Source organism: Sus scrofa, chromosome 4 (genome assembly GCF_054392235.1).
Source record: "Sus scrofa isolate SSC_HxYL_T2T_F1_AM1 chromosome 4, Sscrofa_HxYL_maternal_Yorkshire_Landrace_v2.0, whole genome shotgun sequence".
In the NCBI taxonomy this organism is placed as follows: domain Eukaryota; kingdom Metazoa; phylum Chordata; class Mammalia; order Artiodactyla; family Suidae; genus Sus; species Sus scrofa.
In genome coordinates, this window is record NC_139386.1 from 59,160,603 (window position 1) to 59,230,032 (window position 69,430).

Sequence of the window (69,430 nt, forward strand, 5' to 3'; positions counted from 1 at the left end):
TTATTTTCTCTTAATTCCAATTTCTTGCCTATTTAAGTTCTTCACCTAGAACATATTTTTTGTTCTGATAAAGTCTCTTGAATGATATTTTAGACTGCATTAGGTAAGAACGTGCATAGCCCATACTAACACAGTTATTGCACAACTAAGTGATGCCAGTAATTCTACAAATTAAGAGATAGCCCTTGGTATCAGAATCAGATTTAGAAATGATGTCTAGTGGTAAGTTATGGGTAGGTTCTTGGCCAGAGCACAATATTAATAAACTCAAATTATGCTTTTAACCATCGCCTCAAATTAGAAAGACCTCGCTTGCCACTTCTAATATTTATCATTGGCAGGAAAGTAGAACACTATTATCATCTCCACACATAACAAACAACAATAGAAAACATATAGCCATTATAGTTCAACAGATGAAAGGTTGAGTTTCAGTTACAGGTAAGACTAAGTAGAGACTTCAGATGCCCTCATGAAATGTCTGCAGCGGAGCTAATTGTAATCAAAAAGGTATTAGTATTAGTCAGGCGGTGCCTAAAGTCCTTTGCTACAGTGTGAAGTGGAAAACCCACCTCAGGGTGATTAAGCTCATAATCAGAAAACTCTTCTAGAATGAACTAATCTGCCCATCTAGTCTTCAGCTCCCCATACAGCAAACACCCTTCATTGGCTAACTGGACAGATATTTGCATTTCTCTTCTCCTTTGCCACTTCCAAAGTAGGTATTGGAGAAACAATGTTTTCTCAGCTTCCCTTGCTGCTGGGTTTGAGGCTGTGACTCATGGCCAGTGGGACAGCTGAAAGTCTGCTGGTAGCTTCTGGCAAATTTCTTGCTTTTTTCCTATAAGAAGGTACTACTGACCCAGCCTCTCCCCCTATCTCTTGTTTTAAGCTCAGGTGGTATCCAGAGGTATTATGAAAACCACCCTGCAAACATTCGATGTGACAAGAGTAAGGGAAGAGTAAGGGAAGCCCAGAGACTCCAGTCACTTGTTAAACCACTCCAAATTGTAATTTTTTTCATTGTACCAAGATACAAGCTATCTTAAATTTGGGTTTTCGGTTGTAAGCTTAAGGAGGAAAAAAGTTTTTTTTTCCTGGGATGATGTCATACATATTGCTGGCAAGGAAAAAAAAATTAAAGGAGAAAAAAAATCTCTTAAAAGGGGAAAGAAGCATCTCTGAGATATGTCAAAGGTCACTTTACATCTGAGTCTCCTTTGGAGAAATCAGATATGAAAGAGAAAATCTATTGTTCTTCATGTAAGTATTAGTCTGGTTGGGCTGCTCTAACACAATACCACAGACTGCATGGCTTAAACAATAAATTTACTTTCTCACAGTTCTGGAGGCTGGATGCTAAGATCAAGGCACCGGCAGGGTTGGTGTTTGGTGAATACTTGGTGGGGTCGGAGAAAGCCACCTTCTCGCTCACATGGCCTTGCCTCAGTGCACGTGAATGTGGAGGGCTTGCTCTCTGGTGTCTCTCGTAAGGACAGTAGTCCTACTGGCTTATGGTGCCACACTTGTGACCTCATCTAACCTATTACTTCCCCAGAGGCTCTGTTTCCAAATTTAGCCACACTCAGGAGTTTAGGGCTTCAACATGTGAATTGGGAGGAGAGGGGACAGGAACATTCAGTCCATGACACTATAGAATGAATGTGGCATCATTAAATGTTTACAAAGATTTTGTGAAGTTCAAAAGGTGAAAGTAGATGGCTTCTTCTTTCATTTGTTCATTCAACAAACACTGAGTATCTGCTGTGTGTCAGCTCTGGGTTATAAAAATGCACATGATCCCTTCAAGGAGCTCAGTGTGAATATGCTTTTTTTATGATCTGTACGTAGTGTGGCCTTGAAGGAAATGTGGTAATAGAGGTATTCGAGATGAATTATGAAAATGAGGGGACCAGAAAGGGGAACAAAAACTGACACGTAGTAGAAGTTTCGTGTTATGGCTGCTGCTTAAAGTGGAAGGGAAGGCACCCCAAGCAGAAGAGTCGGCTCCAGACCATGCAAGTAACAAGCATTATCCCTAATTTTTTCCCGTCATCCAGTGCACACACCACAACATACACCTTAAATGTGTTACTATTTTAACTGGATATAATTAGATGTATATTCCTTTACCAATGTTCTAGTAAAGGTTCAAGTTCAAGGCTTTGGTATGGTCCACTAATGAGAGTTTCTGTATTTTTCTCTTGCTAAGGCATTTTTCTGAATCTTAGACTTGGTTTCTGTAAAACGAACACATGAGAGATGCATGAAGGAATCTGGCAGGAAGCACAATTTTTAGTTTTTTTTTTTTCAATTCTGTATTGCTAACTTTTTATCTTTTTTTTTTTTTTTTTTGCTGCACTCACAGCATGCAAAAGTTTCAGGGCCACAGCAGCGACAATGCTGGATCCTTAACGGCTAAGCCATCAGGGACCTCTCCTCATCATGGTTAGGATCATAAGATTCAAACTATTTTATTATGGCCTCCAGACCTGATTTCACTCTGTCAGTGCCTTTCCCCAATGCCAGCCCACATGGCCACCTTAATGTGCTTTGAATTTGTTGAAGTCTCCTGCCACCTAACCTTTCCATATCCCCGGTCTAGAAAGCTATATCCAGAATCCTAACTGCCTGGCTCTTCTCCAAGTTTTAGATTAAATGTTAGCTCTGCAGGCAACTGAAAATGTCCTCAAAACAATCATCTCACTCTTTTTTTTTTATTTTGTCTTTTTAGTGCCTCACCCATGGCATACGGAAGTTCCCAGGCTAGCTTCGAATCAGAGCTGAAGCTGCCGGCCACAGCCACAGCCACAGCAAGGTGGGATCTGAGCCGTGTCTGTGATGTACACTACAGCTCATGGCAATGCCAGATCCTTAACCCACTGAACGAGGCCAGGGATTGAACCCGCATCCTCACAGATACTAGTCGGGTTTGTTACCACTAAGCCCACCACGGAACTCCTTCAGATTTCTTTTTTTTTTTTTTTGTCTTTTTGCTATTTCTTGGGCCACTCCCACGGCATATGGAGGTTCCCAGGCTAGGGGTGGAATCGGAGCTGTAGCCTCTGACGTACACCAGAGCCACAGCAACACGGGATCCGAGCTGTGTCTGCAACCTACACCACAGCTCACAGCAACGCTGGATCCCTAACCCACTGAGCAAGGCCAGGGATCGAACCCGCAACCTCATGGCTCCTAGTCAGATTCGTTAACCACTGCACCACGACAGGAACTCCTCCTTCAGATTTCTTACTCTCTTATTGTCTGTTTCACACGCCCACCTCCCCAGTGTTTTCCCCCAAAATCAAAGTTTTGTCTAGTTGCCTCTAATCCCTGCCTGCCGCGGCTACTACCAAACTTAGAAAGAAGATATGACCTATAGTAGGTGCTCAAAAATATTTATTGAATAAGATTGTAAAGACCTAAATGAGGGAAATATTAGAGAAAATAGAGGTATTTGGAAAAAAAATTTTAATCTTGGCGATGGATAAGCTGTGTGGCTTTTTGTGCTACCAACTGAAGATGAGAATGATGGAGGGAGGGGGCATTTAGGAGGGCAGGGGGTTGGCTCAGTTTGGAACATGCTGGATTTGAAACACTATAGACCGAGTTCCCATTGTGGCTCAGCAGTTAACGAACCCTACTAGTATCCTTGAGGACGCAGGTTCAATCCCTGGCCTCACTCAGTGGGTTAAGGATCCAGCGTTACCGTGAGCTGTGGTGTAGGTGAAAAACGAGGCTCAGATCCTGCGTTGCTGTGGCTGTGGTATAGCCAGTGGCTTCAGCTCTGGTGCTTTCAAGTCAGATTCAACCCCTAGCCTAGAAACCTCCATATGCCCATATACCGAGGGTGCAGCCCTAAAAAGACAAAAAGCAGGGGAAAAAAAAAAAAAAAAAAAAGAAAGAAAGAAACACTGTAGACAGTCCAAGAGGAGCTCTCTAGCAGACCCTTGGGTATAGTCATTCAAAATTCAGCAAAGAGATCTGCTGTCTAGAACTTCAGTTAATTAGAATTAATTGTCCTTTATATTCCTTGCCCATCAGATGTTGGTCTAAATCCTATCAGGGACTCATATGTTAGCAGCACTAAAATGAGGACCAGAAACAGGTGACTCCATGTGTCCTCTGGTGACAAGCGTCATGGGCCCAGGTGTCTCATCCAGTTAATTTGTTTTTCATTCCTTAAATAATATGTCATCAGAGAAGATCATATTTTTCTTCTTCCTTTATAGGAGATGTAATAACAGCACAACATCCCAAAGTTTTATCTTGTTTGGGGCTTATTTTAATATTTAGTATTAAAGCAAAGTTTAAGAAAAAGGAGAAATCCAAATATACAATAAAATAAAAAATGACTTCACTAGTTATCTAGTAACCCTACATGGTATATAGTATATATTAATATAGCAAAATAGTATAGTATATTGTATATATAATATATTTACTATATATTAATATTATACATATATTTAATGGTACTTTCACTACAGTATAGATTATGGAAAAATGAAGCCTGTGCATTGCTGGTGGGAGTGTGAATTGACTTAAGTATAATATTCCTGGAATATTCCTGTATACAGCAAAACTATTTAAAATATTCATAGCCCTCAACCTAGCAATTACACTTCTAGGAACTTAAACCAAGAAAATATATGTAATGTTGAAAGAATTTGCTCAAAGAATATGCATCACATTTATCACAGACACTTCACTCAAAACTTTCCAGTGTTAAGGAAATTTATTAAATATTTTATAGTAGATAAAGAAAGTGGACTCTTTTGTACCATATAAACTGATGTTCCAGAAAAAGACTTAAAGATGTTCATGACTACCACTAACTGAAAAAAAGCAAATTTCAAGACAGTATGAGCTCACTTTTATAAGTAAAAATGTATGCATTTGTGAACTGGTACACAGAAAGAATAAATACGGTAAAACCAGAGCCACGATTATCTACTTGAGGGAATTCTGAAGGAATTTTATTTCTTTTTCTTGAGTCTGTATCCTCTCACCTTTCTACAATAAGCATGTATTGCTTTGTAATGTTAAAAAATTACTTGTGTGTTACCCCCCCATCTACTGTGTGTTTGACTCATGGCATATTCCTCAAACCTGCCTGTCTCCTGTAAAAGATAGTGCCTTCCCAAGTACAGCATTGTTGTGGCCTAAATGCAGTGCGAAAATCTTAAGCTCCTTCTATCACATAATGGGCACTTGTGGATAAACAGACTGTGACATTCAGCCCCCTGCACTGAATACCATCATCACCGGCCATTCAGGAAGTCACCTGTAAACCTGAAATGCAGTGGAAAGCCTTTGTTCAGCTGATATTGGTGGACAAACCAAATGTCATTGATTGACCATATCATTTCATCATTTACCCTATATTTAAATTTTGAAAGCTTGAATAGGCTCTATCCAGTTCACAAATGGGTTTTGGTCTAACCACATTTCTAAGAGATACATTTGGTAAACAAGGGTTTATCAAATAATTTAAAATGCTTTTTTTTTTTTTGGGGGGGGGGGCACTCACAGCATGTGAAATTTCCTGGACCAGAGATTGAACCCTCTCCACAACAGTGACCCAAGCCACTACAGCGACAATGCCAGATCCTTAACCCTTTGCACAAGGAAAATCTCTAAAATGTCTTTTTATTTGTTTGTTTGTTTTGTCTTTTTTTTTTTTTTGCCTTTTCTAGGGCCGCTCCCGTGGCATATGGAGGTTCCCAGGCTAGGGCTCAAATCGGAGCTGTAGCCGCCAGCCTACACCACAGCCTCAGCAATGCGGGATCCGAGCCACGTCTGCAACCTACACCACAGCTCACGGCAATGCCAGATCCTTAACCCACTGAGCGATGCCAGGGATTGAACCCGCAATCTCATGGTTCCTGGTCGGATTCGTTAACCACTGCACCACAATGGGAACTCCAAATGCCTTTTTAATCTATAAGATAATGAAAATCTGTACAGTGTCTGTAATGGGAAATAATAGTTTTGAACTGGTAATTAAAAGAATAATTTAATAACAACTATTTATGTGGACATACAGGGCTTGAGAGAAGCAATTTAATTAGAGATGAAAGATAAGTAGATTTTTTTTTTTTTTTGGTCTTTTTGTCTTTTTGTTGTTGTTGTTGTTGCTATTTCTTGGGCCGCTCCCAAGGCATATGGAGGTTCCCAGGCTAGGGGTCGAATCAGAGCTGTAGCCGCCAGAGCCACAGCAACGCGGGATCCGAGCCGCGTCTGCAACCTACACCACAGCTCACGGCAATGCCGGATCTTTAGCCCACTGAGCAAGGGCAGGCATCGAACCTGCAACCTCATGGTTCCTAGTCGGATTCGTTAACCACTGCGCCATGACGGGAACTCCCGATAAGTAGATATTTTTGTAAAGAATCTAATGGGATTATATGTGAAATCTAAAATATGGCACAAATGAACCTATCAGACAAATCAAACAGACTCACAGACATAGAGAAGAGACTTGTGGTTGTCAAGGGGGAGGGAGGGAGGAGTGGGATGGACTGGAAGTTTGAGATTAGTAGATGCAAACTTACATTTAGGATAGATAAGCAGTGAGGCCCTGCATTATATAGCACAGAGAACTGTATCCAATCTCCTGGGATAGAACTTGAGGGAAGATAATATAAGAAAAGGAATGTATTTTGCTGTACAGCAGAAATTGACACAGCATTGTAAATCAACTATAATTTTTAAAAATACAGAGGGGAAAAGAAGACCCTAATGGGAGATTTCAAATTGAGCCAATCCAAACACAAGATGACACAGATTTGTAGTCTGCTAAAAAAAAAAAAATGACAACTCTGGACCCCCTCAACTAGACAGGCTGATGAGCAAAAGATTTGCCATAGGATATAAGATAGCTCTCCAATTTCTCACTGGTTCCTCATGGAGGCCAGCCTCCAGTTTGGTAGCTTATGCAGCACACATAGAGCATAAGTGCATGAGGTCATGGAGGCAAAGAAACCACTGGCTCCCTCCCTGCCTTCCATACATTACCTGGAGTGGAGTCATGTCAGCTCAAAAACCCACCTGTAGCCATATAAGGGAATTCCTTGCTGTGCCACAATTACTTGACAATCAGTTCTATTTTTTAGTGTCTTCATGCCTTCAAGTTTGGCAAAAGACTGTCAGTCACCAGGTCTAATTGTCCGCTCATTAATCAAAATAAAGGCTGTGTTTTTGCTTAAAGTGGATTGATGATATTTTTGTGATAAATGGACAGGAATTGGAAGACAGAGGAAGAAGCAAGAGGTTGCCCGCAGTTGAACAAAATAAAGTATGCCTGATAAAAGAGGAAAAGTTACAACAACATTTGGGCTCACGCCTTGGAAATGAAGGAAAGATGACCAGACAAACACAGTGGATAAAGCTGAGATAGAAAAAAGCAGAGGGGGCATTCCTTGTGGGAGGCTGAAAATTCACTGTATCTGACCTCTAGTCTTCAGATACTCAGTCAACAGTTTATTTGGTAGGGTCTTAGAGATACTGGCTTTATAATATGTGAACAACTTTATGTTCAAAATAAGATTTTATTGTATATGCTGAAAGTCATAAATAAGTTGAAAATGTGATACAGGCACCCCAGTATTCATTGCAGCTCTATTTACAATAGCCAAGACATAGAAGCAACCTAAATGTCCATCAACAGAGGAATAAATAAAGAAGATGTAGTACAGGAGTTCCCATCGTGGCTCAGTGGTTAACGAATCCAACTAGGAACCATGAGGTTGTGGGTTCAATCCCTGGCGTCGCTCAGTGGGTTAAGGATCTGGCATTGCCATGAGCTGTGGTGTAGGTCGCAGATGCAGCTCGGATCCCGTGTTGCTGTGGCTCTGGCATAGGCCGGCAGCTGCAGCTCCAATTCGACTCCTAGCCTGGAAACCTCCATATGCCACGGGTGCGGCCCTAGAAAATTAAAAAAAAAAAAAAAAAAGAAGAAGATGTAGTACATATATACAATAGAATATTACTCAGCCATTAAAAAAATGAAATAATGCTATTGCAGCAACAAGGATGGACTTAGAGATTATCCTACTAAGTGAAGTAAATTAGAGAAGGACAAATATCCTATGATACCACTTATACCTGGAATTTAATTTAAAAATGATACCAAAGAACTCATTTATAAAACAAAAATGAACTCATAGATTTTGAAATCAAACTTATGGTTAACAAAGGGGAAACCGTGGGGGGGGGGGATAAATTGGGAGAATGGGTTTAACCCATACGCACTACTATATATAACACACATAATTAACAAGAACCTACTGTATAGCACAGGGACGTCTACTCAATGTTCTGTAATAACCTATATGGAAAAAAGAATGGATATATGTATATGTACAACTACTTCACTTTGCTGTAGACCGGAAACTAATACCACATTGTCAATCAACTATACTCTAAGAAAATTATTTTAAATGTCATTCATTTTCTAACTAGGTCATGCATTAATTCCTCGATAAAGATTGAACAAGCCTACATGGATATATTTACAATGCCTTCCTCAAAAACATTTTGTCAAAACCTATTGGGTTTACTCTTCTGAACATCTGATAGCTACAAAATATTTCCTAATTCTTCCAAGTGCTTGGAGCCCCAGAACCTTAACCAAGTCCACTTACCTCTTAATCCAATGCTAGTTAAGAATATACTTTAGGAGTTCCTGTCGTGGCTCAGTGCGAATCTGACTAGGAACCATGAGGTTGCAGGTTCAATCCCTGGCCTTGCTCAGTGGGTTAGGGATCCGGAGTTACCATGAGCTGTGGTGTAGGCTGCAGATGCAGCTCGGATCCCTGCATTGCTGTGGCTGTGGCATAGACTGGCAGCTACAGCTCCGATTAAACCCCTAGCCTGTGGACCTCCATATGCCGTGGGTACAGCCCTAAAAAGACAAAAAATATATATATAAAAATTTTTAAAAATAAAATGGAGATAATGATAGTGTTCCCCATCTGGTTTGCTGAAAGGAGTACATGTGAAAGGGTGTGTCAAGTGCACAGCTATGGACCCCCATCTCCTGTGGTCTGGAAAGAACACGGTAGCCCCTGGCAGCACAGGGGTGGGGTGGGGTTCGGGGTTGCACAGGTGCGGGTGTTGTTCTCTGTGTACGTGTAAAGCTGTGTGCCAGGCACACTTCTGCTCACCCACTGCCCACCAAGCTGTGCTATAACAAGGGCACAACTCATCCACAGTCTGTGGACTTAAGAGGAGAAGAGAAAGCTACCTGCAATGCTGAACCATCCATATTCCTGCCTTTCCTAGTTTTATTTGGTGATGGTGGGGTCTCTGTTGGAATAGATATTTTCATGGAAAAACATGTTTAATGCACCCGAGCTGACAATCACTTGGAGCTCACCTCTTCCAGTTTATCCATCTCGCTGCTTCTCATTTACTAGTCACCCTAGTTTTTTTCAGTTCCTTGAATGTGCTACTTATACCCTAAAACTTTCCCACACAACATTACCTCTGCTTTTTCTTTAAATAGAAGAATAAAGCCAAAGCTTAGGGAAATCACAACTTCCTGTTTCTGCAGTTTTTCCACTAAGTCCTGTTTCGTTAGTGATGCTTATAAACTGCTCTATAAACACTGCAAGTTGAAATGAAAAGTCCAGAGTAAATGCATAAAGCAAATAGGCCTATTACTTAAGGACAAAAAGAAATAGGGAAATTGGAGTTCCCATTGTGGCACAGCAACAATGAATCTGGCTAGTATCTGTAAGGATTCAGGTTTGATCCCTGGCCTGGCTCAGTGGGTCAGGGATCTGGCGTTGCTGTGAGCTGTAGTGTAGGCTGGCAGCTGTGGCTCTGATTCAGCCCCTACCCTGGGAACTTCCATGTGCCTCAGGTGTGGCCCTGAAAGGAAAAAAAAAGAGAAAGAAATAGGGAAATTAAAGACATTCATATATTTCTTAGTCAGATATCAAATTCCCTCAAACTTATTCTTAGAAACATTTTTTTTCTTGGCCTAGTCTCACCTTTCAGATATGTCCAAGGAATAATATTGATCTAGTGTGCTGTCAAGGCATAAGAAACTGGTATGGTAATAACTTCCTAAATTTAGTTTCAAGGTACAGAATGGTCATATTGACTAAACAGACAATATGCCTCATGCCTTCGCTGGTTCCTCATTCAATTACATAGGGAGTTTTTTTGTTTTTGTTTTATTTTTTAGCTGCTCCCTAGTATATGGAGTTCCCAGGCCAGGGATCAAATCTGAGCCTCATTTGCTACAGAAGCTGCAGCTGCAGGAATGCACTGTGCCAGTCTCGGGATCGAACCTGCGTCCCAACGCTCCCAAGATGCAACTGATCCCATTGCACCACAGCAGGAACTACCATAGAGAATTTTAACTTCAAAATGTACTAAAGTAAATATTATTTGAGTAACTTTATTCCATTCTTTTTTCCACAAGCTTCTGCTAAAGTGGAAGGAGAGAGACATACTCTTAAAAAATTGTCTTTTGAGGTATGGAAATAAGAATTTTCTGGAGATCCCTGGTGGCTCAGCAGGTTAAGGATCTGATATTGCCACTACCATGGCTCATGTTGCTCTGTGGCGCTGGTTTGATCCCTAGCCTGGGATCGTCCTCATGCCTTGGGTTCGGGGGTAAAAAAAATAAATGCATTTCCTTAAATTCAAACAAATTTGAGATTCCTGCCCATATGTCCACAGAGTTTCTGACAAAAATGATGGCAACAAAAACACAATCCCTACTGGCCATGAATTCTGTTTACAGAAATATCCCAGAAATGCTGTAGACATGGCTCTCAGTTACCCAACACTTTGTAATCTATATGCATCCGGACATTCAACCAGCAAACAGTATGGGCCACTTGCCTGATGGGCTTGCGCTTGACATTTGCTGCAAAGAACAAGCCTCTTCCAGACCCAGCTACTCCTCCAGGCCCCAACCCCAAACATGCCATCTTTCATGGCACATTCCCACTGGGATGCTATATGGTCAGGCCACTCAAGGTGGCTGTTCTTTTGCTCTTTGTACATCCCTTGCTTGACCAGTGCCTACTTCACCTACATCCTACTCACTTGACATTCCTACATCCTTGCCCCCAGGCCCCAGGTAGTGATGGTGCTTATCAAATGGGCAGTGTTGGGGAGGGGGGTGCCCTCTGCTAGTGTCCCTGGTAACCAATGAGCCAACCTGACATTGGTTCCCCTCTAAGGTGGAATCTCCCCTTCCCCTACCCCACTTCAGGGAAAACTGCCACCCTGTCCAGTCTGCTCTCCACTTCACACAGTGGGGTGTCACTCCAGGACCTAACTTCAGATGTAGAGGTCTTCCCATCCATTAAACCACTGATGTCCCTGTTGCTGACTCCAGGTTCTTTCTTTGGTGGTCTCAAACCTGGGCAAGGGCAGACCTTGCAAGCCTGTGGGGTGCAGCTCAAGAGATACCCAGCAAATTGGACCCATAGCACCTTGCACATTCCTCTGGTAGAGTATGTTGGGCTTTGGGCTGTACTCGCTCACCACACAGACTCTAAGCAGCCTGTCTCTCCTTGTGCCTTAGTGCTGGCATATGCACACCAGAGGCTCTCTAGGTATTGGTTGCATATGAATGGATTGTGACCAATCTTGGAAATAACACTTAAAAATAAGGTATTTGGAGTTCCCATTGTGGCTCAGTGAGTTAAGAACACAACTAGTGCCCATGAGGATGTGGGTTCTCTCCCTTACCTCACTCAGTGGGTCAAGGATCCAGCGTTGTGGCATAGATCGCAAATACAGCTCAAATTTGGCGTTACTGTGGTTGTGGTGTAGGCCAGCAGCTGCAGCCCCAATTTGACCCCTAGCCTGGGAACTTTATGCTGCAGGTATGGCCCTAAAAAGAAAAACTACATATATACATAAATAAAAAAATAAAAAGATGTTTGGACCTCTAAGCCCCTGGTTAATTAATACTCTATAAACTCTTCTCAAGTAATATGGACTTAGAGGGTCTATTATAACTAGAAATAATTTAGAAATTAGCTGGTTTAAACCAATCTCGGGCACAAATCCTGTAGGTAACAAATCTGCCATTTCCCCAGAAGCAACTACAATTTGGAAAGCTCTCCTGCAGCAGTTATAGGCTGGAAGTTTGCAGACAGAGCTTACTTTTCTAGACTTGAATCCTAGAAGGTTTGTACCTGAAGGAGACTTTTGAGTCTTCTGCTCCAAACCCCTCATCTTACAGATGAAACCTCAGGCTAGAAAGTTTACACAAACACAGTGAATGAGGGGAAGAACATCATGGGAAGCAGCCTCTCTGGCTCCCAATCCAGTGCTGCTTCATTTCATACAAAACCCCTCATTGGTTTCGTTATATCCAAACCAGGGTATAACCTGGTTAGCCATCCATCCATCCATCCATCCATCCATGATGGATCATAGCCTTTATTTATGTGTTAACTTGTCCACAGTCAATGGAGGGGGAGTTCTCAATTCTGTCCCAGGTTCCAGATTCCAGTTCTACCTTTTAGGTTTATGTTGACAAAAGAGGTTGGTGAAGAAGGGTCATGAGTCACATTTTACCTTTTCGTTTTGTTTTGTTTTTCTTTTTAGGGCCACACCTGCAGTATATGGAAGTTCCCAGGCTAGGGGTCAAATTGGAGCTTCAGCTTCGGACCTACACCACGACCACAGCAACAATGAATCTAAGCAGCATGTGTGACCTACGCCACGGCGTTCTTGCAGCAAAGCAACACCAGATCCTTAATCCACTGAGCAAGGGCAGGGATCAAACCCACATCCTCATGGATACCAGATGGGCTCTTAACCCACAGAGCCACAATGGGTACTCCCTGAGTTAATAGCAACAAGCAGAGGTCAATAACTTTCAGCCTGAGCCTGGCTGCATGCATCCTACCCTCCTCCCTGAAGTCTTTGAAAATTGCTGTGCATTCCAGTGCCCAGAACCCCTTAGGTAAGGGGAGCTGTTTCTCTGAATTAACTACAATGTTGAGTTCCTAGTCACCGCTGCAGTCAGGCAGTCCTGCTTCCTCTCTGCCGGTGAGCAGTGAAAACCTTGCCCCTCTGAACTGCTTGCTAGAGAAATTACTTCTGTTGTGTGCCTGCTGGAGCAAGATTGGTGACTCCTATCAATTCCTTGAGAAGCAGTCAACCATTGCATCATCCATTTAGCACAGTCTCAGACCACCTATACTCGAGGAAGATAGGGCCACCCCAGGCATCATTGCAAACTTGATACCATCACTGGCAAGCCTCACCTTACTGGTCCCCAAGAAGCACGGGAGTGTGAGATGAGGCAGAAAGAAGGATTCCAAAGACGACTCACTTTCAGGCTCGGTTAAACCATACAGCCTTCCTTGCGGCCTAGCTTATAAAGAACCATTTATCACTTCTAAAGTTTCAATGAACACAATCCACACTGTTAGCAATTTCCCACAAACTGAACTGCCTAGGGCAGATTTTAGCCTGCAGCGAATCTTCGCCTTGACGATGAGCTTGGAGCGCCGCCTCGTGAGCGCGATGAGTGGTAGCACTTGATAGCACCACATTCTGCTGAGGGAAAAACAACCAGAGACGTCAGGAAGGCTACAAATTGAACATTCCAAGGTCTCTGTATCTGCTGCTATTTTTATGGGTTTGTCAGACCTAAAGGAGATATATCCCAAGGAGATTCATCTTGAGTGACTCTCTCATCTAAGAATGTGCATTACCTCTATGAGTGAACCCATCCCATCTAGAGCCTGAAATAGCCAAAAGAGGAGAATTTCTCATTTACTGTAAAATTTTTGGTGATTTTTTTTCCTTTACCTTTATAAAGTAGAAAGTTAAAATTGCCCCTTTCCTTATGCATTTTTATATCTGAAGATGCTAAGTCATTATCAACAGTTTTTTATTGTAATAAAATTTGAGATATATCCATTTCTAGTATTTTACCTATTTTTCATTCAGACTGCCAGTTACACAATGCTGAAGGGTATCTGTTTCTAAAAGTTTTTGTTAATTCTTCCCACTATATTACCCTTTCATTTTTGTTCACATTCTCTTTATTCCTTTATCAAAACTTTTCTTGTTCTTTAGCTCCTTTTTACTTAAGTTGTTTTTCTAAAAATGGAATGTTTGATAACTTTTTGTCACCTTATTTTGAAAAAAAAATTCTTCCTTTTTATTCTATATCTTCCTTTTGAGGGAAACATTGATATTCAGAGAGAAGCGACTTTGCTCAAGTAATTAAAGATGGAAAGCTGCTTTTTTTTTTTTTCCGCCCCCTCACAGGGTGCAGGAGCTTGATGTAGTATTTCAGTTCCCAGACCAGGGGTTGAACCTAGGCTATGGCCGCAAAAGTGCCAGCTCCTAGTTACTAAACTGCCAGGGAACTCCCTGGAAAGCTGCTTCTTGACTGGATGGAAATAGGGCATTTTTCCTTACTGTCAAAATATGTCATACAAGCTAGAAAACCTCCTGGGTTGGCTATGTTTCCCACTCGTTGCTCAGTTGCAATTTCCACTAACTTGATGTTAACCAGTCCTTTTCCACCCCACCCTCCTTTCTCTACAGCAGCAATATGCCCACTCCAAACTCTGACTCTTCTAGCAGATGGCCTCAGCACTCCAGCCCTGAGAGCATCAACTGACGTGAATCATCTCAGCTTTGATGTCCCAAACTAGTAAACTACTCCCCTTCTTCTCACCCAGGTCTGCTCCTCCTCCCAACATCCCTATTTCATAGAAAATGGCACCACCATCTACTGAGCCACTCAAACCAGAAATCGGGGCTATCTATGACCCCCTCAGTCCCTGTTGACCTCCCACCACTTCCAAACCCACTGCCACACTCAGTTCAGGACAGTGCCTCGGTGGGGCTCCCTGTGTTCGCTTTGCCCCTCTCTAATCCATTCTCTATTTTTTGATAGATTGGACTTGTAAAATGCAAATTGAGGAGTTCCTGCTATGGTGCAATGGGATTGGTCACATCTCTGCAGTGCCAGGATGCAGGTTCAAGAAAGAAATCAGAGGGAAAACAATTCAAATTCCTTTGAACTTTAGTTTTTTTGTTTTCTTTTTGTTTTTTTCTTTTTGTTTTTTTCAGGGTGCACTAGCGACATATGGAAATTCCAGGGCTAGGGGTCTAATTGGAGCTGTAGCTGCCAGCCTACACCACAGCCACAGTAATGCCAGATCCAAGCCGCATCTATGTCCTACACCACAGCTCATGGCAACCTGGGATCCTTAACCCACTGAACAAGGCCAGGAATCAAACTCGCCACCTCATGGATACTATTTGGATTCATTTCTGCTATGCCACATGGGGAACTCCCTGAACCTTAGTTTTAAAACATGATCTTGAATTCATCAATCTTGACTAAAAACTACAGAAGGGCTAATTTTTAAAATAAGGACCGAGGGGAATCAATGTTTGAACTGTTATTGGCTCCATCTTTTTGGCTCAAGTTTGCTTTCTCTCTCTGTGAAAAGCATGAATGCTCTTTAAAATAAAAAATAAAATCTCTGTCAGAGAAATAATTAATTAATCAATTAGAAATGCAATCAATCCAGCCCAGTTTCCCAGGAGCTTATTAAACTGTCTTAAGCATATGTAATTTTTCATTGTTCCAAGTAAAATAGTTTTCTAGGAGAAATGCCACTGGAAAAGCTAAGGTCTAATTTCACCCTGTGAGGCGCTCAGCCATGTTACAGCCTAGATCTCTGCTGCCCTCTACAGCCAAGGAAAGGTAATGAATCATCCTTTCTTAGGATGTACTAGTCAGGAACTTTTTTTTTTTTTTTTTTTGTCTTTTTAGGGCCGCACCCGTGGCATATAGAGGTTCCCTGGCTAGGGGTCCAATCGGAGCTGTAGCTGCCGGCCTATGACACAGCCACAGCAACACCAGATTCGAGCCAAGTCTGCATACCTACACCACAGATCCGGGCAACGCTGAATCCTTAATCTACTGAGCAAGGCCAGGGATCAAACCCTCAACCTCATGGTTCCTAGTCGGATTTGCTAACCACTGAGCCACAACGGGAACTCCTATTTTCTTAAGGATTTTCTACCTATGTCATCTTGTGAGGGATGCACTGATATCAGCAGAGATTCAGGGAGGTAGGTATTGAACTAAAGGGGACCTGAAGTCAAATTCTTAATTTTGCAATTATGTGGCTTCAGGAAGTTGCTTAGTCTCTTTGAGCCATTTTCAAAATTACTTATTTATTCACTTATTCATTTATTTATTTATATTTTTCTATATATAAAAAGGGCCGCACCTGTGGCATATAGAATTTCACAAGTTAGCAGTTTAATTGGAGCTGTGGCTGCCAGCCTATGCTACAGCCACATCAATGCCAAACCCAAACTGCATTCTCAACCTACGCCACAGGACTTGTGGCAAAACTGGATACTTAACCCACTGTGCAAGGCCAGGGATTGAACCCACATCTTCATGGATACTACATTGGGTTCTTAACCCACTGAGCCACAACGGGAAGTCCCCAAATTTATTATTAATGTTTTCTTCTACTCATTAATACTTATTTTATAGCCATGTTTTACAAATTGAATAAAATATTGAATAAGACCCCCTGCACTCAATTGGCATATAGATAGTACACGACAGAAGGCGATAATTGTTCCCTAAAGTGCCTCTGTTGCTTTGAGAATTGACAAGAGGGGGAAGAAAGTATTTAATAAGCAGTAATTTTGTACTAGGTATTGTACTGGTTTTACATGCATATTCTCATTTAATTCTCATGATAATCCAATGATATCAAGGGTAGTGTTCCTATTATATCATAGAAGAAGTTCAGCACCAGAGAGATGAAGAAACTTTCCCAAGGTCACACAGCTAGACTGCAACCTACCTAAGAGCAGGATCTGTGTTTTGCTTAAATTCAAAACATCTATCATCAAGTAGTCTTGATGAACAACTGAATAAATTGGGTAAGGTATAAATTAAACATAAGCCTTATTTCCATGTCGTGGAGACTGTGCATATGTCACAGTCAAGGAAACAAGAGCCTTACTGAGGAGTTCCCCCTGTAGTACAGTGGGTAAGGAATCTGACTTCAGTGGCTTGGGTCAATGTGGAGGTGTGGGTTCAATCCCTGGACTGGCACAGTGTGTTAAACACCCGAGTTGCTGCAGCTGAGGCATATGTTGCAGCTGTAGCTCAGATTCAATCCTTGGCCCAGGAACTTCCATATACTGCAGGTGCAGCCATTAAAAAAAAAAAAAAAGCCTACTGAAATGTTAAGAAAGCATGTATACAGTTATTGCGCACTCATAAAAGATGGAGAAAGTGTAATGACCACTCTATGGAGAATATTTTGTTTTATACAATATATTTTGGTTTCAAGTGCTTAAGGAAATCTGTGTCCAATCATTAGCTGAGCACTAATGGAATGAAGACTTCAATGGACACACACAACAAAGAATACAGAGTTTACAAAATTAGTTTAGAAAAGTAACTGAACAAGCAAGTACAAAGAGCAACAAACCCTAAAGAATGGATTATAATATTCAAATATGTAATGTCCAAGATGTCCTATTTCCAAACAAAAAATTATGAGACACACAAACAAGAAATTACAGTCCACACACAGGGAAAAAAAAAAAAAGCAATCAATAGAAACTATTCCTTTGAAAAAGCCCAAATGTCGAACTTATTAGACAACTTTAAATCAGCTATTTTAAATATGTTCAAATAACAAAAACAAGCAATTTCTCGAGAACTAAAGGAAAACATGAGAAAAATTTCTCACCAAATGGGAAATATCAAAACAGAATTTCTCTAAAAAGGGACTAAATAGAAATTTTGGAGTTAAAAAAATATAGTAATTGAGAAGAAAATTCACCAGAGAAATTCAGCAGCAAACTTTAGGCAGGTAAAAAATCAGTAGGCAGGTAAAGAATCAGTAGGCTTGAAAGTAGATCAATTAAGATTATCTAGTCTGAAAGGCAAAAAAAAAAAAAAAAAAGAAAAAAGATGAAAAAATGAGCAGAGTCTAAAATACTTGTGTGACTAAAAGTGGAGTTTTTTTAATAAAATTAATTTTCTGGAAGAAAATAAAATGCCTGTGTGTATCACCAAGCAAACTAACATATTTGATTGGACCCCCAAAGGAAGAGAGAAAGAGAAAAGTGGGCATAAAGAATATTTGAGGAAGTAATGACAAATACTTCACAAATTTGATGAAAGATATGAACCAACAGATCCAAGAAGCTCAATGAACCCCAAACTGGAAAAACTCAAAAGGATCTACATTTAGACACATTACAAACTGCCAAAAGACAAAAATCTTGAAAGCAGTAAGAGAGACTCATTACGTACAAAGGATCCTCAATAAGATTAAGAGCTGATATCTCATCAAAAACAATGGAGACCAGAAGGCAGTAGCATATTCAAAGCATTGAAAGAAAAAAAAAAAAAACTGTTATCCAAAACTGTATAAACAGCAAAGCTATTCTTCAAAAAATGAAGGAGAAATTAAGACATTCCCAGATGAACAAAAACTAAAAGAATTCATTGCTAGTAGATCCTCCTTATAAGGTATGTAAAAGTAGTCCTTCGAGCAGAAATAAAAGGTCACTAGACAGTAACTTGAATCAACACAAAAGAATACCAGTAAAAGTAACTATGTAGGTAAATATAAGACAGCATTAATATGTTTTTGTTTGTAACTTTTCCCATTTATTTACAAGTACATAACACAATAATTATAAATCCGTATTGACGGGCACATGTGCATAAAGATGTGATTTATACAATGTAAAAGGGGGATGGAAATACATAGAAGCATAATTTTTATATACTATTAAAGTTAAATTTTTATTAATCTGAACTGGTTTACTACAAATTAAGGTGTTATTTGTAATTCCCAAGGAAATCACTAAGAAAATAACTTTAAATTACATAGTAAAAGAAACTGAGAATGAATTAAAATAGTACACTAGAATTTATTTAACATTTATTTATTAACTTTTATAAAGAGATATAAAGGAACTGAAGGGAAAAAAAACAGACAAAAGATATATAGAAAACAAGCAGCTAAGTGACAGATACAGTAACTATATTCCACGTAAGTGATTAAACTCTCCAGTTAAAAAGCAGAGATTGGTGAATGGATAAAAAAGGAATATCAAGTTATACACTGTCTATAAAAGACTCATTTTATTTATTTATTTATTTTTTATTTTCCCACTGTATAGCAAGGGGGTCAGGTTATCCTTACATGTATACATTACATTTTTCCCCCAGCCTTTCTTCTGTTGCAACATGAGTATCTAGACAAAGTTCTCAACGCTATTCAGCAGGATCTCCTTGTAAATCTATTCTAAGTTGTGTCTGATAAGCCCAAGCTCCCGATCCCTCCCACTCCCTCCCCCTCCCATCAGGCAGCCACAAGTCTCTTCTCCAAGTCCATGATTTTCTTTTCTGAGGAGATGTTCATTTGTGCTGGATATTAGATTCCAGTTATAAGTGATATCATATGGTATTTGTCTTTGTCTTTCTGGCTCATTTCACTCAGTATGAGATTCTCTAGCTCCATCCATGTTGCTGCAAATGGCATTATGTCATTCTTTGTTATGGCTGAGTAGTATTCCATTGTGTATATATACCACCTCTTCCGAATCCAATCCTCTGTCGATGGACATTTGGGTTGTTTCCATGTCCTGGCTATTGTGAATAGTGCTGCAATGAACATGCGGGTGCACGTTTCTCTTTTAAGTAGAGTTTTGTCTGGATATATGCCCAAGAGTGGGATTGTGGGGTCAAATGGAAGTTCTATGTATAGATTTCTAAGGTATCTCCAAACTGTTCTCCATAGTGGCTGTAACAGTTTACATTCCCAAAAAGACTCATTTTAGATTCAAGTATATATATATACATTGAGAGTAAAAAGGTAGAAAAGATATTCCATGCATGCCTTTGGAATGCATAAGCAATGGGATCCTGCTGTATACCACTAGGAACTGTGTCTGGTCACTTATGATGGAGCATGATAATGTGAGAAAAAAGAATGTATACATGTATGTGAGACTGGGTCACTTTGCTGTGCAGTAAAAAATTGACACAACACCGTAAGTCAGCTATAATGGAAAAAATAAAAATCATTATTTTAAAAAAAGTTGGCAAGAAATACAAAAAAATTTTTTGGATTAAAAAAAAAAAGATACTCCATGCAAACTATAACCAAAAAGAGATGGAGTGGCTATACTAACACGAAAAACAGACTTTAAAACCAGGATGTTGACATCAAAGAGACGGCAGGAAAACTAGAGTAAACCTCTAACCTTTAGTTGACTGGAGCTTGGGTCATGGCTAGAAATATATATGATGACAAGACTATGTTATGTTCAACTTTATTTAATTCCCATACTAGATCAGAGCTCAGGGTATACTATATAGAAAGTATTGCTTGACTGAGTGAAAAAATGTATATGTGAAATCGAAGTCATTTTCATAGAAGAGATAGTTGAAGTTATAATTTAAAATGAGATTTATGAATTACATAGAAGAAAGGGAGACAAATAACTAAATTATAGAAAATCTGGGAAAGGTTCACATTTATAAATTAGGAAGAAGGCTGAGTCCTCCAAAGAGAATGAAATGCAAGAGTTGAGACTGAGAAAATACAGGAAAGCTGTGGAAAGCAAGAAGGAGCAGACTTCTAATAGAATACAGAACACACACACATAGTGTATTAATATTAAACGAATGTATAACTTGTGAGCATATATATTCTACATACACAAATTTTATATATTTATAGATATATACAATCAACATAATAAGCCACATACATGTCACCCTTTCAGTGCTTCACAGAAAATTCTGAATTGGAGTTTTTTCCTGGATGCTAAAAAAGAACACTTAAGCCTCCTGATATCATAAATAACAGTACTTATTACCTTCAATAGCCTGTGAATACCAGAAATGTTCAGGAGAATTCATAATCAGAGGCACTGCCTACTTGCTCAGTGTTTGAACATTTCTCTCTCTCTCTTTTTTTTTTTTTTTTTTTTTCTTTTAGGGCACCCTCAGCATATGGAAGTTCCTAAGCTGCTGACCTACACTACAGCCATAGCAACATAGGATCCAAGCCCCATACCACAGCCCTCGGCATCGCAGGATCCTGAACCCACCGAGCTAGGCCAGGGATCGAACCCGCACCCTCAGGGATTGTAGTTGAATTCGTTTCCACTGCGCCACAATGGAAACTCCCTCTTTTAAATAACATTTTGCCCTGTCTATACTCCCTCAGTGTGTGTTAAGTCTTCTTCGTCTGAAAAGTAGCTCCCAAGTCTTGTATAAAGTGCAATAAAAGTTCTGGTCAGCCAAGAAATAAATGATACAAAGTAAATCTGCAGCTGGAGGAGGATTTTGAACTATTTAAAGAAACACTTTCTCCACCAAAAACATCTGTCACAAATTAAGGAGATGAAAAGAAGTAGAGAGATGAAATAGACACTAACATTTCATCAATGCATTCCCTTGAGCTGTAATGTAATGCTACAAAGATATCCTTACTGGACCTAGCTCTTCTGGATTTTTCCTTCTTTCTTCTTGTTTGGATCGCTAACTTTGACACATTATCCTGCTTTTGTTTTTGTTTTTGTTTTTTTTAGTAAGACATATACCATCATGGTGCATAAACTATTTGCTACTCCAGTTTCTATTAAACAGATCAGTGCTCAGACTCAGATTTCACTATTCTCAGTTGCTGAGTAGACATGTTTGAGGTGGTGTTTTAGGCGGCCAACATTCATTCTCTCTTCTTTAGGTAGGAACTCCTTGATTATGCTTTAGCAAACCGCCTTCCTCCTTCTCAGTTCATGAGTGTCCAGGTGGATACTCCAGAGTAAGTTACATGAACCAAGCTTGGCCAATCAAATATTCTGGCTCTGAAATTTGACTCTTGAGCAGAACAACAAGCTTGTTCAAAATGGTATTAGCTTACTTTTTCTTATGGTTGGCTACTCTGAAGAAGGAGTCCCTTAGATCTGGCTACTGTGGGTTCCAGAGCCTCTGGCTTCTAATCGTCCTCTGAATTGCACTTTAAGCATTTTCTTTGATTATGGCAACTATCCAAATCACTTCCCAAAAATCCAAGTTTGTCTCAAGTTATATTGAATGTATTTCGTAATAACCAAAAAGAATCCCAGGTTTAGTGTTCTTTCCACCACACTGTGTTGCTAAGCAAATGTTGGGAATTACGAGAACATTTTATATAATGACATTTGTCATTTTATGGTCCATGACATATTATGGGCAATACATAATTTTGTAATTTACTCTCATTTAAAAATCATTATGGCCAAAATTCAAGATATACTCTTAATTGCCTATATTTTTTATGTATTTACAAGGAATATGATGTAAAGGGTAAACAAATGTACAAGAGGGCACAAAACAGAAAAGAATGAACACTCACACATTAGCACGCTGAAGCCATAACAGCATCATAATGGCCTGGGAATGTTAACGCAGCTCCCTAAGTGGCTAAATTACACCCAGGAGGTTCTCGCTCAGCAGTGTAAGCTGTTAGTGCTTTCAGACATTTTGGGAAATGCATCCATTGCCCCATTCCAAGCTTAATTGGCATAATAAGTGTCAATTAAACCTCCTTTAAGATTTTAAACTGCAAAATTTAAGTGAAACTATTTATGTATAGACTCACATAAGACTTCTCTACAGGAAGTCTCTCCTGTAAGAAATACGTCTCTTTTACATCTACCATGAAGTACATAGCTTCAACTACGGATGCACATGGCAAACCTGCATTCTCATAGGAAAGAAAATTATTAGGAGTTCCCGTTGTGGCTCAGCAGGTTAAGAACCCAACTAGTATCCATGAGGATACAGGTTCGATTCCTGGACTCGCTCGGAAGGTTAAGGATGCAGCGTTGCCGCAAGATTCAGTGTAGGTTGCATATGTGGTTTGGATCTGGCCTTGCTGTGGCTGTAGCAGCTCCTTTTCTACTCCTAACCTGGGAACTTCCAAATGCTACAGGTGCAGCCTTGAAAGAAAAAAAAAAGAAAAGGAAGGAAAATTATTTTCCTCAGCTATCCTAAACATATCACTCTTCTATGGCTTATAAACTGTTAAATGTTTTACATGTCGATAGAATTCAGTTTTCTTTCTTTCTTTCTTCTTTTTTTTTTTTTTTTTTTTTTTTTTTTTGTCTTTTGTGCTATTTAGGGCCGCACCCGCAGCATACGGATGTTCCCAGGTCTAATCAGAGCTACAGCTGCTGGCCTACACCACAGCCACAGCAACACCAGATCTGAGCCGAATCTGCAACCTACACCACAGCTCATGGCAATGCCGGATCCTCAATCCATTGAGCAAGGCCAGGGATTGAACCCGCAACCTCATGGTTCCTAGTCGGATTCGTTTCTGCTGCATCATGATGGGAACTCCCAGAATTCAGTTGTCTTTTAACAAATTATTGAAAGTAGCAACCATGTTCCAGGACTGGAAATACAGTAGTGAACAAGGTAGAACACACCCCCTCCCACCAGTATGGAGAGAGCCTCCAAAATGCTGCAGAGAAGTCCCTTTCCATCCCATAGGCCTAAATCTACACAGGACTCCTTTTTAAACTTTTACTTACAAGGCTTAAAAGGCAATTATCCACCCAGTATAAATATAAAACAGGGTCTTTGTTAACTTCCATATTTAGCCAAAGCATTTTTTGTGTCTTATGTACAGCTCATTAAGTTAGGCGTCAAAAAATTCTGTTTTAATTTAAGTAGCCCAAGCTGCCAGTTGTTTGATATCATCTTCCTCTTCTTCTGCCCTCCTGGAAGATGCTGGAATAACAACAAAAAAAAGGGGGGGGGGAATTAGTTCCTGGTGACATGCACATTTTCAGCACAGAAAACAGATATGAATTATGCATGAACAGGTGTATATTTACGAAATGAAATATAAAAGCTAAAAGGAATAAGCCTGGCTGTTATTTTGGGTAATGATGTGACCGCAGGTGGTTAAGGTGGGGAACAGACCTGCTCGGGTTCGAGGTGTAGAGGAGGGCATGTTGGCCATTCTACCTGGCACTCTCTCTGGTGGGGCTGGAAGGGAGGAGGAAGGCACATTTGGAAGTCGAATATTTGTCATCTTCTTATTTAATTCTTCCTGCTCCAATTCCTCAAGCTCTGCCATCAACTCATCCTGAACATAGGAGAAAAGCAAGAATTATGGAGTTAACGTTTCAAGAAGTGGGTTTCTTCCAACACAATAACAAGAACATCTGCTACCCAATTGATATGTGAGAACCCAGTGAAATGGAATATTTATTTTAAGGCTAAGTCTTTTTTGCAACACTGAGCAATAATTAAAATATGAATATGTGGGGTTGTGCAAATTTGTTGCAGTTAATCTTATAATACTTCAGTCAACAGTTTTTCAAGTAAGTTGTGCTAGCTGAATATGTAACCTCCACAGTTTCTAGGAAATTGACATCATGCTTGCCATTTTTCCAATATATCTTTTATTTTCTATGATTAAGAATTAATCTGGGAAACTTTAGAGAAAATAAATATTTTCATTTGGCTAATGCTATTGAAAATCAAACAATAGATATAGCAAAAACCACAACATATGGGAAGTAAAAAGAATCAAAGATACTAAGGTTTTTTTGTTAAATTACCAAAACCAATAAAAACTCATGCTGTATGTTTGAGTTATGAAAGTTTCAACTCAAGAGTTCTTGTTGTGGCGCAGTGGAAACAAATCCAACTAATATCCATGAGGATGCGAATTCAATCTCTGGCCTCGCTCAGTGGGTTGGGGATCTGGCCTTCCCGTAAGCTGTGATGTAGCTTGCAGACACAGCTCAGATATGGCATTGCTGTGGCTGTGGTGTAGGCCAGCAGCTGTAGCTCTGATTCAACCCCTAGCCTGGGAACTACCATATGCCACAGGTGCGGCCCTAAAAAAAAGCAAAAAAAAAAAAAAAATTTTAATGGTTTCAACTCAAGGTAAGTACACTGTATTTCTTTCTTTTAGCAATAGACCCAGAGAGTCAGGTTTAATCCTAAACTATCTCTGTTCCAAGAACCTTAGGGAAGTAATACTAGTTTGAGACTTTAAGGGTAAAAGTCAACTATGACAGATATGAGATGACTTGTGCTAGTTCTGGTCTAACTGGCTCCGTGGGCCCACAGGTGGAGTCCAAATCACACACACACACACACACACACACACACACACACACACACACACACCCCCGTCCCCGCCACCGCCCCAGAGGATGGGAGTCAAAACTGAATTTGTCATCATTAGAATTCTGAGGTTGTCATCATTAGAAATGACTTAAGACACTCTTATATTCGACCTAGGAGATTCTTCATGTATTCATTCATTCGTCACTGAACACATTTACAAAGAGCTCACTCCTAGGCAGGTACTGAGTTCAGAGCTCAGGAGACAATGTTGAATCAACAGTCCCTACACTTAAGTGGCTTATTGAATGTAGGAGAAAGGTGCTTAAAGAAATAATTATTCCATATTAAACAACAGTCCCTACACTTAAGTGGCTTATTGAATGTAGGAGAAAGGTGCTTAAAGAAATAATTATTCCATATTAAAATGAGAGCAACAATACTAGGGGCCAAGAGTGGAGATCCTTAAGCCGACCAGAACAGTCGATCAAGTCAACATGTATCAGACACACAGCACAGCCGAATGATTGTCTGACCACTGTTACATCTACCTCATAGAGAGGAAATAAACATGAAAAATGTATCACATGAGACCACGTGGATTAGTGTGATCAGTGTAGTTGAGGGCTTTATGGTTCTCCACATCCATATGAATAAAGTGGCTTCAGAATGAACACTCTGATATCCTAGTTCTGCTCACAAAACAACCAGGAACAAACGCAGTAAATACAGAAATAGCAGAACACACTATCCTACAATGAATATATGCCCAGAATTGCCAATAGTGCTTGAAAGTTATCATAACCCTAAAAAGATGTTGATATATTCTTTTGCAAATATGTGATGACAGAATACTCACCTCCATCACTTTCAGATTTCAGGTACCAAACACTTCTTCATTAATAAAAGAATTTTAGAATTTAAGGAACTTTATTTTTTCACTTTTTAAAGATTTTTATTTTTTGGCCACACCTGCATCATATGGAAGTTCCTGGACCAAATCCAAGTTGCAGCTACGACCTATGCCTCAACTGCAGCCCTGGATCCTTAACCCACTGCACTGGGCCAGGGTCGAACCTGTGCCTCTGCAGCAACCCAAACTGCTGCAGTCAAATCACAGTGGGAACTCCTAGAATTTAAGAAACTTTAAAGATAATCTAGTCATCCAGTAATTTTCATTTTATAAATGAGAAAATTAAGGGTCAGAAAAGTGGACTTACATAGTTTAGTAATAAATGGGAGAAGCCATATGAACACATGAGCCCAGAGCCCTTTCCATCATAATGCACTCATTAGATGTTGTTAGTCTAACCAGGGGTAGGCAAACTTTTTTTCTGTCAAGAGCCAGAGCAGTAGTTTAGGCTTTGTTGACCATATATGGTGTTCTTTGTTGCCATTTTCTTTTTCTTTGTTTCTTGGGGCTTTACCGCTGCATATGGAAGATCCCAGGCTAGGGGTCATATCAGAGCTATAACTGCTGGCCTACACCACAGCCACAGCAATGCAAGATGCAAGCCACAGCTCATGGCAACACCAGATCCCCGACCCACTGAGCAAGGCTCTGGATAGAACCCGCATCCTCATGAATGCGTTTCCACCGCATCACAGTGGGAACTCCCTTTGTTGCCATTTTCATTGCTGTTGTTGTTTTCGGCAATCCTTTAAAAATATATACATATTATGTAAAAAAAAAAAAAAAAAAAAAAAAAAAACGATCTAGCTCAAGAGGCCATACAAAAGCAGAACTCGGGAAGGATTTGGGCTTGAAAGCCGCATTTTTCAAAGCCCTGGTCTACGGCATTTCGAAAAGCTAATTCTACTCCTAATTCTCACTTTTGGGGATTCTGTGGAACTACCCCTTCCTTATCAGGTATCATTTTTAGTACCACGTGGTTGTAGGAAGTCAGATCCTCTGCTATGCTAATCTGAGAACTGGACACATTTCCAAATACATACTACTCCTACTTGTGTGTGCTTTGAGTAGGACAATTGAAATTCACAGTGCAGACATCACCATTATAATTATAGTCTGTATTACCAGACTGATTAATCTAAACGGAATGTGTGTGTTACTAATGCCATTCCACATTTATTTTGTTTCACAGCCTGAGTAATAAACAGAGGCAGCCTAACCTCTCATTTAACATGATACGTCTGTTCCTTGCAGTGACACAGTCTGCTTTGTTTTGCCCAGATGTGCAGGAGCACTCAATTTCTCGTAATGAGGCTATTTAGGCTTCAACCATTAAAAGTCACTAACTTTACATAAGCACATGCTGCTTTTCCTTAATAGCTGGAAACTTAATTAGGGGGCTATTTGCCAAACTATATTAATCTTTCCTTTAAATCAGAGCTCCCAACACTTCATTTGCCTTCTAAGACAGGTACCTTTCTAACAAATATCATTTCTTCTTTAATGAGGTTGAAGGGAATGTGTAAGGAAACCTGTTTGCTCCATATGGTGGGAAGCTGTCCTTTTTGGCAGTCGTAATACTCCGTCCTTTATACTGTGTTACTCACCTCATCAAAGTCAGCGCCAAATCCAACCCGCTGAGAAAACGCTTCTGAGATTTCTTGGGCAATATCCTGTTGCTCTGTGATCTCTTGCATCAAATCATCTATTTTGTTCAGATCCCTGGGAAATAAGATTTTGTTGAAATATTTTAGAATCTGACTTTACAATTGTGAATTCAGATACAATCCCTATGAAAAATGAGTCAATTAAATATAAAATTTTAGTTACTTCAGTAGGATAACAAACATTCCTGGTGATAAGATTTATCAACTTTTTTTTTCTTATGGCCACACCCATGGCAAATGGAAGTTCCCTGGCCAAGGATTGAAGCCAAGCCAGAGCTATGGCAATGCTGGGTCCTTTAACCCACTGAGCCGGGCTGACAATTGAACCCATGCCTCAGCAACAAAGTCAGCTGCTGCATTAGGATTCTTAACCCACTGCACCACAGCAGAAACTCCAAGGTTTTTCTTTTATAAGAATTTGCATTTCAAAAAAAATATTAATAATTCTGTATATGCACATATATTTTATTTTATTTTTTATTTTTTTATTTTTTGTCTTTTTGCCATTTCTTGGGCCGCTCCCACGGCATATGGAGGTTCCCAGGCTAGGGGTCTAATCAGAGCTGTAGCCGCCGACCTACACCGCAGCCTCAGCAACGTAGGATCCGAGCCATGCCTGCAACCTACACCACAGCTCACGGCAAGGCTGAATCCTTAACCCACTGAGCAAGGGCAGGGATCAAACCCACAAACTCATGGTTCCTAGTTGGATTCATCAACCACTGAGCCACGATGGGAACTTCATGTATATGCACATATATTTTAAATTATATAAATTAACTTAATAATTGGGAGCCACTAGAGGGTGAATTATTTGATCACTAACAATATCTGTAGATCCATTTTCAAATTTTGCCTGATGGGGCCTATGGAAAATTTAAATACATGCTGCCATTTATCAACTCTGCATGAAGTGGTGCCAGGGGCCACTAAGGATACCATGAATAAGATAAATAAACTGGGGCAGCTCTTAGCAGCCTCTGAGAGCAGCTTTTTGTAGAAGCTGAACTCTGGACCTGGAACTCTATTTTCCAGAATACCTAAATATTCTGAGATCCTGGGAGTTCCCATTGTGGCTGAGCAGGCTAAGAACCCGACTAGTATCCATGAGGATGCTGGTTTGATCCCAGCCCTCGCTCAGTGGGTTAAGGATCCTGTATTGCAGGCTTGAATCCAGCATTGATGTGGCTGTGATATAAGCCTGCAGCTGCAGCTCTGATTTAACCCCCAGCCTGAGAACTTCTGTATGCCACAGGTACGGCCCTAAAAAAAAAAGAAAAAAACCCTGAGATCCTGACTCCCTAAGAATTTTCCCACAGCTGTTAATGTGCTGAGAAATGACTGGCAAGAGCAGAATCAGGCCTTTGTGTTCCTCAGAAGAATACCAACTCAAGCCAAGAAATCTGGGTGCCAAAGGCCCAGGACCAACAGCTGTCAAGATTGTTTCTAGCACCATGGAGTTCCTGCCATGGCTCAGTGGAAACAAATCTGACCAGTATCCATGAGGACACAGGTTTGATCCCTGGCCTCACTCAGCGGGTTAAGGATCTGATGTTGCCATGAGCTGTAGTGTAGGTCACAGACATGGCTCAGTTCTGGCCTTACTGTGGCTGTGGAGTAAGCCAGTAGCTAGAGCTCTGATATAACCCCTATCCTGGGCACCTTCATATGCTACAGGTGCGGCCCTAAAAAGATTAAAAAAAAAAAAAAAAAAAGATTTTTTTTTTTCTAGCACCTGAATCCCACGGGCCCTAACCACCCACCTAAACTGCCAGTGTCTGAATGCCAGTGTCCAGACTGCTGCTCTGGTACCTTGTCTCTGAATCATTCCTCCAACCCTGAAGCTAGGCCAAAGTAATAGGATACCAGAGAAGGGACAGTTTTCCTCAATTTTTTTAACTGATGAATTTCTACTTTCTTTTTTACTTTTTTTGTTTGTTTGTTTGTTTGTCTTTTTAGGGCTGCATGTCGGCATATGGAAGTTCCCAGGCTGGGGTCGAATTGGAGCTGTAGCTGCTGGCCTACACCACAGCCACAGCAACACCAGATCCTTAACCCACTGAGTAAGGCCAAGGATTGAACTCATGTCCTCAGGGATAATGGTCAGGTTCATTATTCACTGAGTCATGACAGGAACTCCATACTTTATTCCTTATTTTTTTAATTTCTAATTTTTTATTAAAGTATAGTTGATATACAATGTTGTGCCAAGTTCTGTTGTAAGTTTTCCTCATTTTTAAGCAATTAACAGAAATGTTGGTTCCCAGTGGGATAGTTCTTTTGCTAGTTTCCCAGACTTTATATATGGGAAAAGCTGTGTATTTTGACATAATTTCATATACTAATCAAAAAGAAAACTTTTACCATCTTCCTACCACCCCTTATTTCCAATTCTTATGTTTATAAAAAATGCACAAGGATTAATTATAAAGAATCATATGAGAAAGGTTCAGATAAATTTGGGCCTGGGAGTGAATTTTTCTCAAAAAGAACACCCAGAGAAACTCCTGCCAAACTACCCAGAGGGAAAGGCTCTGATTTTATAATCCATTTTGGCCCCCAGCTTGCAGCACTGATAGATCATGACTCTGATAATCAATGGAATGATTTCTCTGAAGCTGCCAAAATAATGGCTGGTTGTCAATTCATTATCAAGGCAAGAGGATGTTACCAAAAAATGTCATCACTAAGCCCAGCCTCTCCCTCAACCACCTTTTCCCATCCATGAAACCTCTGCATCCCTCAGACAACCACTGATCTTGTGCATCTTTGGCCCAATCTTCACTATCATATTTAAGCTAAAGAAAGGATTAGGTTCCAGGCATTGATCTTCAGTGTAACTATAAAGCAAATTATCACAGCCCTACTACTGCCATGACTGTTGATTACTGAGTGCTTACTTTTGTACCAGGGACTGTGATAAGTGCATATATATATCTCAAATCTCGAATCTCACAATAAACACAGGAGGTAAGTACTATTATTACCTCCAGTTTACGGACAAGGAAATTGATTCAGGGAGAGGCGAAGTAATTTGCCCAAAGACAGTTGGCAGGTTCTGAGATTATAACTCAGAAAGTCTGACCCCAAATCAATACAAGCAACTATTACTGTATATCATTGATTCTCAAACATTTCTTAGTATCGGAATCACCTGGAGAACTTGGCCAAAAATAAAAAGTCCCGAGCCCTATCCTTCTTGAAAGAGCTTGGGCATCTGGGTTCCCTTTAATAATTTTTTTTTCCTTTTTTTAGGGCATATGGAGGTTTCCAGGCTAGGGGTTGAATCAGAGATACAGCTGCCAGCCTACACCACAGCCACAGAAATGACAGATTCTTAACCCACTGAGCGAGGCCAGGGATCGAACCTGCATCCTCATGAATACTAGTTGGGCTCATTATCACTGTGCCACAATGGGAACTCCTCTTTAGCACTGATTTTTGAGTCTCCTCCAAAGTTTAACAACCACTATTGTACAGTCCTAACACACTCACAGATGTTAACATTTAAGCGTTTTTAAATTTACAGGATGAAAATATTTGCAGGTGGAGTGTCAGATATTAGTGAGGCTCCTGGGAAACCTTCAGGGCAAAACCAATGTCTTTTATTGTTTCATGGTCTTTTCTTTATTTTGCCACTATAATTTCCAATCTTTCTCTGTGGGAGCATTCCTTTCCAACATGTCAAAGAGTCTCAAATGAGTAAGCCCATTCCTGTCCAAATTGTCATACAGTTTCAAAGGCTCATCCCAGCATTGGGGGAATTTATGACTCAGGGAGACCAAAGTCACTCACATGTTTTCATGAACGGCTTTCATGGCTTTTGCTGCCATGCCCATGTTCTTTAACACCTCGGTGTTGGTGTGTGAGTTTTCCAAGGCTTCTCTCTGGAACTCAATGGTGGAAAGTGTGCCATCAATCTGAGTGAGCTGCTTCTCAAACCTCTTCTTTCTCTTTAGGGCCTGCAGTGCAGCTAAATAAGGGAGAAGCCACATGTATAAGGAGAGAGCCCAATCAATCAAGAGACATTTACCAGTACCAACCATGGATTCAGCATTGTTGATACCTACAAACAAAGAGGACACCAACTAAAGCTGAAAAACTTAAGGGTGACACCTTCCCTTTCAATGGTTTCCACCAACAACCACTCTCTCTCTCTCTCTCTCTCCCTTTTTTTTTTTTTTTTTTTTTTTTGTCTTTTTAAGGCCGCACCCATGGTGTGGTATATGGAGATTCCCAGGCTAGGGGTCTTATCGGAGCTATAGCTGCCAGCCTACGCCAGAGCCACAGCAACGCCAGATCCAAGCCGCATCTGCGACCTACACCACAGCTCATGGTAACGCCAGATCCTTAACTCAATGAGCAAGGCCAGGGATCGAACCTGCAACCTCGTGGTTCCTAGTCGGATTTGTTTCTGCTGCGCCACAATGGGAATGCCTCTCTCTTTTTAAAATAAATTTTATTGGAGTATGGGTGACTTACGATGTTGTGTTAGTTTCAGGTGTACCAGTAAAGTGAATCGGCCACACACACACATATCCATTCTTTTTCAGATTCTTTCCCTATATAGGTTATTACAGAATATTGAATAGATTTCCCTGAGCTATATCATAGGTTCTTGTTACCAACTGATTTTATATATAGTGTGTATGTGCCAATCTCAACCCCCCAATCCATCCCTCCCCCCAATGTTTCCCCTTTGGTAACTGGTAAATTTGGTTTTGAAACTTTTTACTATCCTTCCAAAGATCTGCCAAGCGTCAGAGGGTGAAAAGTCAAAATTTGATATTTCATAAAATATATCACAAAAATACTTCTGTAAATATTGGACCTTAAAGAAAGGATAGATGAAAATAAAAGTAAATAACATGTAGTAGAAAAATAAAACTTGAGAGTCAGAAAGAACCATAGTGACTGTGCCTATTCTAGCCCCATTTCTTCTTTCAAAGACAAGTTCATGGAGACCCAGAGAAGTTACGTGACTTACTTGAAGGTGGGCAGTGAGTGACAATTTAAAACCTAGGATGCCAAGCTGCATGTCTTGGTCTGAAGTGATGATGACATGAACAGTAAGGTTATATCTCCTCATGAGTGTCCATCATGAGACACTCATGAACATGAACACCGAAATCAGCACTGTAGAACCTTACTCAAGGGTTAGATGGCACACTGGTGAGGGAAGACTACTGCTTTCAGAAAAATGATCCCCAAATACCCTCCCATGAGCACTTAGCAAAATAAACTTATCGGCTTCTTTCAGAAAGTACAAAACTAATAGCGTCCTTTTTTTGTAATAAGTTTTATTATTGTTGGATATATCAACATGGAGTCATTTTGACTATGGTACTTTGGAAGGCACTCAAAAAAAGTAGGCCTGGGAGTTCCCCTTGTGGCTCAGTGGAAACAAATCTGACTGGTATCCATAAGGATGCAGGTTCAATCCCTGGCCTTGCTTGGTGGGTGAAGGATCCCACATTGCCATGAGCTGTGGTGTAGGGTGCAGATGACACTCAGATCCCACGTTGCTATGGCTGTGGTATAGGCCGGCAGCAGTAGCTCTGATTCAACCCCCTAGCCTGGGAACTTCCATATTCCTCCAGTGAGGCCCTAAAAAGCAAAAAAAGAAAAAGAAAAGGCCCTAAAATGTGTTTTGATAAATGAGAGTGCATGCAGGAGAAGAACAGCAGCAGAAGGCAAAGGAAAAGATAATTAAATGGAACGGACAAAAGAACTCAAATGGTTTTATGGTTTCAGAATGAAACATGTAAGTTATTGCAACAGATTTCTGAGAGAAGGTTCTTTTTTAACTGTTTTGGTCAATTTCTTCTTGTAGCTCCAACAGATTCAGTTTATTTATTCCAATGCTTTTTGTTGGTGTACAAAGACCCACAGCCACCATACTTTCTCACTATATTTTATGGGTGAAAAATAAATGTTATTTGCTGCCCATTTAATCCTTTTACCTTTAAATTCCATTTGGTTTTATATTAAATTAATATGTCACCTTTCTTTCTTTTTCTTCAGATTTGCCTGTAATAGTTTTACATGGATCTTTATTTCCGAATTGTTTTCTATTTGCTTTTTTTTAACGTGCCTATTATAGAAAGCATATACTTGAATGTTTCACATATGAGGTTGTACTTAACCATTCACATAGTCTCCAACTTTTCTTCTCCTTTCTTTTCTTTTTTTTTAATAGCTGCACCAGAGGCATATGGAAGTTCCCAAGCCAGGGACTGAATCCAAGCCACAGCTGCAGAAACACCTGATCCTTAACCCACTGTATAGGACATGGGATTTAACTGGCACCTCCCAAGAGACAAGCTGGATCATTAACCACTGTGCCACAGTGGGAACTCCTCAGTGAGTATTTTCATTCTGAAGAATCATCTTCCTGCAGCTTAGGGAAATCATATTCTTTCTTTATTCCTTCTTTCCTCCCCATTATTTCTGTTTACTTTCTTCTGAAATCACTACTTATTTTTATATTATTATCCACATTCCCCCAAAACCAGTCTCTTTTTTTTCCTGTTTTGAAATCCCTGTTAGGTGGACATTGGATTCCTTGGCTCTGTCCTCCAATGTATTAATTTATCTCTCTTTTTGTTCTATGTTCTGGGAGAATTCCTTAACTTTATATTCCAGGTTACTAATTTAGTCTTCAGCTGTCTTTATTCCGCTTTTCAACATTTTAACTTCTTTTTTAAGTTACATTTTTAATTTCTAGGAACTTTTTCTTATTTTCAAGATGCTTGTTTTTATGGTAGCCCATTCTTGTCTTATAATGTAATAGCCTCTTGATCTCCCTGAAGATACAAACACAAGTTTTGTTTTTTTTTATAATTTTTTTTATTTTCCCACTGTAAAGTTTTGTTTTTAACATATTTTATTTCCTACATTATCTCTCTTCTTTTGGATTCAGTTGCTTGCTTATCTTGGTTTTTCTCTTGCATGCAATTGCCTTTTCTCGAAATTCTTTTGATCTTCTACTGTAGGTTCATATTTATAAATGGAAGACTAGAATAGTTAGTGGCTTGCCTCTTATAATTACGTGTTTCTCCATGAAACTATCTCTTGAAAGAGAATGCTGCCCAAAGCTCTGCAGAAGTGGGTGGGGCCTGCCAATAGGCAGTCTTCCTTCCATGGGTAGGGAGGAAGTAGGCTGGGGATTCCTACAAATGCCAAAGAAAGCCTTTTTAGGTGTGGATCATTTTTCTGTATTTTCCTCATGAGTGATAACTTCCCTTCCCCATCCCTCTCTTCCCACTGTAAAATTCCAGGGTCATCTTAGTTCTGCTCTATTTCCCTGTCCAGGTACAACTCCACAATTTAAATCCTCGTTGAACGGCACTTATGCTTTATTTAAAGAACAGTATTCATCAACTAACCCCAAACTCCCAGTCCATCCCACTCCCTCTTCCCTCTCCTTTGGCAACCACAGATCTGTTAGTAGATGCAAACTACTACATTTAGAGTGGATAAACAAGATTTTACTATATAACATAGGGAACTATATCCAATCTCCTGGGATAGACCATGATGGAAAATAATATTTTTAAAAGGATGTATATATGATTGAGTCACTTTGCTATGCAGCAAAAATTGACATATTGTAAATCAACTATTCTTTAATAAAAATAAATAAATAAAAATAAAGAACAGTTTTGGCCTTTTTTGTGGGGGGAGGCTGCACCTGTTGCGTGTAGAAGTTCCTAGGCCAGGGATCAAACCCATGCCACAGCATCAACTCAAGCCACTGAGATGACAACGCTTGATCCTTAACCAGCTGTGCCACAGAGAACTCCCTAAAGAACAGTTTTCATTGTTTAATCTGTCCTTTAGGAAAGAACTAAAAAATAAAAAATAGTTCCTGGCAAAAGGCCTTTCTGTAATACACACAATAGCACGTTAATGACCAGAGCTGTGAAGGTTCTCTCCTAAGCAGAGAAATGGCCGACTGGCCCTTTGCTTTATCACTCTGCCTGTGGACCTATATCTACTGCTGCATGTACCACACTGGATCATAATTTTGGTAAAATCTATTCTACTCCATCTCCTTATACTAAGTATAAGCCCTTTGTGGAAAGATATAGCAACCTACTCATCTGTTTCCCTGGCACATGGCACAATAAAATCCATAACAAAACCCAACATTTATTGAGCATTTGGTATATGCCAATTTGGTATTAAGTCCTTTATGTGCATTATGTGGTTTAACCATTAATTCTCACAAAAATTCCAAGAGTAGATACTACTATTGGCCTATCTGATAGAATATAAGATTAACAAATATTAAATGAATTAATTTGATAATTTGTGCCTGGTGACAACATAATATATTGAAAAGAGTATGGCCTTCGAGACCAGAGTGTGAAATTTTCTTCCATGGCTTTATAAATGTATATTCTTGGGTAAGTCACTTCCCTTCTCTGAGCTTTAGTTTGCTCTTATGGAGTAAGGAATGTAATCCCCATGAGGCTGGGTGACTGTTCCAAGAATTAGCAATCATTTATGGAAACCACCATAAAAAGAACCTATACATAGTAGAGACTAAGAAACTGGGTATTATTCTAAAAACAGTGACTTTTATAACATCCATTAATGTATACCTTTTTCTGAGACCCTTGAGCAACAAGTTATTTGTTGTTGGTTTTTACCATAACGCACCATAATAGGAATATAATATTACAAAAACAGCTCTGCATTTCAATGCAGTACATAATACTATTCAGCAGAGTATCCTAAGAAGCTAAACTCCAAATACACATCTCCATCCAAGATACCCAGAAGTACAGTGTTCAAGACACAACTCCTCCCTAGCTTGTCAGGCTGGATCAGTGTCTACACTTATTTGGAACCTGATACCCATTGACCCCAAAACATCTGTTGTTGTTGAGAGCTTTAAAACACTTTTTCATTTAAAAAAATACACCACATTTCCTAGTAAGAATTAATTTTAGATTACTTTCTGAAAATGGAGAAATACAATTTGGTATAAAAGATGAGATTTTGGAGTTCCTAGATCTCGTATTTTAATCCTACTTCTACCAGTTAAAAACTGTGTGATAACCTTGGTATATGATCTTCTTAAGTGATGCTTCCTCACTTCAATAGTAATAGTAACAGCAACAATAACACCTAGAAAATGAGGATGGAGGATTGTATTTTGGAGTCAGGTTGCCGACTTGCAAATCTAGGCTCCAGCTATCCATTGCTTTACAGCCTTACAGAGTTACTTACTGGAAAATGGGATAGAACTTATTCAGTTGCTAAGATTAAAATGAAATAACACACGAATTTAGTGCAGTGCCTGGCCCATAGTGAGTGATTACTAAATATTAGAAACCTTTATACCATTATCATAATCATCATCCTCTCCTTCATAAGATTTTAGAACCATAGTATGGGAGCCACATGACACAATGCCCAACCTTGCCAATTTTTTTATTAATAATAATAAGTTTTGGTTTAGATACAATTTTGAATGCCTATGTTAACATACATTTTTTCCCCTTCAAAACAGTTGAAATAAATTTGAAAATTCACCAAAATTTGAGATCTCAACTTACGCTATAGTCCCCATACCACGAACCACACAATGGGCTAGATCAGGATCCTAAACTCTAAAGGAGCCAGTAGGTAATCAAAGTAAGTGAAGAAAAATTGGTGGGAATGTAAATTAGTATAACTACCAGGGAAAACAGTACAGAGGTTCCTCAGAAAACTAGGTAATAAAACTACCATGTGATCCAGCAATCCCACTTCTGAGTGTATATCCAGACAAAACTATAGTTCAAAAAGATGTATGGGAGTTCCCGTCATGGCACAGTGGAAATGAATCTGACTAGAAACCATGAGGTTGTGGGTTCGATCCCTGGCCTCGCTCAGTGGGTTAAGGATCTGGTGTTGCTGTGAACTGTGGTGTAGGTCGCAGACGCGGCTTGGATCTGGCATTGCTGTGGCTGTGGTGTAGGCTGGCAGCTGTAGCTCTGATTAGACCCCTTGCCTGGGAACCTCCATATGCCTCGTGTGTGGCCCTAAAAAGCAAAAAAAAAAAAAAATTTATGCACCCCTATGTTCATAGCATCACTAGTCACAACAGCCAAGACATAGAAACAACCTAAATGTCTACTGACAGAAGGATTAAGAAGATGTAGTACCTGTATACAATGGAATACTACTCAGCCATAAAAAAACAAAATAATGCCATTCGCAGCAACCTGGATACAACTAGAGATGATCATGGTAAGTAAGGTTAAGTCAGAAAGAGAAGGAAAAATATCATATGATATCATTTATATATGGAATCTAAAATAGAATACAAATGAACCTATCTACAAAACAGACACAGAATCACAGACATAGAGAAGAGCCTTGTGGTTGTCAAGGGTGTGGTTGTCAATGGACTGGGAGTTCGGGGTGAGCAGATGTAAACAATCACATTTAGAATGGATAAACATCAAGGTCCTATCGTATAGCACAGGGAACTATATTCAACCAATCTCTCAGGATAGATCATAATAGAAAATAGTATTTTTCAAAAAGAATATGATATTCTTTTATTTTATTCATTATTTTATTTTTTATTTTATTCATATATATATATATATATATATATATAAAACTGAGTCACTTTACTGTATAGTATAAATGGACACAACTTTCTAAATCGACTATACCTTAATTAAAAAGCAAAGGAGGGAGGGAGAGAGGTTAGAGATAAAGGCCTTTGTTTTCTCACCTGTAAGAAAGAGGAGAAATGATTCTTTATTATAATAGAAAATCATTGTGCAAGAGTAATGATAAATGGCAGTAGACCCTGGCTCCAGTATCAGAGGGTCAACTGGAAGAAGTGGGAGCTCTGGTAACCAGGAGAGATTAAGCCTGATTCAATGGAAGCAGCACTCCGGGGCTCCAGTCCACGGCTGCCACGCAGTCTGCACACCCAGCCCTCCACACGTTCAAAGAAGCAAGAGATCTGGATTTGCATATCAAATCTTTCAAATTTAAAAGCTGAGTTACATCTTTCAAAGAAATCTTGTGCGAGCAAAACTAATGATTTCTGCATGGCTGGATCCGCCCCAGGTCACCTGACACTTCTCGTGGCTTCTGCCTGGCACAGGAATCTTCTCCCAAACACTAAGACAAGAGGCTTCTGTTATAAGAATCCAAGAAGAATATCTGACCAGTATCCTGTGAGCTATTTCTTACATGAAATGATGATGCTGTGGGCCCACCATGAGTTGGACAGGCTTTGTTTTTGAATAATCAATTTAGAAAAGAAAGAGCTGCATTTTTCCCCCAAAGATATGCAACAAATGTTGCAAATCAAGCATTGCTCTCCTGATTTGGCCAAGAAGGACTTTTTTAGAGCCATGTAATTTAACCTATGTAGAATGTGCAATTCAATCTTCCAAGCTCCTATACGTGCTTTTAGGCAGCTGATAAAACCTGGAAAACATTCTTTCTAAAACAAAGGAATCTACTGTATTCCTTTGTGGAGGAGAAACTTCCAGAGCTTTTGTCTCCTTGTACAGCAGTGATGTTCCTTCAGCAATGGAACTGCAGAACAATGTCCTTTATATACCATTGCCAAGGGATACACGAAGAGCCTGTACTACACAGCCCGTTGAGGATTGGGACTGAAATTTAAGAACTACCCACGTGAACCAAAATTCAACTAGGCCTAGAGTTCCCATTGTGGCTCAGCAGGTTAAGAACTCGACATAGTATGTGTGCCGATGTGGCTTCGGTCGCTGACCTCACTCAGTGGATTAAGGATCCCACATTGCCACAAGCCGAGGTATGGTTCGCAGATGCAGCTTGGAACTAGCATTGCTGTGGCTGTGGCATAGGGCAGCAGGTGCAGCTCCAATTCGACCCCTAGCCTGGGAACTTCCATATGCCTCAGGTGCAGCTCTAAAAAGAAAAATAAAAGAATTTCATTTGTGACTCAGCATGTTAAGAAGCTGACTAGTATCCATGAGGATATAGATTTGATCCCTGGCCTTGCTAAGAAGGTTAAGGATCCGGTGTTGCCTCAAGCTGCAGCGAAGCTCACAGATGCCATCTTGGATCTGGTGTTGCTGTGGCTGTGGCTGGCAGCTGTAGACCTAATTTGACCCCTAGCCTGGAAACTTCCTTATGCCCTAAAAAGAAAAAAATAAATTTGAATAGCCCTATACAATTTTACCATGTTGCCAGAGGCGGAAGGCTTTCAGTCATCTATGAAAAATAACTTTAAATAGCAGGAAAAAATGGCAGTTTCATTGCTCAGATTATGTATAGGGCATCTTGGTTGTAGAGGTCTATTTGTTGTTCTTTGTTCAAGGTGTATAAATGTGTGCATTGTTAATCCATTAGTTGGCAAAAAAAAAAAAAAAAAAGGAAGAAGATTTTAGGAACCATCATATCCAGTGACTACAGACAAACCCATTCATGAAATATGAAACTGCCTTACAATAGCTTTTCTCTTTCCCAGGAATGGGTGATCTCTAGAGAAGGCCTAAAAGATGAAGGCTCAGAAGAGTGGTCCCAGGGAATGCTTAAGTGACATGTCATTTATCATTGGTTATGTCTTCTTTTGCTTTTAATCGGGAAGTCTCATAATCATGTTGATTTATCTGAGAAACTTGAATGTAGGCCCTGTTCTTACTTACATACCAATCACTTCCTCAACTAAATGATACTTGATAGTTATGGCACCTTATTACATTTCTCCCAAAACACAGTCTGTGTAAGTATCATCATGAGCATTCCATAAGTGGAATAAAGACCTGTTCAAAGTCACAGGTTAGATTGGAAACAGTTGGGGAAATGTAGAAAATTCTAAGGTTCATTTGCCCAGTGCCAGCCCATGATGAATTTTCCCTGGCCTTCTTCATTTTCATTTTTTTGGCCACATCCATGGCATGAGGACATCCCTGGGCCAGGAATCGAATCTGTATCATAGCAGGGACAACACTAGATCTTACTTAACCCACTGAGCCACCAGGGAACTCTCAGCCTTTGTTTTGTTTTGTTTTGTTTTGCTTTTTAGGGCCGCACACGAGGCATATGGAGGTTCCCAGGCTAGGTGTCGAATTGGAGCTACAGCTGCTGGCCACAGCCATAGCCACAGCAATGCAGGATCTGAGCCATATCTGCCAGCTACACTACAGCTCATAGCAACGCCAGATCCTTAACCCACTGAGAGAGGCCAGGGATCGAGCCCACAACCTCATGGTTCCTAGTCGGATTCGTTTCTACAGTGCCACGATGAGAACTCCAAGCCTTCTTCAATTTTTAAAAAAAAACATCCTTCATCCATCTGTTTTAGTCATTCCACAAGTATGTACTGAAGGTCTACCATGTGCCTGGTACCATGCCAGGCACTGCAAGGACAAAGAAATAAGGCTAGAGTCTCAGAGGAGGTACAATATAAAAGGGGCATTCAATCATTCATTCATCACTTGACAAGCATTTATTAAGAAACTACCATCTTACCAGAGCTGTGCCCATGGATACTAACATGTATAAGGTACACATGTATAAGTTTCACTTCATGTAGCAGAGGAGACATAGAGATAAATAATAAGGGACATATACAAGGGAGAGTAGATACACATAGGCTCTGTCCAGAGGGTAAAGGGTGGCCTCACAGAGGAGGTGACATAGATGAAGCCAGGGTGACTGTCTACACAGATGCTCCAAAACACTGCTCAGTGAAGAACACGAATGCTAAAAAGTATCACAAAAATTCCTTCTAGGAGTTCCCCTGAGGCACAACGAGATCTGTGACATCTCTGGTGCTGAGATGTGGGTTCCATCCTTGGCCCGCACAGTGGATTAAGAATCCAACACTGCCAAGGTTGCAGCTTGGATCTGATCCCTGGCCTGAGAACTCCATAAGCCACGGGAGGGAGTGGGAGGGATTGGGAGCTTGGACTTATCAGACACAACTTAGAATAGATATACAAGGAGATCCTGCTGAATAGCATTGAGAACTTTGTTTAGATACTCATGTTGCAACAGAACAAAGGGTGGAGGAAAAAAAATGTAATTGTAATGTATACATGTAAGGATAACCTGACCCCCTTGCTGTACAGTGGGAAAATAAAAAAATTTAAAAAAAAAAGAAAAAAACAAAAAGACTTCCTTCTAGCCCGACCCTCTCCCCTCCTGCAAACCTCTTACTAACTCTGCAAAGTTTCTGGCTGAGATATATTAGAAAATCACACCAGTTTATCACATGAGCTGGAACTACTTATAAGTAAGATTCATATTTCCAGAAGTCTCACTAATATTAAATGTCATAAAAAAGGGTAAATAGCAAGCTAAAAGAAGACGAAACCAGAGCAATGGTAAAGGGGATTATAAATGGCAAAGCAGATGCCTGAGAAAATAGTAAAAAGGATTGAGACTGGAGAAAGTAAATAAGAGATATATTCAGAGGGAAGGGCATTTGGGAGAGAAATATTGCTCCCAATGTTGGACTGAATTTGTGCAAAAAAACAAAAAAGAAAGAAAGAAATAGTAACTGATTAATATTATAAAGCGTAAAAGATTACAAAGATGTGGCCTCATCCATCTGCAGAAGATAGAAAGAGATAAAGGAAACGGAAGTTATTTTCCTGCAGAAGAGATGTTCCTCTCCCTGTCCTAAAAAACTCACAGTTACTTTTGGAGATGAGACAGTTCTTATCACCAGGATGTCCCCCAAGAGATTATTCGAAGAGATAAATCTCAGAGGGGAAGGGTGTGTCCTAAAAGAGCTACAGGCTCGAGTTGTCAAAAAAGGAAGAAATGCTTGCATAAAAGACATTTTAAATATCCACTGAAATTCTTGGGATCTGAGCTGAGTCTGCGACCTACACCGCAGCTCATGGCAACGCCACTGAGCGAGGCCAGGGATGGAACCCACATCCTCATGGATACTAGTTGGGTTTGTTAACTACTGAACAAAGAAGGGAATTCCTCCACTTAAATTCTTAATTTTTTTAAATAAATTACTCCCAAGGTCAATTTTCAGGCAGGTAGAATTAACTAGTTATTGAAATAATATACCAATGTATTAATTAAAATCTGCTTGATATTCTTCATAAAAACTCAATTAAGTATTTGAGCAGGCAAAATATATAACCAATTGAATGAACGAGTTTTCTACTAGTATTATTAGTAACTGCACAAATTGGTAACAGTAGTGGACTTGATATTGCCTAGAATATAGAGAAAACGGTATGAATATAAAACCAGCAAAAAAAAATTTTTTTTTTGTCTTTTTAGGGCTGCACCTGAAGCATATGTAAGTTCCCAGGCTAGGGGTTGAATCAGAGCTGCAGCTGCCAGCCTACACCACAGCAACGTGGGATCCAAGCTTGTCTGTGACCTACACTACAGTACACAGCAACTCCAGATCCTTAACCCACTGGGAGAGGTCAGGGATCAAACCTGCATCCTCATGGATACTAGTTGGGTTCATTACCACTGAGCCATGACGGGAACTCTAAAACCAGCAAATAAAACAGAAAAAACTCAGACCTGAATAAAATTCTCCAAAGAAAACATACAGTGGCCAATAGGCCCATGAAAAAATGTTCAACACTGATAATTATTAGAGAAATGAAAATCAAAACTACAATGAGGTACCACCTCATACTGGTCAAAATGATCACCACTAAAAAGTTAACAAATAACAAATGCTGGAAAGGATGTGGAGAAAAGGGAACCCTCCTGCACTGTTGGTGGGAATGTAAGTTGGTGTAGCCACTATTGAAAGGTCCTCAGAACACTAAAAATAGAATTACTATATGATGCAACAATCCCATTCCTGGGTATATATCCAGACAAAATTATAAATCAAAAAGATACATGCACCCCTATATTTACAGAAACACTAGCCACAATAGCCAAGATTTGGAAACAACCTGAATGTTCATCAACGGATGAATGGATAAGGAAGATATGGTAATATATGCAATGAAATACTACTCGGCCATAAAAAAGAACAAAATAATGCCATTTGCAGCAACATGGATGGAACCAGAGATTATCATACTAAGTGAAGTAAGTCAGAAAGAGAAAGATGAATACTGTATGATATCACTTATATGTCGAAACTAAAATATGGCACAAATGAACACATCTATGAAACAGAAACAGACTCAGAGATATAGAGAACAGACTTGTAGTTGCCAAGGGGGAGGAGGGGAGAGGGAGAGATGGATTTAGAGTTTGGGGTTACCATTACATAAAGAATGGATACACCCCAAGGTCCTACTGCATAGCATAGGGAACAATATTTAATATCTTGGGATAAACCATAATGGAAGAGAATATATATATGCGTATAACTGAGTCACTTTGCTATACAGCAGAAATTAATGCAACAATGTAAATCACTTCAATAAAGAATAAATTTAAAAAAATAAAAGCTCAGAAACAGCTGATTCTGCTTCATTCTACAGGGTAGATGTAGTACCTATAGATATAATTTTGATAGTTTGTGTATGTGTGTATATATGAATACATGTGTGTATATTGTATATATGTGTACATCTGTATGCATATATGTGTATGTATTATGTGTATACATGTGTGTGTAATATGGTTCTATTTTCTTCTTGTAAATAAGTATTCCTTGTTCATATGATGCACTAATATTTCCTACTACTGTGCCTGTGGCTTTCAGGTGCTCCTGAGAACCAACAAACTTTATCCCTAGAGCTCCCTTCAGTTCTCACTGCTTTTGAGTCTCTGATTATTCCCTGGAGATCTTATGATCAACAAATCTTGAGGAACACATAGCTCCTATCCTCAAGGCAAGGTGACTATTTTAAATTCTTTAAGAATTGGTTTACCTTGAAATTGATGAACTCTTTAGTTTTTCAAATGTGAGAGAACAACACTCAATAAATATAGCTTACATGAGGAGCTCCCACTATGGTGCGGTGGGTTAAGGATCTAACTGCACTGGCTTGGGTTGTTGCAGAGGTGCAGGTTCAATCCGAAGCCCAGTCCAGTGGGTTAAAGATCCGTCATTGCTACAGCTGTAGCATAGGTTGTATCTGTGGCTTGGATTGAATCCCTAGCCCAGGAACTTCCACATGCCGTGGCTGTGGCCATAAATTTTTAATATATTTATATATATGAATAAAAGTTGTTGGAGTTCCCGTAGTGGCTCGGCAGAAACAAATATGACTAGCATCCATGAGGATGCAGGTTTGATCTCTGGCGTCGCTCAGTGGGTAAAGGATTTGGCATTGCCATGAGCTGTGGTGTAGGTTGAAGAGGCGGCTTGGATCTGACATTGCTGTGGCTATGTTGTAGGCCAGTGGCTACAGCTCCAATTTGACCCCTAGTCTGGGAACCTCCGATTTGCACCTGGCAGGTGCAGCCCTAAAAAGACCAAAAAAAAAAAAAAAAGGAAAAGTTGTCAAATTGCTCAGAAATGGTAAACCATAGGTTCTTGTGTATCTGATATTTGAAATATGTACAAATTGGCTTAACATAATCATAGCTTCTTTTTCTTGCTGCAGTTAATATAGCAGAAGATTTGAGTTAGGATAATAGCTTTGTTCAAACTCCAAGATTATACCGACTTTCACTTTACATGAGTGGAAATATCTGGAAAGAACTGGCAATATAAACAGCACTCCTCCTGGCAAAAGGCCTATAGAACAATGTTCCTGCTCCAGTGAAGAAGACACACCCAATACGACTGTGCAACATATCACATTATGTGAAAGAACAAAAAAGATTCACTGGAAATGCAGGTTCAAACACAGAATGAAATGTTTAAAGTGTTTGTCAAATATTTGATCGCACAATTTCTCTAACTTTACATGTAAGCCAAATGTAACAGTGTAAACTTTATGCATTTAAGCTCAATGGTTGACTTTAAATTTTAATCTTTAAAGTGCTTAATTTCTAATGCAAGCATTCCCAACAGAGAACAATCAACTTTTCCTTTCCTACAGTTTTAAAATCACCAATCCTATTTGCTTGCCTTTGGAGGATTGGTTTGTTTGAGGATAGCAATTACACCATAGATATTTAAATTACTAGATTGCTCTATTGAGGAAGAGTTGACAGAGGTTGTACAGAGCAGATGATGGGTGGGGGCCCTTAGCTGCTCCTCATCTTCTTACTGGAAATACCTACAAGAGAGAAATACTTGGGAAAAGGGCATAGCAGTGGATTGAGGGAGCTGCTGGTCCAGGTATAACAGCTCTTACTACTTAAAACCATGACCATATAAACTAAATCCTAAATATTTCTAATAAGCAATTCTCTTTTAGCACCAGTTGTTTGAGGTAACTAATTATAATCTCTGGTATTGTAAAGTCAATTACTCAGGAACTGGTTTACTATTTGCTGTATCTGGACTCCTGTTTGTTTGTTTTTTAATTGTTCCTTCACCTTTTGCAAACTTTTGAGCCAATTGTATATGGTTAACCCATATGGTTAAGCCTTCTATCAAATGACAGTCAGGAAAAGGAGGAGAAACTAAAATTACCAGTATGTGCTGAAAGTTCTTGGCTAAGGTTTACTAAGGCAGAGGATTGAGAGAGTGAGCTTAAAAAAGAAATCTTTAGTATTACCAACCTTTTTTTTTTTTTTTTTTTTTGGCTGTACCCTCAGCATTTGGAATTTCCTGGGCCAGGGAACAAACCCTGAGCCATAGCAGTGACAACCAACACCAGATCCTTAACCCACTGAGTGACAAGAGAACTCCTATATCTGTTTACTTTTAAATATCTGATAATTTTGTCCCTTAAAGGCACCAACAGATTCATGTGTACTTAAGCATATTACAAAAATTTAATGGGAGGAGTTGCTGTTGCACCACAACAGAAATGAATCTGACTAGTATCCGTGAGGACTCGGGTTCAATCCCTGGCCTCACTCAGCGGGTCAGGGGTCCAGTGTTTCCAAGTCATGGAAACAACCCAAATGTCCATTGTGGCTGTGGTGTAGGTTGGCAGCTGCAGCTCTGATTCAAACCCTAGGCTGGGAATTTCCATATGCCTCAGATGGGGCCTTAAAAAACAAACAAACAAACAAAAATTGAATGCAAAAGTAGATTATTCATTCATGCCTTTTCCAAACTCAACCCCCAAAGCAAAGAATCATAAACTTTAAAACTCAGTGTTAGATATCTTACCTTATATCTCATAGGTTAGAGTGTCATGTGTTTTGAGTTGTTTTTTATACTGTTATCTTGAAAGTGATATCCAACCAGAAATCAGCAGTCTTAGGAATCAAGAACCATAAAAGACTCAGAATTGCCAAAGTGATCCTGGGAGGGGGGGAACAAGCAGGAGGCATAACTCTCCTAGACTTCAGTGCTACTGGTACAAAAACAGACATATGGACCAATGGAATAGAACAGAGAACCTGGAAATAAACCCATACACCTATGGTCAATTAATCTTCAACAAAGGAGGCAAGAAAATAAAATGGGGAAAAGACAGTCTCTTCAGCAAGTGGTACTGGGAAAATTGGACAGCTGCATGGAAATCGATGAAACTAGAATACACACTCACACCATGCACAAAAAATAAATGCAAAATAGCTTAAAGATTTAAACATCAGACATGACACCACAAAACTCCTAGAAGAGAACATAGGTAAAACATTCTCTGACACCAACTGTACAAATATTTTCTTAGGTCAGTCTCTCAAGGCAATAGAAATAAAAACAAAAATAAACCAATGGGACCTAATCAAACTTACAAGCTTTTACACAGCAAAGGTAACCATAAAAAAAAAAAAAAAAAAAAGACAACCTACAGAATGGGAGAAAATAGTTGCAAATTATGCAACCAACAAGGGCTTAATCTTCAAAATATACAAATGACTTATACAACTCAATAACAACAACAAAAAAACAACCCAATTGAAAAATGTGCAGAAGACCTAAACAGACATTTCTCCAAAGAAGACATACAGATGACCAACAAGCACATGAAAAAATGCTCAACATCCCTGATTATTAGAGAAATACAAATCAAAACTCCCATGAGGTACCACCTCACACTGGTCAGAATGGCTACCACTAATAAATCTACAAATAACAATTGCTGGAGAGTGTGTGGAGGAAAGGGAACCCTCCTACACTGTTAGTGGGAATGTAAATCGATACAATCACTATGGAAAGCAGTATGGAGGTACCTCAGAAAATTAAATGTAGAACTACCATACCACTCCTCGGCATATATCTGGACAAAACTTTCATTGAAAAAGATACATGCGGAGTTCCCATCGTGGTGCAGTGGTTAACGAATCTGACTAGGAACCATGAGGTTGCGGGTTCGGTCCCTGCCCTTGCTCAGTGGGTTAAGGATCTGGCGTTGCCGTGAGCTGTGGTGTAGGTTGCAGATGCGGCTCGGATCCCGTGTTGCTGTGGCTCTGGCGTAGGCCGGTGGCTACAGCTCCGATTCCACCCCTAGCCTGGGAACCTCAATATGCCTCGGGAGTGGCCCAAGAAATAGCAACAACAACAACAACAAAAAAAAAAAAAGAAAAAGATACATGCACCCCTATGTTCCTTGTAGTACTATTCACAATAGCCAAGTCATGGAAACAACCCAAATGTCCATTCACAGATGAATGGATTAAGAAGATGTGGTACATATATACAATGGAATACTCCTCAGCCATAAAAAAAGAACAAAATGTTGCCGTTTACAGCAACATGGATGGAACCAGAAACTCTCATACTAAATGAAATAAGTCAGAAAGAGAAAGGCAATTACTGATATCACATATCTGGAATCTAATATAATGGCACAAATGAACCTACAGAAAAGAAACAAAACCATGAACATAGAGAACATACTTGTGGGAGTTCCCATCATGGTGAAGCAGAAATGAATCCGACTAGGAACCATGAGGTTGAGGGTTCAATTCCTGGCCTCGGTCAATGGGTTAAGGATCCGCATTGCCATGAGCTGTGGTGTAGGTCACAGAAGCGTCTTGGATCTGGCGTTGCTGTAGCTGTGGTGTAGGCTGGTAGCTGTAGCTCCTATTGGAACCCTAGCCTGGGAACCTCCATATGCCACGGGTGCGGCCCTAAAAAGCAAAAAAAAAAAAAAAAAAAAAAAAAAAAAGAGAGAGAGAGAACATACTTGTGGTTGCCACGGGGTGGGGAGGGAGTGGGATGGCCTGGGAGTTTGGGATTAGTAGATGCAAACTATTGCATTTGGAGTGGGTAAGCAATGAGATCCTGATGTATACCACAGAGAGTCATATCCAATCACTTGTGATGGAACATGATGGAGGATACTGTGAGAAAAAGAATGCGTGTGTGTGTGTGTGTGTGTATAAAATATTTATATATACAAAACTGGATCACTTTGCTGTACAGCAGAAATTGACAGAACATTTTAAATCAACTATAATAATTTTTTTAATTTAAGAAATATACTAGTAATGCTAAAGTACATCTAAGGCAAGCATACAGTAATCTCCCACTGCTACTTCTTGAAGCTGCATAAGTCATATGATTTTGGCATAAACACAGTGTTAGTAGTAACTTTTCTACTTTATTTTATTGTGGCTGATGATTCAATAAGTTCCAAAAATCATACATCAAAGAAGCATATATTCTTGCTGAATGTAAATAGTTCCCAAAATGTGATGTTCTACTCCAGCTTTGTGGAATTTAAATGAAGAATAATAGCGAATAATGTTCCAATATTTATAATATTGCTGCACGTTCATTAAGGAAAAAAGTAAAGTAGATGTAATGTTACGTAACACAAGAAACAGTACCAATTACCCCTGTAAAAGCAGCTGTAATATGTCAGCAAACTGTCAAAATCTGTGCCACAGATTCTTGAAAGAATGATTCTAAAACATAAAGATTCTATACTCTAGTTTCTGAAGAATTAGAAAAGAAGCCAGTGGTAACTAAAAGCCAATGTGAGCTCACAGTGATGAAAAGCACCAGAATAATCTTGTAGGCTTCTTTTCCTTGGGTTACTGGATGCTGACCTAAGGAAAAAACATGGACCACCCACTGGCCTCCTAACCTTATACTTATCAAAATCATCCAGAAAGCTCTGAGTATCACAATGTGAAACCTAATCCCAGATGGCTTGAAAGCAAATCTCCCACTGTGGCATTTTAAAAAGCTCTCCAGGAGAATCTGAGGAAGCTAACACACTATCAGTTTATAAACCAGTGTTTGTGAACCACAGGTGTGTGGATATAGCTTAGTTTTAGGAATACGATTCACACAATATACCAAGGCATTGTTAGGGAAAAGAAAAAAAATAGAGAAATAAAGTGATACAGGCTAGAGATATAAGTCAATTATATTCATAGCTAGATGAATGACTGAACTCATTTAGTGTGAATCTGTCAAACTGGTCCTCATGCCTTAGCTGAATCTTATGAAACATTGTTGCTGTCATGCCAGGTGATCCTGGAAGGAAGTCTCTAGGGACATGCCTCAGGGCTCTGTCCTTGGTTCTGTCTTCTTCAATATATTTTAACAAATACTTTGACAACAACAACAACAAAAGGCAGCTGAACAAATTTGTGACTCATTCAACTAAAAGAAATAGTTTACTTATAAGACAGTGAAATTGGAATTTAAAAAATCTTAATTTTAAGACAACTGAAAATAAGATGATATGGCATGGAAATAAATGAAGGAGTTCCTGCTATGGCTCAGTGGTAATGAACCCAACTAGTAACCATGAGAGTGTGGATTCAATCCCTGGCCTTGCTCAGTGGGTTAAGGATCCAGTGTCGCTGTGAGCTGTGGTGGAGGTTCAAGACATGGCTCGGATCCGGCATTGCCATGGCTGTGCCAAGGCCAGCAGCTGCAATTCTGATTTGACCCCTAGCCCAGGAACTTCCATAGGCCACATATGCGGCCCTTAAAAAAATTAAAACAAAGAAATAATAAATAAATGTAAAATATGAATGCAAGTTTAATATACTGATTTAAATAAAGGGGGGGTACAGAACAGTAAATCTGGCTGGGATTTTTAACTCTTTCTTAGTCCAATTGAAGAAAGAGCAACAAATAAGGCATCTGACACAGCAGATACAAGCTGAGGCTGTGAGCAAAAGAAAAAAGACCATAAATGCAATGCACTCTGTGCTGGTCAGTTTTGTGAGTGAGGATATAAGTCTATGCAGGGTCCTTGGCAGGGCTCAAAGGAGAGAGGGAGGTACTGAGAAAGCAAGAAGTTTAAAAATTACAGCTTAAATGAATAGGGCTCCCAGGGCTGGTCAGAGACTTTTAGGTCCCTTCTCCCTCCTCCCTCTCTATGGGGTAAAGCAGGAGGAGAGCTCCTGAGGTGAGGGAGGGAAATTGAGGGTGGAGCTGGAGGAAGGGTCACATTGCTATTCATCTGGCTTTTCCAGAAGAGAGAGGGGAAGTTGGCAGAAGTGATGGTCACATTACCATTGCTCTCTTTTTCAGAAGAGGGGCAGGTGACAGAAGTATGAAACCAAGGGATTGGTTGTTAATGCCCCGGGAATTCTTTCTCCTGGCCCCAAAATAAATATAGTACAAAATAATTGGATAATCAGAGACATAGAACCATTTATTATAATGCCTGGTTGTAATTTGAATATGGGGACACTCCAGGACCCTTCAGAAGGCTGTGGAGTTATCTATGCACGTTATCCCTAAAGAAAGCTAATTCCAGTGCCTAAGAGAAGCTGTCAGAGCTGTCAGAAGCTCGAGAAAAGTTTCTCCGCAGTCAACAAAGAAGGAGGTGGATGGACAGTTCTCATCTGGGTACTTGAGTGATGCTGGAGGAGGGGAGAAGCAATAGGAACTGGCGAGGTTAGAAAATAGAACAGAGATAGTGCCTTCTGGTTTAACAGCCCATTGAATAAACTCAAACTGCCTCAGGGTCATTAAGTTATTTGTTCAAAGTTCAGTTTTCTGAAACTTACGGTCAATCTACTAAATTAGAATTTTTCGGGCATACTTGTGACTATACATTTTAACTGGTATCCTCCAGGAATTCTGAGGTTGCTGATCTGAAGACCACATTTTGAGAAACGTGGTGAAGAAAGGAGGTCACTGGGAGTTCCCACTGTGGCTCAGTGGGTTAAAAACACGACATAGTATCCATGAGGACACTGGTTTGATCCCTGGCCTCTCTTAGTGGGTTAAGAATCTGCTGGCATTACTGCAAGCTGCAGCATAGGTCACAGATGAGGCTGGATTCAGTGATGCCTGTGGCTGTGACATATGCCTGCAGCTGTAGCTCTGATTCGACCCCTAGTCTAGGAAGCTCCATATGCCACAGGTGTGGCCCTAAAAAGAAAAAGAAAGAAAGAAAAAAGAAAGAAAGGAGGTCACCAGGTAAGTGATATCTCCCAGGGGAAACTTCCATCCAGGTCCTCAGTCTGTGCCTTGTCTCCTATTACCTAAGCCATGCTTTTGTCCTCACTCTTTGACATTCAACTAGCTGACACCAATGTGGTTCTCTTTACACAGTTCTCCTGGCCCCCAGTGTCTGAGATGGCAGAATTCAGCTCTGAGACAACTATCATAAAAAGCTCAAAGATATTCCAATGCTGAGCTGCACTGGTAGGTCATCCTTTTTGCCCCCAATGGACAGGGTTCAAAGTGAGCCAGGGATATCCAAACGGAAGACTGTTTGCCGTGGGGTCTCATTTCACCAAACAGACACCTGGTGAAGAGACAGAATGATTTCTACACCAGGTTGTCACTGGAATCCCGTGCAATGATACTGAGTAGGGGTTTTGGTCAAATTGGCTTCCTCTCTGTCTCAGTCTTTCAAGTCCACGACCCAACAGCCTGAGGCTACAACTTCAGCCTGGATCCATCCCTTTACACATAGTTTCAGACTTGGATTTCTTGCTCTGCCTGTGACATGGTAAGCAAGAGGGCCACCACTAGGGTGAGGGGGGAGCAAGGCAGATAGGGTACAAATGTCAGGGACACTCACTCTCAGGATCTTACTTGACTCACCCTCACGGATGGTCCTTGGTGAGCAAACCTCAGCGCAGGAAGTGATAACTGAGAAAGTGACAGAGATGGGCTTGCAGAACAGGAGACTCAGGGAAGGGACTGCTGTCCTGTCCCCAAATATGTGAAAGGTCTTCACATGACAGAAGGGATAGATTTATTCCATGCTATTCCATAAGACAAAATTTGAGCCAGTTTGCAGAACTTACTAGTAAGCTGATTTCCCTTTTTTTTTTTTTTTTTTTTTGTCTTTTTGCTATTTCTTTGGGCCGCTCCTGTGGCATATGGAGGTTCCCAGGCTAGGGGTCTAATCGGAGCTGTAGCCGCCAGCCTACACCAGAGCCACAGGAATGCGGGATCCGAGCCGCGTCTGCAACCTACACCACAGCTCACGGCAATGCCGGATCCTTAACCCACTGAGCAAGGCCAGGGATTGAACCCACAACCTCATGGTTCCTAGTCGGATTCGTTAACCACTGCGCCAGGACGGGAACTCCCTTTTTTTTTTTTTTTAATGCTATGTTATCACAAAGGCTGATGTTTATAGGGCACAGAATTATGGGATTTACACAGTAATCTCTTAATGGGGAGCAAGGAAGTATCTCAAAATGATTTCAGCCAATCCACACTTTTAAAATACCCACAATTTCACCAATGAAATCCCATCTCTAACATTTTTATGCTAATTTAAGTTACTCATTTTATCAATAAAATCCATTTTTCACATTCAGAATGCTGAATGTCAAAACCTCTATTGCAGAAAAACAGATCACAGAAGAATTTGTACTGGCCAGGAATTCGGCTCTTTCTGATATGATGCTAGCTGGTCGCTCAACTAGTATTCTTGACCACATGTTAGCTGACTAATCACCTCTAGAAGTAAAACTTGAACAGCACATACACTGTCACTCTGCTAACCTGGTAAATTACAGCCTTTCTAGCACTGACATTGTAAAGAACAAGGCCCATTTAGTATTAAGTATATTTAACCTTATTATATGTGTGACTCTATTTCCTGGTGGCTAATGGAAATTAGTAAGCATGGGTGTATATGTATAGATATTTGGTTTATTTGGAAGATGTTGATATTGACAATGTTCCAACGCATAGTCCATGATTGGATTCTTTCCATTGCTTGGATTACAAACGGCCTCATGGTAACCAGCCTCTTCCTACCCCCAGGACCACTGAAGAACCAGACCTGGGCTAGCATCAGTGAAGTTCCCAAGGATAAATGACAAAAAAATAAATGGCTTTTCTGATACCAATTGATTATTTGCAATTGATAATTTATATGTGTAACATTCTGATATAAGCAAGTTAGACTGATGTTCTTTTTTTTTTTTTAATGACTACACCTGTTGCATATGGACGTTCCTGGCCCAGGGACCGAATCCAAGCTGCAGCTGTGACTTACTGCAGCAATGCCAGATTCTTTAACCAACTGTGCTGGGCCAGGGATTAAACCAACACCTCCATAGTGATCTGAGCTGCTGCTGTTGGATTCTTAACCCACTGTGCCACAGCAGGAACTCCCTAAATTAATGTTCTTGGAGTCTTTATAAAGTCTTCATACACTTTGTAAAGTGCATTGCCAGTTTGAGAATATTTTATATTATATTACATTTATACACTTTAGTCCATTGAGTTCAAGAATATTTTTATATTATATTACATTTTTGTCTTTTGAAAGCAAGTCTGTATTTCTACCACTTCCTAGAAGCAGATGTTCAATTTTTCAGATTTCTTAAGCCAATATTATTTACTAGGGAACTGTAGATAAAGCTACACACAGATCCAAATGGATGACAAAATATAAAAGAAGAGAAAAAAAAAAAAAACTTTGACAGATACTAAGCAAATGTCAGAGTGCCCATCAAACTGAAGAGGAAGGGCCCAGGAACAGAACAACCAATGACTTTTGGGCAAGTCATAATGGCATAGTCTCTCTCTGTAGAAATTGTCATTTAAAAACATCCCAAAATATTTTCAGACATGAAGTAAAAATAGAAACCAGCACTTAACTCTAAAACAGGCTATAATATGGACAAGAGTTATACGCAGGAGCAGAGGAAAATGAAACTTGGCTTTTTGTTGTTGGTAATAAATGGGCATAAATGTATCAGGCACATTTTTATGGGAAGAGGCAGGATTTTCAAGGTCAACTCCAGGAGACGTTATTCTTTCCCTGTGTTAAACAATTCCAGGGTCATTTAGGGCAAATTCAATCTTCCCAAGGCTTCAATATGACTAAAGAAGCTCAAGTTCAAAGTTTGGTGGTGAGCAGAGTTCTGAATTGCCACTTCTATTTCTGGGTCTGCCATTGACCTTGTGTTACAAGAGCAAATCACTTCAACTTCTTGCTGGGTTTTTATATGTGCCACGGGTGCTGTTTAGATCTATTCTGTATAAAGAGAGCCATACACTGAAGAAACCAATCAACTTTGGCAAAGAACAAAGGGTTCAAGGTCCAAGAGGAGCACCAAGAATCATAACTGACTCAAAGTCCTTTCCGTATGGCAAAAGCTAGTGATAGAATTAATATTTAATTGCGACTTTTTTTTTGGTATAATATCACAACTGCACAACAGCCAACTAAAGTCTTCAACAGCTGAGGAAAGGGAAACCAGAACATAGTAGAATATACTTCACTGGAGATTTACATGCAAGTTAAAATACATGATTCAAAATACAAACACACAGCAGAAAAGTTGATATTAAATGTTGAGAGCTGCAGGGCTAGAACACAGTGAGGCAAGAAAACTTTAAGGGGGAACTCCAAAAAGCAATAATCAAGATAATATTTAATGCAATTTGTTGAAATTCAAAATTAATGCAAAAAATCCATGATGAACAAAACATCACATTTCCAAATAAGTTTTAAATAAAGAAGTGCTGTGCAGAACACGAAAGAATCCATTGTAAAAGAAAAGAATCAATAGTGCCAATTCCGTCTTCATTTTCTATATTGATATTTTGTTCATTGTGGATGTGTTGTGTCAGTTTTGTTTTTTAAAGATTGTATAAAAATATCAATCATCTTGTTTGCTTAAATTTTTGATGACTCCGGTTTTGCCATCTAAGATTGCTCCTTGCTCAGTTCTCTCCAAATCCAGGCCCTGGAGGGGCATTACCAGTTCCTAGAAAGGCCAGGGGAGCACACCTGCCTGCCAGGGGGACAGGTGCTGTGGGCCAGACAGGACTGTCCCCAAGGAAAAGGCCAGAGGTAGGAAGGTGAGAGTTCACACCTGGGGCCAGAGCCCGAGCCTACCTCGTTTATTCTGGGTGCCATGCTTCTTGGCCAGGCTGAGCTCTCTCTGGATTCGATTTTCCAGGTACTCTTGTTTCTTGCCCAGCATCTCCTCTGTCTCCCGAAGTCGGGCCAGGGCTTCCTGGGGGCTGGGAGCAGCTCGGCTCTTGGAAGAGCCTCCCCCTTTAAAGAACTTGCCCAACTTGCTCATGGTGTGGAGTTGAGGGGCGAGCGGTCCCCGGAGGATCTCAGGGCTGTCCGGGAACAGCGCCAGGGGAACAGGTGAGCGAGATCCGGCTCTGGTCTTGGGGGCCCAGACCCGGGAAGGCGGCGCTCCTGGGAATCAACAAGCCGTCGGGCGCAGGTGACACCCTCTCCTGGGCATTTCCTGGCGGCCGACTGGGCCCCGCCCCGCGACGCGCCCGTCCGGGGCGGGGAGGGCCTCCGAGTCGGACTTGGACGGCCGGCGCCACTCTGCCCTCCGGGAATTCAGGCGAAAAAAAAAAAAAAAAGAGTTGAAAAGACCGAACGGGCTGCAGCCGAGGGGCTGCTTTGCCCATGTTGGGGACGCACCCGCGAGGGAAGGACTAGTTTACCCCTGGCTCAGAGAAAAGCAAAACACTGTTCCAGGGGTCTTGTGCGGGCCCGAAAGCCAATGTTTAATAAAGGTGCTTTGCTTACCTGGATAAACAAGATGCTTTATTCCACAGCATGGGTTTTCCGTGTTTTTGTTTGTGAGCGCGCGTGAGCACAGTGTCAGCTCCCTGTGAATAAGAATATTTAGATATGTTGGTCTTGGTGTACATCGTGTGGGTAGGAGTGTGGGGGTCACGGGGTTCCAAAACATTTGTCTGCCTCTGTGATGCAGGTGTATGGCTTATTCTCAGAGCAGCCGCCTGGGCTTGTCCTGCAGGTGTAGAATCTGGGCAAGTTGATGTGTGCCTGGCTGCCACTTGGCATGGGTGGATTCTAGATCATCCTTATATGGCTTGAAGATGGTGGACCTCTTTTTCCCTCACGTGAGGACTGCTGAGTGTTCTGTGGCTGCATTCAATTCCCATTATTAGGAATCGGAAGCTTTCAGTGATTGTTAGTGTATCCAAAGCCTTTAATGATGTGCCCTTGTGTTTGGATCTATGTCAAATGCCTTTACAGAGACACCTAAGTAACAAAAAACGGGAGAATGTCCTAGAGAAAAGAAGCATTATTTTGCTCATGCTATCTCAGTCCCGTCTAGTAGAGCTGCAAGCAAAGAGTTTGCTAAGTTTGGACAGCTGTAAGTAATGACAATGGATAATGCAATTCACCTGAAAACCTGTGCAGAGCATGCTACAAAGAAGTAGAATATGGAACCGAGTCTATGTTCTAGTTTTCCAGGTATGCCACATAATACGGCCCTATTTGAGCAACATTGCCCAGCATCATCAGAACCTATCTGTGATCATTAGCTAACCACTGATTGTTAAAGGGGAGAAGAGCATCCATTACTATGACAAATACACCTTGCTACTCAAGATCAATAACTCAATTTTGTCTGCCATCCTACTAACACACAAGAAGAAGGTCGATCCATTTTATCCAACATTGGTATAGCCAGCATCAAATTTTGACAACGAAATTGAATATTTCTGTAGGAGTCTTACTGGTCTCTATCGTATACACACAAGAATGTGAACTTATCAATTCCCAATAACTATAGCCAGCCACCTCTTACCATTTCCTGCCTGGATATTCAAAACACTTATGACCTGTAACACATATTGTGCTCTAATCTTGTATGTATTTTACACTACAATAAGCATTATATTTCATTGTTATCTAAGTATTTCATGAATCTGTTTGGGGACATTTTAGTTATTTGATTTTAAGCTCCTTAAGAGTTAAGAAATGGCACATATTCTTCTGATCAGTTTAACCAACCTTTACTAGCTGGCTCCCATTGCTGATCAGTTTAATGAACCTTTATTGAGAGTATTCTACACATAGATAGTAGGAATGCAAGTAAGTCTGCCCTCTGGGATCTTACCTTCTAGTGAGAGGGCAACAGCTGCCATCTTTTGAGTATCTATTATATGGCAAGCACACTACCTGAATTATTAATAATCCCTACATAAACCATACAAAGTAGATATTGCTGTTTCTGTTTGACAGATGAAGGACCCATGGCTCAACTGATAACTTGGCCAAGTTCACTGGACAGAGTGTAGGGGAGCTTTCTGTTTTAAAGCTTCTGATCTTTTTACTACTTATATGACCTTTCCCTCTATGTGGTTTGGTCCAGAGGAGAAATCCACGAAGTATGTATTTAATTCAACTTTATGGGGGTGCATCGACTTTAAGGAATCCTCAAGCATTACTGCTTTCAAAAAGGGAAATGTTTAAATAAGGACTTTAGCATAGAAATAAAACATTCCTTTTTGGTTCATTAACCACTTAACATTGAACAAGTGGAACAGAGGGACTGAAAGGTATAATGAGGAGTTGCTTAGCCATCCATCTAACCATGTTTTTTCCCAACAGATATTTACAAAGCATCTCTATGTTCCAGGCATTTTGCTAGATGTTGGGGAGATAATTAAGAACAAGATAAAGACATTTTACAGTTTAGAGAAGACAGGAGCTAAGCAAATTATCTCACAAATAATGGACTTCATAAGTTAAAGTTCTAATAAATGCTATGGGGAACTTTGACTACAGAGACCTGGAAGAACAAATTGTAGAGAAAGCTGATTTGTCCTAGGGATTTTAAAAAGGCGGCTTGAAAAAGTGACATTTAGGCTGGAATCTGAAGAATGAATAGAAGTTATCTAGGTACAGAGAAGGGAAATTGGTATTCTAGGAAAAGGAATAATTCATTCACTCATTTATTCATTTATTATCATTTTTTCTGTATGCATCCTATATACCCAATATAGTTCTAGACCCTGGAAATTCAACAGTGAGGAGGAAAGAAATACTAAAATCCAGGCATTTTTTTGGGAGTTCTCGTCATGGTGCAGCAGAAACGAATACAACTAAGAACCATGAGGTTTCGGGTTCAATCCCTGGACTTGCTCAGTGAGTTAAGGACCGGCATTGCCATGAGCTATGATGTAGGTCACAGACTTGGCTCTGATTCCGCATTGCTCTGGCTGTGGCGTAGACTGGAAGCTGTAGCTCCGATTTCAACCCCTAGCCTGGGAAACTCCGTATGCTGCGAGTGCGGCCCTATAAAAGAAAAAAAAATGAAAAAAAAAATCCATACACTTTTGGAACTTAACTTCTAACTGGGGAAAACAGACCATTAATTAAGATGTAAAGTACTATCTATGTTATATGGAAAAAGTAAAGCTGGTAGAGAATTAAAATTTGAGACAATATGTACAAAAATCTTGAGTCTGAAGTGTTAGGATTTGAAAGCAGGCCAGGGTATCTGGGGTTTGGAAATAGAAGAGCGCCATGAGTTTGCCTTTAAAAGTAGGTGGAGTCCAGGAGTTCCCATCATGGCTCAGTGGAAACGAATCTGACTAGCATCCATGAGGACACAGTTTCTATCCCTGACTTTGCTCAGTGGGTTAAGGATCCAGTGTTGCAGACACAGCTTGGATCTGGTGTTGCTGTGACTGTGGCATAGGCCAGCATCTACAGCTCTAATTCAACTCCTAGCCTGGGAACCTCTGTATGCCATGGGAGTGGCCCTACAAAGACAAATAAAAATAAAAGCAGGTGGAGTCCAGGAGTTTTCATTGTGGCTCAGTGGGTTAAGAATACAACATAGTGTCTGTGAGGATGCAGCTTTGATCCCTGGTCTCATTCAGTGAGTTAAGGATCTGGCATTGCCTCAAGCTGCAGTGTAGGCCACAGATGTGGCTCAGATCTGGTATTGCTGTGGCTGTGGCATAGGTGGGCAGCTGCACCTCCAATTCGACTCCTAGCCTGGGAACTTGTATATTTTTATTTTTTTCCTAAAAATAAAAAAAAGTAGGTGGAGTCCAGATCACATAGTGGCCACAGGATGTGCTAAAGATCTTGTGTTTTATCCAAAGAGCAAATGAAAATCTATCGGAAGTTAAAACAAAGGATTTAATCATTAATGTATAATTCAGTGGAAAAATCTATTTTACTCAACTTAATGTGTAGCACTTTCAAAACACGCATGGTGTGCAAAGCAAGCTACATCTGAATTAAAAATCATTTCCTTCCATTAATACATAATCTCAATAGGGAAAAGATAATACAAGCAAGCAAACAAACTGTCCAAATATGTATTAGTCTTTAATCCAGCAAGGGGATATAGAGAATAAATGTTTAAATCAATGATGTAGAAGCTGAAAATAACACATTAATCTTCATTCAATACTCATCCTATGAATGTGGTTTCATAAGGAGTTCTCAGCATCTAGTGTATTTTTCATTTTCTAATCTCAATTGATCTCAGCTAATAAGGAGGCTGTTGTTCAAAAGAATGATCTTGTTCAGGATGATTTACCATGGTTAAGATGGCAAAGGAAATTAGAAATTTATAGATCTGTTAAAGAGACCTCGATGTCAGGCTAATTGATATATTTTGGTTACCCCTTGAAATTACATCCATTTTTAGAATGCCAAAGAGAATTCTCTAAAGCAACAGAAGAAGAATTATCCTTTAAACAGACTGCAGAGTCATCATCAAATAGTTATTTATTAAGCAGCTCAACAAGCATGTACACATTCTTTCCATCAGCAGGAGTTTCTTTTGTTTGTTTCTTAGAGCCAAATATGCATTGTATATAATACTCAATCACAACAATGAGTACAAAAGTAGCCATTATGAAAAACAAAATAATTTTGCAAAGATAAAAGTTGTGTTGCCCTAATTCATAATTTAGATCTACAGTGTCTAAGACTTTTTGTCTTCATAGCTCTTTATGTTTTTTTGCATCTCTGTCCATCTCTGATCAGAAAGACGTTAAGGAGTATAAGGGTTATCAGATTTGACTGTAAAGTGTTTTCTAACACCAACCACTTAGTGGATGTCAAACGAGATGAGGCCTCTACCTCAGTATCACCTTTATTACATAATTTTCCCGAAATTGATTCTTTTTTTTTTTTAGCTTTTTAGGGCCACACCTGCCAGCCTACGCTACAGCCACAGCAACATGGAATCCAAGCCAACACCGCAGCTCACGGCAACGCAGGATTCCCAACCCACTGAGTGAGACCAGGGGTCAAACCCACATCTTCATGGATACTAGTCAGATTCGTTTCTGTTGTGCCACAACAGGAACTCCCCCAAAATGACTCTTAACACATTCATTTATTTCCAGAATTTTGTTATACCTGAGTGCAATCACAGGTGATTTTGAACCTAATGGAGGAACATACAAACTATCTAGAAGCGGAGTCCTGTTGTGGTTCAGCAGGTTAAGAACCCAACTAGTATTCATGAGAATGCAGGTTCAATCCCTGGCCTTAATTGGTGGGTTAAGGATCTGGTGTTGCCACAAGCTGTAGGTTCAGCCCTAAAAAGAAAAAACAAAACCAAACCAGATTATCTCCAGGCCATCTCTTTCCCCTCTCAGATCATGATAACTATAGCTTTCTTTTTGTTCAGCCCCTAAACCTTGGCATCATCCTCGATACCTCTCTCTTTCACCTCACCTCCAATCCATCAGCAAACCCCGTGTGTTCTCACTACTACAAAAACCTGACCACTCGCTATCACCATCCCTGCCAATACCTTGCTCCCAGCTACTCTCATCTCTCAGCTAAATACTGCAGACTTCTAACTGACCCTCCCTGTGATCACCTTGACCTGGCTGCCGTCTCCCTACACTGCAGCCAGAATGAGCCTGGGTCAGAACCTTCCACTGACTTTTCACCTCACGCCAGTAAAAACTCAATCTTCACCAATGTCTTCGAGCCCCGACATGAAGTGCTGCCAACCCCACCCTCCCTTCACCAGCACTCCCCTGTCCACACATCCTACCAGGCAAACTCTCACTGCAGAATCTTTGCACTGGCTGCTCTTCTGCCCAGGAACCAGGTATCCATTTGGTTCACTCCTTCGCCTTCTTTAGGTCTTTATTTAAGTATCACCTTCTCACCCCACTTTATTTAAAATTGCAACCCTCCACTCTCACCCTTCACTCCTACAGAACTCCTATTCTCTTACCCAACTTTATTTTTCTTCATAGCACTTACACCATCTAACATAAGCTGTCTTGGTCTTGTTATTCAGCTTATTTTTTCATGCCCTTCCCTCCTAGAATGCTCCCCTGAGAGAGCAGGGATTATTTGTTTGATTCACCAGGTAATTTCCAAGTCGTAGAACAGATCCTGGTATATCCTAACCACTCTATCAATATTTTTTGAATAAATGAATGGATGAATGAAGAAGAACAAAGTGATAAAACATTCAAAGATGCTATAAGATATGAAAATATTGGGAAATGCATTTCCTAGATCCAATAATCTCTGTCATCATTCTGATACAGCAGAAACACTGGTACATCCTAGCTTTAAATCTTAGACCAGTATGCAAAGGTTTTCACAAAGTCTCTGGCTATCTTAATTGGAGCAAAGGAAAAAAGCTTTGGACAGATGTCGATTACCTCCTCCTCAGCACTTGAAAATGACTCTCTAGAAACTAGTTCTGGAGTTCCCTTCGTGGCTCAGTGGTTAACGAATCCGACTAGGACCCATGAGGTTGCAGGTTAGATCCCTGGCCTCCCTCAATGGGTTAAGGATCCGGCGTTGCCATGAGCTGTGGTGTAGGTTGCAGATGCGGTTCAGATCCCAAGCTGCTGTGGCTGTGGCTGTGGTGTAGGCCGGTGGCTGCAGCTCTGATTCGACCCCTAGCCTGGGAACCTCCATATGCTGAAAGAGCGGCCCAAGGAATAGCAAAAAGACAAAAAAAAAAAAGAAAGAAACTAGTTCATATTTTAAAATACGTGATTCCTTTCCACTGGTGAGAATTTCAAGGAGTAGAGCTAATAACAGCATATCGAGAAAAAATCCTAGTTAATAGATTATGTGTGACTATTCAGTTTGTGCCAAAACACAGTTGAAGGTATTATTTCAAAAAAATTTTATGTATGATCATTAGGACAACTAAAATTACCTCTCTAAAAAATAATCACCCGTGAAAATTCCTTCTGGGGCAAACTGCTGCTAAAAAAGATGATCTTTCCAACACACACACACACACACACACAGGCTGTTATGATAATAGTGGTGATGGTAGTTTGGATGATGGGCTTTTCCTTGTTCACACCCTTCCTCACTCAACTCTAGTGATTAAGCCCTAAACATTATAAAGGCTCTGAGTTTCACTAACACGGCTTTTCATTGTTCATCATCCTGCTACCTTCCTTTAAATACGCCCCAGTTTGGGAGTCCTCTTGTGGGTTAAGAATCTGTCATTTCCATTGCAGTGGCCCGAGTCCCTGCTGTGGAGCAGGTTCAATCCCTGGCCCAGGAACTTCCACATGCCTGGGGAGTGGCAAACAAACAAACATGCCCCGGTTTGCTTCTTTCACTTGTGAAATGTGGTACTTAGAACCAAGCACAATATTCCTGGTGTTTTTGACCAGAGTGAAATGAGCTACCATGTTCATGTTCCTTGTTCTGAAGATTCTAGTTTTATTACTGCTGATTAAGAATAGAATAGAAAAAAAAAAAAAAAAGAAAGAAAACTTCTGACTTGTTCATTGGTTGATTTAGTGAATGATTTTGGTTGGTTGGTTGGTTGGTTGTTTTTTTGTTTGTTTGTTTGTTTGTTTTTTGTCTTTTTAGGGCTCCACCTGTGCAGCATATAGGAGTTCCCAGGCTAGGGGTCAAATCGGAGCTGTAGCTGCCAGCCTACACTACAGCCACAGCAACACCAGACCGAGCCTCGTCTGCAACCTACACCACAACTCAGGGCAACTCCATATCTTTAACACACTGAGCAAGGACAGGGACTGAACCCCTGTCTTCATGGATAATAGTTGGGTTTATTACCGCTGAGTCACAACGGGAACTCCAGTGAACAAATAATTTTTGAGACTTTATTATGTGTCAAACACTTAACAATTATGGTAAATTTGAGAATGTATATTGGGGTAGGTAAAATAATGCCCTCCTTTCCCCCCAATTTTGTCCACATTCTAAACCCTGAAACCTATAACTATGTCACCTTACATGGACAAAGGGACTTTGCAGGTGTCATTAAAGATCTTGAGATGAGAAGAGTGTCCTGAAGTATCCAAGAGGGCCCAATGTCATCACAAGGGTCCTTAAAAGAGGAAGGTCAGAGAATCAGTGTAAGAGAAGGAGACTGGTGGAAGGGGGAGAGGTGGAGAAGGACAAGAAAGGGGAGATATTTGAGGAAGGCACATTACTGGCCTTAAAGATGGAGGAAGGGGTCATGAGATGAGGCATGCAGGCAGCCTTTAGATGCTGGAAAAACAACTGGAGAATTGGATTTTCCCTAAGAGCAAGCAGAAGGAACACAGCTATGCCAACACATTGGTTTTAGGATTTTTGAACTTCAGTACTGTAAGATAATAAATCATACATCTGTACTTTTTTGCTTTGGGTTTTTTTTTTTTTTTTTTTTTTTTTTTGGTTTTGTTGTCTTTTTATGGCCACACCCACAGCATATGGAAGTTCTCAGGCTAGGGGTCAAATCAGAGTTGTAGCTGCCAGCCTAAGCCACAGCCACAGCAACTCGGGATCCGAGCTGGGTCTGCCACCTACACCACAGGTCATGGCAACACTGGATCTTTAACACACTAAGCAAGGCCAGGGATAGAACCCATATCCTCATGGATATTAGTTGGGTTCCCTACCACTGAGCCATGAGGGGAACTCCCCATTTGTGGTTTTAAGCCACTAAATTTGTAGTAATTTGTTATAGGAAACTACTACTTATAACAAAGATGCTGATCTGATCTGGAGCAGGTCCTAGGTCCTCTTACGAGAGCTGAAAGATAAGGAGGAGAAAACCAAGGTTAGAGAAAAGAGAAAGCACCCCAGACTAAGAGACTAGTCCATGAAGTTGAGCAGGAAGATAGCTGCTAAGTATAATTATTTAAAAGGTCAGCGGGGAGAAAGAGAAGGAGAGTGGTTTTAGATGCTGGGGACAGGGAGGCAGGAGTGGAGTCATTTTTATAAGCCATTCTATGAAATGGAGCTAATAATAGACTATATCTTAAAGTGTTGTTGTAAAGATTAAATGATCCATTTAAGTACCCTGGTACAAATAAATTAATCAAGGAATTCTCCGATGTTGTTAAGTTTGAATTTAGAATGTTCCAGATTTGATTTAAGGAGTTCCCATCGTGGTGGCACAGTAGAAACGAATGCACCTAGGAACCATGAGGTTTCGGGTTCATCCCTGGCCTCACTTAATGGGTTAAGGATCTGGATGCTATGAAATGTGGTGGAGGTTGCAGACATGGCTCAGATCTGATGTTGTTGTGGTAGTGGCGTAGGGCAGTGCTGTAGCTCCGAATGGACCCCTAGCCTAGGAACCTCCATATGCCACGGGTGCGGACTTAAAAAGCAAAAAAAAAAAAAAAAGGATTTGATTTTAAATGTGGTATGCAAATATAATATCACTTATATGTGGAAGATAAAATATGACACATACGAACTTATCAGTGAAACAGAAACAGACTCATGGGCAAGGAGTACAGACTTGTGGTTGCCAAGGGGGAGGGGGTAGGGAGAGGGCTGGAGTTCGAGGTTGGGATTAGCAGAAATAAGCTATTATACATGGAGGGGATAAACAACTCAGCTCCACTGCATAGCAGAGAACTATATTCCACGTCCTATGGTAAACCATAAGGGGAAAGAATATTTTTTTAAAAAAGAGTGCCTATGCATAACTGAATCACTTTGTTGCACAGCATAAATTAACAGCACATTGAAAATCAAGAAAATCAACTATATGTCCATAAAAATGAATAAATTTAGGGAGTTCCTTGGTGGTTGAGTGGTTAGGATTTGTGCTTTCACCACTGTGGCCTGGGTTTGTTCCCTGGTCTGGGAACTGAGATTCCCACATCAAGCAGCTGCACACTGTGGGCCCCAACATAATGATGATGATAACAATAAATTAATATTATTAATATAATTATCATTTATAAAAATAAAACATAAGTATAATAATAAAATATGGTATGTAAGACAAACTGATATTCAGGGATAAAACAAACTCAGAAAAATGCAGACATTTAGCAACAGAAAACAAAGAGTTACACAGTGAACATCTATATAATCACAACTCAGGGAGTTTCCACCATGGCACAGCGGAAACGAATCTGACTAGGAACCATGAGGTGGTTGGTTCGATCCCTGGCCTCGCTCGGTGGGTTAAGGATCCGGCGTTGCCGTGAGCTGTGGTGTAGGCCGGCAGCTATAGCTCCGATAAGATATGGCTTGGATCTGGCGTGGCTGTGGCTGCGGCGTAGGCCAGCAGCTATAGCTCCGATAAGCCCCTAGCCTGGGAACCTTCATATGCCATGGGTGTGGCCCTAAAAGGACAAAAGACAAAATAAATAAATAAATAAATAAATAATCACAACTCAGGCCCCTGTCCTTATGGAGCTTACAGTTTAGATGGTGAGGCAAATAATTAGTCAAATAATCATACAAGCATATAGAAAACCAAGTCTGGGACCAATGCTTTAAAGGAGATACAAAGTGAGTATGATTATTAGAGGGATTTGTCCCAGTCAGGAAGAGCAAAGACTTTTTTAAGGAAAAGATACTTGAGGTGACAGCTAAAGAAAAAGCAGAAATGAACTGGATGGAATGGGAGAGGGAAGAGCATTCTGAGTTGAAAGGAGACCAAGCCTGAAGGGGGCACAGAGTATGGAGAGGCCCTTGAGAAATAATATGTGAGAGAAAAGTAGGTTGGGCCAAGATTTGAAAGACTTTAAAGGCCAAGTACAGTCCTATACTCTGTGAGCTCCCTGAGGCCAGGGACCATGTCTTACTCAATTCCATATCAAACCTAGGATAATATCTGATATATAGTAGATACTCAAAAGATGTGCTAAATTGACTTGAGTGCAGATTTTATTTTGTGGTTAATGGAAGCCACTGAAGTTTTGTTTTCGTTTTTTGTGTTTTTTTTGTCAGATAAATTATAATAGTGCATGGTTAGTGGTAGGAAGAAAACTGTCTAACTAGCGCTGCTACAGCAGGTGGCCATTGTCCTGGAGGACTGAATTTTGCCTGTGCATTGAGAAGGCTTTCCCAAGTGCAAGGTTAACAGATTTACACTCTTATGGTGGAGGAAGACAGAAACCTATTTGCTAAGCTGATTCAATGATAAGAATCCAAAAAACAACAACAACAACAACAACAACAACAAAAAGGAGTTCCCGTTGTGGCGCAGTGGTTAACGAATCCGACTAGGAACCATGAGGTTGCGGGTTTGGTCCCTGCCCTTGCTCAGTGGGTTAACGATCCGGCGTTGCCGTGAGCTGTGGTGTAGGTTGCAGATGCGGCTTGGATCCCGCGTTGCTGTGGCTCTGGCGTGACCCGGTGGCTATAGCTCCGATTCGACCCCTAGCCTGGGAACCTCCATATGCCGTGGGAGCGGCCCAAGAAATAGCTAAAAAGACAAAAAAAAAAAAAAGACAAAAAAAAAAAAAAGAATGACTGTGAGGGGCCTTGTTAAAAACAGAGCTTCCCAGGACCCATTCCGTCCCCTAAATCATAAATCTCAGGGAAAAGTATGAGTAGCTGTACTTATTAACAAGCACTTTACCTGATTCTTATGCGCAAGAAGATTTGGAAAACTCTGTTATAGAGAACACTCAAGGGAAAAAGAAAGGCATGTGCAAAAGTACAAACATCTGAAAGAGCCAGAAGGTATATTACAGAAATGATTGGAGAGTAGGGAGCCTGAGCAGAAGTGGTTGTTGCTGAGGCTGGAAATTGTGAAGCTAAAAAATCTTATGAATAATTGAGAAACTATGAACGATCTTAGGCAAGGAAGTGAGTTTGGGGGGAGGAAATAACTCAAGAAATTAAAGAGTTCTGGTTTGAGAGATATTTCTGAGTCATAACGGGAGAGCATTTAACAGCTACTTCCATAAGAGAAGTAAGAAAGGAGAGGTGGAGAATGAATGCAAGGTTTCTAATGTGGTTGACTGCCTTTGTTAGGGAGGGTATGATATGTAAGAAAGCATCCCGCTTTGTGCTTAGAAATATGGACATAGAGACACCCAGTCTGGGAGAAAGTTCTCAGGGCAAAGAATATGGTTATGAGCGTCCCTGGAACCATGTATGAGGATGTAAATTGATAAATAGACTAAGCACAAAATTACAGGGAAATAGACACATTGAAGCAGCACCTAAAGGAGAAATCAGCAAAGAAGACTAAATAAAGATGTTAAGAGTTAGCAACTGTCCTCTTGGGTATCCTAATCATCTAATGCTCCCTATACTCCTAGGCTCATGAACTAAAAGAATAAAAATATTTCCATCAGAAATGGAAATGTTTCCTTTTTTTTTTTTTATGAAGCAAAGAATGAGTCTTTATTAGACATCATAGAAAGAGGACCAAAAAGCGATCAATGTTTAATTAACACTTACTACATATCAACACTTTGTAGACACTGGAAATGCTGTGAATGAGACAGTCTCTTTCCTTATGGGACTGTCATTCTAGCCGAGGAAACAGACAATAAACAAACAAGTGTAAAACAAAGTTAGGAGCTCTCCTTGAGCTACACATAGACAAACCAAACCCTAAACCAAACCATGGAAATGTTTCCATTTCATTTGGACTAATAAACAAATATTTACCATCTATCCAGAGCACTTTAACAGCAAAAATCTAGAAAATCTGCTAATATTGGTTGACCCAATGAGGTAAAAATAAACATACACAATCTAGATAAGCCACTGATTCTTAAATTCAAGAATATCAGAAGCCTTTGATACTTGGATTTTAGTCTTGGCTCTTCCACTAATTTGGACAAATCATTTAACTTCTTTGATCCTGTTTTAAAAAGTTGGCTGGGATAGTGAGATAATTTCCATTACTTCCAGCTCTAAAATCTGAAGTTCCTCTAGAGACCCAAGAAGTCTGAGATGAACATTTTTAAATAGATTTATTCAAGAGCAAATCTTGAAGTAAATCACATGTTTCTCAATCCCACACTTCCCTCTTTCTCAATGAATATTGATATGAAAATAGTCAAAGTTATATAAAAGGCAATGGATACTCTCATAGTTCTTTTCATTAGCACAGCTTTGATTGTCACTCATCCACTGAGTCCTGTCAGTCTGTCACCCTAACGTCACGTCAGTGGAATGGCATCCATCTGCACCCCACCTAGAAGAGCGTCCCTTTCCTCAGTACCTTTGAAGTGGCTCATCAAGCGCATGAAGCTCCTTACATCCCAATGGAATCACCACAAGCTTTCTGTGTTGAGGCTGCGCCCTTTGAACCATGTGGCTCAGTACATACTTGAGACCTCAAGAGCTAGACTTTTTTTTTTTTTTTTTCTTGCCACAATGTAGAAAG

At 40.2% G+C, this 69,430-nt stretch overlaps 1 protein-coding gene across 2 annotated transcripts; it reads right to left on the reverse strand.

The window, feature by feature from the left end:
- Positions 1–18,656: 18,656 nt before the first annotated feature.
- CHMP4C (charged multivesicular body protein 4C) lies at positions 18,657–56,316 on the reverse strand. 2 transcript variants are annotated; one of them, XM_021088560.2, is made up of 5 exons: positions 55,960–56,316; positions 31,535–31,712; positions 27,680–27,794; positions 24,047–24,167; positions 18,657–23,806 (listed from the first exon to the last, which is right to left on the reverse strand). In XM_021088560.2, exons 1-5 carry the CDS (start codon positions 56,147–56,149, stop codon positions 23,742–23,744), a joined length of 669 nt encoding a protein of 222 aa, XP_020944219.1. In that variant the 5' UTR covers positions 56,150–56,316; the 3' UTR covers positions 18,657–23,741.
- Between the last annotated feature and the right edge of the window lie 13,114 nt (positions 56,317–69,430).

Coding starts and splice junctions, on each gene's coding strand:
- CHMP4C (XM_021088560.2), bottom strand. CDS start 56,149: ATGAGCAAGTTGGGCAAGTTCTTTAAAGGGGGAGGCTCTTCCAAGAGC. Junction 27,795..31,534: donor AAAGCCGTTCATGAAAACAT/GTGAGTGACTTT, acceptor CTTATTTCCCAG/GGATCTGAACAAAATAGATG. Junction 24,168..27,679: donor TTGGCGCTGACTTTGATGAG/GTGAGTAACACA, acceptor TCCTATGTTCAG/GATGAGTTGATGGCAGAGCT.